The 72,089-nt window shown below is 35.7% G+C and overlaps 3 protein-coding genes, 1 long non-coding RNA gene and 1 pseudogene across 7 annotated transcripts; 1 reads left to right on the forward strand and 4 right to left on the reverse strand.

The window, feature by feature from the left end:
- Positions 1 to 4,434: 4,434 nt before the first annotated feature.
- On the reverse strand, positions 4,435 to 6,114 carry LOC113359633 (annotated as a pseudogene).
- A 200-nt stretch (positions 6,115 to 6,314) lies between these two features.
- Positions 6,315 to 8,888, reverse strand: LOC113356530. Its single transcript, XM_026599689.1, has 2 exons — positions 8,714 to 8,888; positions 6,315 to 6,770 (listed from the first exon to the last, which is right to left on the reverse strand). The coding sequence occupies exons 1-2, from the start codon at positions 8,790 to 8,792 to the stop codon at positions 6,529 to 6,531; spliced, it is 321 nt and encodes a 106-aa protein (XP_026455474.1). The 5' UTR covers positions 8,793 to 8,888; the 3' UTR covers positions 6,315 to 6,528.
- A 12,256-nt stretch (positions 8,889 to 21,144) lies between these two features.
- Positions 21,145 to 24,405, reverse strand: LOC113361372. 2 transcript variants are annotated; one of them, XR_003365099.1, is made up of 3 exons: positions 24,210 to 24,405; positions 21,544 to 21,819; positions 21,145 to 21,459 (listed from the first exon to the last, which is right to left on the reverse strand). XR_003365099.1 is itself a non-coding variant. In XM_026604633.1 (3 exons), the coding sequence occupies exons 1-3, from the start codon at positions 24,271 to 24,273 to the stop codon at positions 21,325 to 21,327; spliced, it is 402 nt and encodes a 133-aa protein (XP_026460418.1). In that variant the 5' UTR covers positions 24,274 to 24,405; the 3' UTR covers positions 21,145 to 21,324. The 2 variants fall into 2 exon arrangements, 1 of the variants encoding a protein (XP_026460418.1); XM_026604633.1 differs by having other exon boundaries at positions 21,544 to 21,746.
- A 439-nt stretch (positions 24,406 to 24,844) lies between these two features.
- On the reverse strand, positions 24,845 to 26,726 carry LOC113356531 (bidirectional sugar transporter SWEET3b-like). Of its 3 annotated transcripts, none has more exons than XM_026599690.1 (7): positions 26,532 to 26,726; positions 26,392 to 26,428; positions 26,073 to 26,295; positions 25,804 to 25,965; positions 25,584 to 25,703; positions 25,311 to 25,497; positions 24,845 to 25,152 (listed from the first exon to the last, which is right to left on the reverse strand). In XM_026599690.1, exons 1-7 carry the CDS (start codon positions 26,659 to 26,661, stop codon positions 25,076 to 25,078), a joined length of 936 nt encoding a protein of 311 aa, XP_026455475.1. In that variant the 5' UTR covers positions 26,662 to 26,726; the 3' UTR covers positions 24,845 to 25,075. The 3 variants fall into 3 exon arrangements, with proteins under 3 accessions (XP_026455475.1, XP_026455477.1, XP_026455476.1); XM_026599692.1 differs by having other exon boundaries at positions 25,257 to 25,497; positions 26,532 to 26,725; XM_026599691.1 differs by having other exon boundaries at positions 25,248 to 25,497; positions 26,532 to 26,725.
- A 39,705-nt stretch (positions 26,727 to 66,431) lies between these two features.
- On the forward strand, positions 66,432 to 69,217 carry LOC113361373. Its single transcript, XR_003365100.1, has 2 exons — positions 66,432 to 66,548; positions 68,816 to 69,217. It is a non-coding gene; the product is annotated as an uncharacterized LOC113361373 (long non-coding RNA).
- The last annotated feature ends 2,872 nt before the right edge of the window (positions 69,218 to 72,089 follow it).

Consider the following 72,089-nt stretch of genomic DNA (forward strand, 5'->3'; position numbering starts at 1 on the left):
AATTATCTCGGAACTGAACAGTGGAATCTATTTATTTAAGTGATTTGGAGGGATTAAAAGATTAATTGGGAGCTTGTTATACTAATTATTAACCTGCATGAGAGTATAACTTAATTGGAATATCTACTTGGAGGAGACGCAAGATTGTCCAATCTCTTGTCAACTTTTTAATTTATTAGATTTAGAACTCTCATTATTTCCCTGTATTGAGGGTTTTGGTCTAATGTCCTTTAGTATTTATTTAACTAAAAGAGTGATATTCATTCAACCAGCAACGCTCATCCATTCATTCGCACACAAAAGTATAATTAGCTCAATTATTGTGAATGTACGTAGATTGTAGATCATTAAACTTAAGCAATCAACTCTGTCTATGTAAATTTAGCTCAATAACTGGATTTATATGTGTGCGGGCCAAATTGCATGCACGTACAAAATCAAAAAAATATTTGTTCCATGTGTTGCCTTTTCAAAAAAGAATGTATAATTTGAAACTTAAAAGAAAAGAAGAAGTTGTGATAAATAATCCTTTCATCAGCAAATTTCATAATGAAAAGCAAAATGAAGCTTTATAAACGGATAAAATTACATACGTGTGCCCGACAGTTTTCCACACACAAACCTGCAAACTTTGTAATAAAGAATCTCTCAAAGCTTCTTTCATCATTACTGGATGGAGATGTGAAAAGCTAGTCTAGTGGTCTTACAAAAGTTATTAGCTTGTAATGACATGATTATTGCGTTTTGGCCCACAAAACTTCTCATTAATTTGAGTAGAAAAAAAGAAGATAACTAGCAGCAAAAAGGCATGCGCCACAGTCGAGAGCAGGCAGGCTTGTTTTCTCTTACTAGCAGCTTGCATGGGGCGCCATGCTTGAGTCACTTTGTGCTAAGCAAGTTCATACGGAGAGTTATAAAAACTTTATGTGCTCTCCTTTTGGTTGCAGTTAGAGTACAAATAAGCAATTACTAAAATAAAAATATGCACCTTTTAGTAGTTAGAAAGTATTAGAGGTTAGGTTTATCTAATCCTAAGCTAATCTTTTAAAGATATCATCATCATCATTATCATGATTCATGGATATTGTCGGTTGAATATAAAGGGGTTTAATAGGGTCTTTGTCTCATCGGTCATCAACTCATCATGGCACCTCACCTGTAACTGAAAGCTCCTTTAAGGACCATGACTCTTACGAAAATGAAAATGATAGATACACAACGTTGTGTATGTACCGTGTGAGGGAGGAATGGGTCCCATTTCTGCCCATCCCTATCCCAATACAGATAGGATGACCTTTCTGCCTGCCGTTGGATCCCCTTTCGGTGTACATAACGTTGTGTGTAGCAAAGTTGTAACTCGTAATTTGGGTTGCTTGTCGAATTTTAATACCAAATGTTTAATGAGCATGTGTCACTAACTACTTATTTAAGAAGGCTATTATTGGGGCGTCACACTCCAATAGAGGGGGTTCACTTGGATTCTTAATGTCCAAAACAGTGGTTATGGGATATCCTAACACATATACAAAATGTCTAGATTACCCTTTAGCTAGAAGTGATTTTACGTCCAGGTTTGGATTAATTCCAACCGTAGAATTTTATTTGCATGTAGTTTTACGTCTAGGTTTGAATTAGTTCCAACCGTAGAAGCTCATTTTACGTCCAGGTTCCTTTTAATTCCAATCATATAATCTGATTTTATGTCCAGTTTTCTTTTAATTCCAACCGTAGAAGTGATTTTACGTCCAGGTTTGGAATATTTCCAACCGTAGAAGTGATTTTACGTCTAAATTTGGATTATTTCCGACCGTAGAAGTTTATTTTACGACCAGTTTTTCTTCCCACAAAAACTTTGTCCCAGAATTCACCAAATATACAACAAAATTCATTAATTTAATTTTTATCTAATTAAATTAAATTAAAATTAACTAAATAAGGGTGGTTTAGTCATTACAAAATTATTTGAGATAAATAATTTTTGATATTATTTATGGGTGATCCGTTTTTGTCCTATTAGATGACGCCACTTTAATGGAATGTGACGCCCCACTAATAGCCTTCATATTTAATGTTAAAGTTAAGTTGAATACAAAGCAAAGACCGAGTGGTTTCCCATCCTAAAATTGGTCATAACTAAAATATATATAGTCCTAAAGAAGAAATCACTTGCCATGAGGCCAGATTATCCCAAGCAATCTCATCTAGAGAATGAAATTATAGAAGCTCCAAATACCAAAATCTTGTTCATAGGCTTGGCTTGAAAGCTCTTTAACTACAGAAGTGAATGCCTCTTTGGTCTTTCCGAGGAAGGTGATCCCTGCTGCACTTTTCCCGTTGACAGTTTCTCCAAGCAAAACTCACTGGCTTTCGAGTTTTGAAGGAGTGAATAGGGGTGCACATACCCTACCCATACCCGCCAATCCTACCCTACCCGCCAGTTTTTTAACCGTATCCTATCCTATCCACTATTCGGCGGGTAGGGTGGCGGGTAAAGATTTTTTTAACCGCCAGTAAACGGGTAGGGTGGCGGGTATAGTCCATATCCTACCCACCCTACCTAGAAATGCACATACCCTACCCATACCCACCAATCCTACCCTACCCGCCAGTTTTTTAACCGTATCCTACCCTATCCATTATTTGGCGGGTAGGGTGACGGGTAAAAATTTTCTTAACCGCCGGTAAACGGGTAGGGTGGCGGGTATAGGCCATATCCTACCCACCCTACCCGTTGTGCAGCCCTAGGAGTGAACAGTGAACTCCTGATGATCATCAACTGATTCAGCCCGAGTTTAACTATTAGCCTCTCTTGAAATTTTTTAGGGATCATGATTTTTTTGAGGGATCATGATTTTATTAGGCCACCTTCCCTATAGTGATAAGGGGTGTCCTAAAACGTTGAAATGACTAACATATCCTTAACCTAATTTAATTTAAAACCAACCTAATAACCACTTATATATATAACCACCACCTCCTCCCACCACCATCGCCCACCACCACGACCACGACCACCTCCGATTATCACCACCACCCACCACCACCACCGCCCACCACCGCCGATTGCCACCACCACCACCTCCGATTATCACCACCACCAACCAACGATTACCACCACCACCGCCGCCATCGCCTATTTAAGAAATGTAACAATATCAATGCAATCACAATTAAGTTCGGTTACATAATAATTTTATCGAGTATGAAAGACGCCAGCCGCAACCTGATTCTGCCATGGGACCACTCTGGAGGTATTTTCCAACAAACCCTTCACTTTAATTTGATTTTGATTGCTTCAATCAAATAGAAATCATCAAAATAGGGTTTTAATAGGAGTTACAGAGCCATGTTCGGTTAGGCCGATTTTCCAAAAAACCCTAGTTTGCTAACCGAACTTCTTGAAAATGAAGAACACGAAGAACAGTTCGGTTCTATTGGATTTAAAACTAAGTCAGCGAACTCTCTGTTCGGTTGTTTCGCAAAAAAAATTTAAAACTACAAAGTAACCGAACTCCACCCTTAGAACCGAAAAAAAACAAATCCAGTCTAACCGAACTGTGTTGTTGTGGCCACTATGTTGAGTTCCAAAATAACCGAACTTAGCCAATAGAGTTCGGTTTGTTCGCAAAAACTTTTAAAACTACAAAGTAACCGAACTTAGCCAATAGACGCTGGAACTTCACATCTTTTTTGTTTGTTAAGTTCGGTAACTTCACAATTTTATCGCAGAAACCGAACTCAGAGTTCGGTTGGTTAGCTGTTAGGTTCAAGTTTGCGAAAGAACCGAACTTTGTAAACTTATATACTCTTATATTACGTAAAGTTCGGTTAGATCAAAAGTGCATGCAGTTTGCGAACCAACCGAACTTTGTACACCAAAGTTCGGTTAGTTGAGGACCAACCGAACATAACGCTGTAACTTCTAGAAATTCTATTATTTGAGAGTTCGGTAACCTGCGTGTTTGGAACAAATAACTGAACTACACTTTCAGATGAGCTCGGTTACTTGTTCATCTCACGGGGCAACCGAACTACAGCTTCAGATGAGTTCGGTTACTTGTTCTTCATATAAAGTAACCGAACTGTTCAAAATCCAGTTCAAATACGGATCATTTTGAAGATTAACAAATATTCTAGGAGAGGATGGAGATGAAGAATCAGATGAGTTTTCATCATTTGAATACTTAAACTTAGTGAATTGGATTTTTTTTTATTTTCCATGTTTTTCTCCTTCATCTTCTCTAACTCTACTCTCTCAATAATTCTACTCAACCAATAATAAACCCATCTTTTAATTTAATCTCATTAATTGTTTTTAACTAAATCATTCACTAATTATAACCTAAAATTCATTAAGAGGGTAAATTAGGTATTAAATAAATAACTAGATATGGGGTGACCTAAAATTACTTCTAATGCCTTTACCCAAAATAAAACCATGGTCCCCAAAAAAACCATGATCCCCAAAAAATCGTTCTTCAGTTAGATGATTAAGTTAGTTTGAGCGACCCAAGCCTGCAACCAGCAACCTTCGGCCTAAACAGCTGCTTCAAAATCTTTGCTCACAGGAAACCAAGACTAAACCATTATCATTACCAACTGCAACCAGTAACTTTAGAAACACCTCTGCTTTTCATCAACTTCCTCACTCCACTTACCCCCTCCCATTTCCCAGCTGCAGCAAAAGTATTAGACAGAGCCATGTATGCCCCCGGCCGCTCTTTACTGCTTATTTTGAAAAGTTCCTTCGCTGCAAAATCTGCCAATTCCACATCACCGTGTATTGTGGAAGCTCCAAGAAGAGCAGCCCAAACATCAGAGTTTGGTTTTTCAGGCATTCCCACTATGAATTCTAATGCCTCTTGTAAACTACCCGCCCGACCTAACAAATCAACCATACACGAGTAATGCTCCATCCTTGGTTTGATCAAGAAATCTCTCTCCATGTTATCAAAAATCTCCCATCCTTCTTTGACACGTCCAGCATGTCCACAAGCTGAAAGAGCACTGAGAATTGTAACATAATTGGGTTTATTCTATTTTCTTCTCTCAATTTCTTAAACAGATCAAGCGCTTTGTCTGCCATACCATTCTTCCCGAATCCATCGATCATGGAAGTCCAAGAGAAAACATTCTTGTCTGGCATATAATCGAAAATTCTCAGTGCCTCCTCAGTTTTCCCACATTTCGAATACATATCTATAAGTGCACTTCCCAATTTCACGTCTGAAAATAATTCAGTCTTCATAAGTTGACCCTGAACTTGTTCGCCTACTTCATGTGAAGCTAATATGGAGCAAGCTCCAAGGACACTCACAAAGGTCGATATAGTTGGCCGGAAATTCACCCGTTGCATTTCTATATACACTTGAAGTGATTTTGCAGCAGTTTTAATCGATTTACTGTAACCCTCAATCATGGCATTAAATACCACTGTATCTTTATCAACTGTTGCCGCAAAGATCTCTTCAGCATTTACAAAAGATCCTTGTTTCATATACCCTGTAATCATAGCAGTTGAACAAACTACGTTTCTTTCGTACAGCTTGTCGAACACTTTCCTTGCGTAATCAACCTCCCCCTTCTTACAGTACGAATCAATAAGCGCTGTAGAAAGAATATCGTCAGTCTCAATACAATATTTCAGTATCTGGGTATGAACCTCCTTAGCTAAATCCGTCGATATAAATGTACCTGTTGTAGCTAACTTTAAAATCATCGAAAATGTATACCCATCAGGTTTTTCATCAGTGTAACCCATTCTTTTTATTAAACTCATTGATTCCTCAAGTTGGTTTTGCTTAACATAAGCTGCAATCATGGAATTAAAAGAAGAGACAGTTGGGCTAGGCATTTCATCGAACATCCGATGGAGATGTTGGTGTTGAATCGGTATCCTGTTTTAATAAAGTGGGCGTGGAATTTCTGACCTTGAGTTGGATAATCTGAATGGATGTAATGTTGAAGAGATGAAGATAGAAAGTTTGAGTTTTGGCGGGGATCTCGTTCGCCATCTTCTGAGAAAGATTGAATTGGTGAAGCTGCAATGGAACTGATGTTATTGCTACGAAGAGGAGAAGAAAGAAGGGGACTAATTCGTCTCCCAATTTTCATTTTAGAGAAACTGAGAACTTCACAGTTACAACATATGCTGCGTTAAGTTGTCGCAGCAGAATGCACATAATATCCTCCTTAATAGAGCCTCACCCGCAATAATATAGACAGAAACTTTCTTCTTTCTGTAACTGATTTACCCCTACTCATTGCACAACTTTTGTAGGGAAAAAGAAAGAAAAAGCTTATTAAAATTTCAATTGACAACTACAAAATTCAATTATGTGATTATATTTGAGATGAATCAGAAAAGATTACATGTGGTTTTTTTAATGATCGGAATTACATGTAACTTCTTGATGACCTCGAGACCTTAGATCTAATGTTGCACAAAGAAAAAAAATGCATAGCTACTGAAAGTTTACATACAGTTTGCACATACCTAAAATTACATTTAATGAATATGAATAAATCTCAATCCCGAAGCCCTAGTTCAAGCTCAAGCTCGTCGTCCTCTTCAAACAGCCTTAAAAGACGGGCATGTTGTTCTGCTCTCTTTTTCTTTTGCCACATCTTGAACAGGAACACCCCAAGTACTACAGCTGCCACCAACCCAACGAAGACGAAAAGAACTGTGACGCCTGTGTTTTTGCTAGAAGAAGCATGACCCTCTGCTTTCGCCCCATCTTTGGAACTTGACGGGTCACTCGCCAAACCTGAAAAACAAGAGGAAGTAGTTTGAATTCAGAAAATCCCAGCAAATACTTGCACACATAGAAGATTCCAGTAAAATAAGACGCACATGATATAAAAGATGTAAGACCAATACATACAGGAATCTTATATGAAAATGTTTAGGTTGTCCTTGATCTCATTAGAGCCGAAGCAGATTATGTCTCCTCTTCAATAGGCGAAAAGCGCCTTCTCTAAGGAAACTAAATGGTACAGAACACCCCCTCCCACTCAGTAGCCAATTTTTCCTAATGAAACAAATGAATAGACAGACTCTGCAGGATGCTGAAAACTATCAGGGTTCAGGGTCTGCACCGGAATCCATTGTATCGGGGTACCCATTGGGTATCTAAAAAACAGGGAAATTATTTATTCAGATTCTCGCGGGCAGAACGGTTTGGAACCCGAATTAGGTGAGTATATAATATAGGGTACCAAATATTATTATCCATCGTTTACTTTTAGTTACTTTCTTTATCTCGACAACTTCCTTTCAGATCAGTCGTATAGAGGCTATAGAGAATAGATTTGCAGGTGAACCATACGTATGAATATTCAAAGCTCTATAGCCTGTATACGACTGATAGCCAGAAAGCTGACAAAATTAAGTTAGTAACTAGAAGTAACGGTGGAGAGAGAGACTGTATAAGTAAGGACCATAAAACTTCACAGACTGCAGCGGGAAAACCTCTTCATTCTTTTTCATTTTTTCTTTTTCATTTCAGGGTGCCCTAATTAATTATCCTTTTGAAGGTATGAACACGATAACATCTTTCAACGTATTGTTGCATATTGTGAACCCTCCATACTTATTACGGATTACTTCATCTATTCACTGATATAACTTAGTTCCAAGTCTACATATATGTAGAGAATGTGATGATTCAAGAGACACCAGGAAGTTGTTGTCCTCAGAAAAAGAGAGTATCCAACAGCAGTAACTGGAGCCAAAAACAAGTAGTGACTAGTAAAGATTGTAAAGAATGGCTCGAATTTCTTCCATCTCTTTTTGTTATTCGGCATTTTAATTATAATTTACAATTTAAACCATAGTTGCTCTATCATTCCCATCAAGCAGTCATATTTTTTCAATTTAAACTTGTGAGTACACCTCTTGGTTATTACAGAATACAACATTCTCTTGGATATGCTCGATACTAATTACCATTGAGTTATGATCAGTACCCTCTAAATGCCTATATGTATTTCCAATATCCAAATGTAGCTCTAGTTTCATAACCAATATTCCCTAAGTTGGCAAATTCCCTGCAGTTCTACTAGCCATCTATCCAATAAAACCCAAAATACATGCAAAGTCTACCCTAATCAGAATTACATTAAAGAGCGCAATGGAGAAACCAAAACCAAAAAAAAAGCATGGCAACCAACATGAATTTGTAGTACAAAAAATTGATGCTAACTACCTCCATTGCGAAGCTGTTGTATACATAAAATTAAAGGTGCCAAGGCAGATATTCTACTTCTAACTGTGAGTTACTTGCCAGGTAGTGGAACAAAAATTAAGTTTCCAACAGTTCCATCATTAGAAAAAACAACCTACATTCATTACCTGCCCAATACCTAATCAAGCGCATCCCAACTATCAATTTGAACAACTACACCTCCTAAACCTAACAAATACAACAAGCCAGACTATAAAATCAAAAATTAAAACCCTAAAAAACAGCCAATTCATGCACACCAATTTGTTTATTTTTTTGCTCAATTCAATTTAAACATGAAAATCCTGAATCACAGATCGAAAGATCTCCAAACCCCCACTACATTCAAACCAATCAAACAAAAAATCACAATCACTAACTATGTTATAGAAATTCAGAAGATTAGGTTTTCAGAGGTGAAAGTAACAATAGAGATCTAAAAACAAAACAAAAATAGGGAAATTTGAAGAGAATGAAATACGTACCTGGAATTAGTTGAAGAGAAAGTGATAAGAAGAAGAAATTTAAGTAACACAACCAACTCCAACCTGTAAATTTAGTCATCTTTTCCTCTCTTCTCTTCTTCTCTGTCTGTTCGTTACATCAACCAAAAATGTTTTACTTTCTTATATTTCGTGTGCAAACAAGAATTTGTCCTTGAAAGAACCAATTGGGAATCTTCGGTGTAAACCATTAAACACTCTATTGCGTGTTTGTAACGCCTATTTCCACCTCGTGGCCCACTAGACATGGACACACTTCAACTACATGGCTCATGATATACGGGAAACTAAAATGGCATTCGGGAACCTTGTGGGTTGACTTAGGCTGGGTTCTATGGTCATTCAAGATTCAGCCTAAAAACCGTTACAAAAGCATTGTCTTTTTCCTGATTCAACATAAGGTTCAAGCATTTGCTTGGATGATATCTTGAACCAATACAGGAGTGATCAACAGTTTGGCCGTCAAAAATATGTTTTAGCGTCCAATGGTTCGGCGCTCAACAACATATTTTGGGAGAATATGCTTCCAAGCGTCTAATGGTAAGGCGCCCAACGACTAACCATTAGGCGTCGCACCTGAGCACCAAGCTATTGGACGTTGAGGTTAAATATTTGTTTGACTTTTTTTAAGCTACACCTCGTTTACACTCAGACGACATAACTCACATTGTTAATGATAACTCGTGTTCTGGTCGGAATATGAAGGTTCGGAGAGGAGACTCAACTTCTAGAGTTTATCCAAAAGTGATAACTTAATTTTAAAATATTATACATTGAACACAAGAGAGTACACTGTTTGAAATTTGGAAACACAACAGTAAATAAGTTATTCTTAGTTCAGTTTCGTCGAAAATACGGTTACACTTAGCCTTTGCAACAAACCACAAGCTTCCCTGATGGACGAGTTATGTCTCTTGAGGGTTTACAGATACATATACCCACTAAATCAATTTCATCATATTATTGGTCGTCATCTACGCGGTCAAGGTTCGTTAAATACTGGCCTACAATGTCTCTGAGATATGGTGGAGTAATTGGCCTCACAAAAGGATTGAATCTACCCATCACCTTAAGGATGTTGAAATGATCTTCATACCGAAAATTTGAACCTTTCCATCTACGCCATTCCTCCAGAGCTCTCGTTATAACTTCATCATCAGTTTCACCCCTGAGTCGATATCGGTTGACATTCCATAATAAATGATTGAATTTTCGTGAACTGCATTGTCTATGAAAACATGTCGATCGAACAAGTCAATCGAAGTATGGTTGTTTGGATTACTAGTTTCGGTGCTGAAATTCTCATATATAGTAATCCAATAACTTTGAACGGGACAACCATTCATCATGCGTTCGTGACCCATCTTCGGTGGTATAGTACTAAGCTTCGACAGAGAGATAAATTTATTCCAAGGAATACTTCGCAGAATTAATGTAAGGTGAAGGCATGTTTCAGAAGAGTTTGAGTAAAATGATTATTTTCGGGTTATGTATACTAGATGTGAAGATTTATGAATTTCCTAAAACTGGATTGGGGGGGGGGGGGGGGTATATGTAATAGGTTGAGCAACGACCATGTTTTTCGAACTCTACGTCTAACGAATATTTTTTGAATAATAATTATTCACTGACAATGTACATCGAATTTCTGAATGTATTTATTTTTTGAGTAGAAAGTATAAATACAGTTTAACTGAATTTATTGGTTTCAAAGTTGACGGTACATATTACAGAAACTTAAATCATATAATCAAAATCGAATTCTGACTCACTTTCGTATGCATCCTCATTGCACTTAGCATGTGCAACAGGCCTTTAAACCGCTAAGTAACTCTAACGGACGAGTGTTGTCTCGTGAGGGTTTACAGAAAAATATACCCACAAAATCATTTACGTTGGTTCAGCTTCGTTAATCTTCGTCTCCCTCTTGTGGAGGACACTGACTAACTATTTGTGTCAGATTGTATTTATGAAATTTTTCCTTCAAAAGTAATCAACATTCATAAAACCGGAATTCTTATCTTACTGACTCATAATAATGATGTTTCGCAATATTTTCCTATATGAAACGTGTGGATTATAAAACTTATTATTCCATAAAAGTAGTGTTTTAAAGACATGTATGTAACTGAAAATTACTTACTGATGAGTGCCAAATATTGTATATATTTATCCCTTTTTGTTGGCATTTTAACTCATCTTTTGTGCATTAATTCTACATTTTATCCCATATTCTGTATTTTCATTGTTTTCAAGAATAAATATTTTTATTAATTAATTCTGCATTTTTAGGTAATAAATAAAGTTCGGATGAGTCGCGGAGCGAAAAGAGCAGAAAAGTAGTGAAAAGCCGGGAGAAATTACGCAAGGAAACCGCGAAGAATGGTGCGCACAACCTCATTTTCTACACACAAAAGCGCCTCCGTTCTCAGCCATCAGATCATTTCTCAGAAGCATCCGACGGTCGCTCCTTCATAGATCATCAAAATCTGAAGTCTCTGCCAAGCACCACAGCGCTTAAATTCCAAGCCTTCAGATTAGATCACATTTAGATCCTACGGTCGTTTCTTTGCCTGCGCATCAAATCTCGATACTTCCGCTTAACACTACAGTACCTAACATCATCTAACACCGTTGACTTCGTGTGTTTCAAAATCCAACGGTTGCATTGATTCATCTCTCATCTCATCGTTAGATCTACCAACCATCTCCGCATCCCGCAGCTCAGAATCACAGAACATCAAGACTCGATGGATTCGCTCAACACTCTAGCAACCTATACCTATACCCTAAACTCGACCCATTCTTCACTTCTTTCTTCTTCTTTCTCTCGACCTCCTCTGCAACAGCCATCTTCTCCACCGTACACCACCACCTTCTCCACCTCTGTCACCACCATCTCTACCACCTAACCTCCACCTAATCACTACCAAACACCACATCATCACTCCCTACCTATCTAGACCCCTATTCCCTCCATCTCTCACGTTTCATCCATGAAACCCTAGGCGTGAGAGGTTGATGAAATAGGTGACCTAGAGAGAAATTGAAGCTATGGAGAGGTAGAGGAGTACAAATGGAAGCATGGGTCGAGAAGAATTGGAGAGTTATCACATCAAATTAGGTAAAAAAAAATCAAACCCTGATTTCAGTTAATTTGGGTATTTTCGAGTAAGCTCTAATTTCTGTTAGGGAGAGCATAGGGAAGCTAGAGTAGGGATATGGGTCTGATTTGTACTGTCAATTTAGGTAGAAATAATTTACCTAATTTCTGTTTGATTTTGGGATTTAGGTGAAGAACCCTAATTTTGTATTTTGGGGGAAATTGTGTCTGTGGGTATAAATAGCCCTGTGGGTGTGATGTAAAAACTTTATGTTGGGATTAGCCCACATCCAGGACTTTCATGTCCTGTTAGTTTCATTTCAATTTCAATTCATGCACTGTTAATTTTAGTTTAAGTGTTTTATACAATCTTTCAAGTGTTTAAGTGTTAAAATCTGTCAATTTCAGTTGTGATGTTTGTAGTGTTTAGAAGTTCAGTTTCATGTTCATGTTGTATTCCTGTTATGCTTGTCTCCTGTTATTTATAGTTTTGTTCATTGTTAGTCAGTTAGTCCTGTTAACTTGTGTTGTTGCTCACTGTTAGTATCAATGTTCCTGTCATGTTTAATTCACTGTCATTTGAAGGAATGCTAGGCTAGATTTCTTAGAAGCTTTGTGCTGATTGTGTAATGGAAGAAATCAGTGCTTAAAGCAAGCTGATTTTCTTGCCATTCCCTGTGTATGCTTAGGTTGCAGTGTTGATTGTGCATTGGGAGAAGCTAGTGCTTATAGCAAGCTAGTTTTCAACCCATTCTATAGGAATGCCTGTATTCTTGCCTTAGTATTGCTTCTTGTCAGTTTCTTTATACATCCCTGCCCTTGGCCTTAGGCCTTGGTTCATCTTGTTTTGTTCTTTGCTTTTGTGCATTGTTTTGTTCTTTGCTTTTGCTGTTGCCCTGTTGTATCTTTCATTTTGTTTTCTGTTGCTTTTGTTCATCTTTGCTTGCACTGTTTTCTGTGGCTTAGGCCTTTGCTGCTATTTGCTTTCCCCTGCTGTGCTCTCTTGTTACTGCACTGCTGCACTGCTCATCTTGTACATTCTATTGCATTGCTGCAACTCTCTTGCTCCTGCTGCTGTGTGCCTCTGCCAAGGTTGCTGCCAAGGTTGCTGCTGCTGTTGTTGCTGCCAAGGTTGCTGCCAGGCTGTTGCTGCTGCCACTTCTTCTCCTGCCAAGCCAAGTCCAGTTCTTGCTACTCCTGCAGCCAAGCAAAGGCCTAGTTCAATAACTGAGTCCAAAGCTCAATTCAAACTGAAGCCCAATTCAGTCAACTGTGGGCTTAACCAAAGCCCAGTTGTTTAAGACCAAAGCCCAAATTCATTAAGGCCCAATCCAATTCAGGCTTAATCAAAAGCCTAAGTTTAAGGCCTAAGCCCATTTGCACTTCAAAGACCAAACTGAGCCCATGCTCAGTTCCTTTTATTGTGAACAAACCCATTAGCACTCAAAGCCCAATTTAAGCCAAAAGGCTTCAAAACCCAACAACAATTTAGGAACCCAATTAGCTAAAACACTTCCAAAACACACCCGATCTCTGTGGATCGACCCGTACTTGCACGAGCTACAATCGACGACCGTGCACTTGCGGTATTACTGTAGGCCCGTTTTTATTTGCGCTCAATTTCTATACCCTTTCGAGGCCTGCCAAGTTTTTGGCGCCGTTGCCGGGGACCATTTTGCATTTAAATATAATATCTCCGGGGCCTACCATTTTGCATTTAAATGTAGGCCCCCGTTCTTATCACGTTCATTTTTATACACCCTTCCGGGCCTGCCAAGTTTTTGGCGCCGTTGCCAGGGATTGGTGCTGTGTTTTATCTGTGTTTTGTTAGCTATTTTTGCATTTCATTGCATAGCATTTGCATCTGCATCTGCTTCATTTCATTTGCTGTTGGACCTGCTGATTCTGAACCTGTTTTTCCTCTGCTGGGACGCCACCAAGGAAAAGAACCAAAACCCAACTGGGTTTTTGCAACAATATCAGAGCAGCTGGGCTGTGCTACAAAGGTAAGCCTAAACCCATTCATTGAGAGAACCCAACCTGTGGGCTTCCAATTCTTTAATTGTGGGCTTGTAATAATTAACCCAATTTTTTGGGCTTTTTATTTTTCTATTTTGGGTTTGTAATAATTTATTTTTGGGCTTGTTTGTTTAATTTGTGGGCTTGTATTTATTTTGTGTGGGCTTGTTTAAATTCTTTCATTGGACTTGTATTTTGGACTCTGGGTTTAAACCCAGCTGAGCTTATAACTGATTGTGGGCTTGTATTCCACTCAACAGTGGACCTCGAAACCAAAGTTTTAAAACAAACGTCGGGCCTTAACCAACTGGGCCAAATTAAACTTTCAAAATTAAAACTTGGATTTTCGTAGGCCGCAGCCTTCATTCCATTAGAGGACAAACAGTGGGCTTGCTCCCATTTCAAAAACCAAATTTTATTTTTTTTTTAAAAAAAAAAAAAAAAAAAAAAAAAAAATTCTTTTGCTCCCAATTTTAAAAAATTTCTTTTATATCCCACCAAAACCAAATTTTTCCCAAAATCCAAACCCATCAAAACCAAATTTTTTAAAACCATTAAAACCAAATAGTGGGTTTGTGTCATTCAAAATGGGCCAACCTCGTGCTCCATGAATACATGTATCCATCAATACAAATTCCATTATCATGTATTGTCCTACCTCAAACCAATAACCCTTTTAAAATAAATGCAAGCATGATACAAATACTTCCTATATTTCGAGGGTTCGATTCTGAGAACCCCTATACTCATGTAAGAGAGTTTGAACAAATTTGTCGGACTATGCAACCTGATCATTTGTCCGAAGACTCTCTGAAATTGCGTTTGTTTACATTTTCTTTAAAGGAAAGGGCCAAAACATGGTTTTACGGTTTGAGACCACAATCAATCACCACTTGGGAACAACTCACTAATCTTTTTCCAAAAATTTTTCCACACCATAGGACCATCGCTATTCGTCAAATATCAATTGTTTTGTCCAATTGGATGAGGAAACTTTTTCACTATTTTGAACGTTTTAATGATTTGTTGAGTGAATGTCCGCACCATGGAATTGAGAAGTGGAGACTTGTCGTCATCCTCTATGAGGGACTAGACTTTAAATCTCGAACCATGGTTGAATCTATGTGTAATGGTGAGTTTATTGATAAATCTGTGGATGATGCATGGAATTTTTTAGCCGAGATTGCAGAAAAAAACCCATCAATGGGAATCCGTTAGGGAAACAGGAACAACACCACATTATGAATCACCCCATGAATTAGAGTTTTATTCTTGTAATAGCTCCGACCTTAGGATTGAAAATTATCCTAGATTGCAAAATGCCTATCATGATGATGATGATGATTATGATGTTATTTAGAAGAACATGTCTATACTGAAAATGTTATGGAACCTTTGGGTTCAAATACATTAGGCTTCTCTGCCCCGACCTTAATGCATGATATTTCTTCTAGTATTCCATGTGATGTTTCCCCTGATGTGCCGATACGAGAATAAATCTGTTGATGATGTTGATAATTCTGATTGTAATCTTGCCAATGTGATTGATGATAATGAGCATGATGTGACATGTGTAGATGAGTTAGAAGATTTTGATTTGATTGATAATATGCCTATTCTTCTACCTAAGTCACAATTGTTGGCCTTCCACCCAACCTAGATTTGGTTTGTACCATATTGTAAACCAATTTTTCTGAAAATGCCTAACCTAGGTTTGGAACTGTGTGCTTCCCAAGTCCTCTTGGACTATTTTGCTTCAAAATATAATACTTTGAGGAAACCACAGTTGGAATTAGCATGTTTGCCCGTCCCTAGCACAGTTCATTTCGAGCTAGACCTTTTGCATAATGAACCCCCGAAACTGCGCGATTTTGTTTTCAAAATATATCTTCTGTAAAATCCAGGTTTGGGGGTAGCTCATTGTTTCACAGTTTCACTTGGTTTCTATCATTTTATTGTGTGAAGCTGTTGAAATGTCTACACTTCGTCTTTTGGGTTGATCCTCAACTCTTTAGATTGTTAGTGTATGGTGAATTTTTTGTATATAATCCAGTAGATAAAATTTCTTAAAAACCCTTTTGTTCCTTTTGTATATATTTTGCTAATCCAATATGATCTCGGCTGAAATATGTTGGATTTTTGCCTTGAATAACGGAGTTTTAATTCTGCTTTCGCCGAAATCGGGTATTCTCTCTCCTTTTACTCTACTCAGCATGTCCCTTTCCATATGTTGCATTTTCATTCTTTCCATATTTTGAAACATTGAGGACAATGTTTAGTTTAGGTTTGGGGGTATAGAGTAGATGCCACGATAATATGCTATAATTGAAAACAAACTCCTTCTTCTTTTTGAAAAAAATTGAAAAATTCCAAAAAAATTAAAAAAATCAAAATTCTAAAAAAATTAAAAAATTGAAAAAACTCATAAAAATGGAGCTCATTTACCTTGAAATGTTGACTCTTGTGCAAATATGTATTTTTATTAGGAGTCTTAGTCTAGATATTTAGGCACCCTGATTCTAGCACAATTCACATAGTGATAAGAAATTTGCACGCGCACGATCTACCAATACATGTATGGCCTCGATCTTCAAGGTGTTGGATAGGAAGTTACGATTGCCAATCACTTTAGAATACTGAACGAAACTTGACTAGCTTGTTCTTTGGTTGGTTGGGATAGAAGGTGGAGGTTACATTAAGAAAGACAACCATCGAATTTAACTGGGTGCATCAAAAAGGGCTACCTCTTGCAAAGTGTCATGTAATCTTTTGTTCCTTTTGTATATGTATCAAAGTGTTCCTCAAAAAAAAAAAAAAAAAAAAAAAAAAAAAAAAAAAAAAAAAACGATGTATATATTCAGAAAAAAAGAGAAAAAAAAAAAAAAAAAAAAAAAAATCAAGTATTTATCAATTCCATCATCTCTTGTTCCAAAAATAAAAGAGAATAGTAAATGTAAATAAGAGTCATGTAATTTGTCATCTTTTGTTGTTTCTTTGTAATAAGCAAGGAGGGTGTATGCCATTGATGTACAACGCGAGCAATTGTGAAATACCTCCAACTCATTCACAATTCTCGTAAAGTCCGGACAGCTAGCTAGATTTCGACCTCAGTTCTTAGCCTGAGAAACTATCTCTTGGTGATTAGTAGTCATGACTTCAGATCTTTCTTTACACATGTGTAGATACACTTTACACTCTTATCACATGTCCTTATTTGTTATCAGTGCTAGGATTGTGCCTTGATAGCTAGATTGACATCTCCATTTTGCTGTGAGCTTCTACTGTTTTGCACATGTCACGTTTGACGGAATATGAGCTTATATTTTGTCCTTAGGTTTGTAGGCACACCTCTGGTAAACCTTCACGAGACTTCAACTCGTCCACTAGGGACACTTAGTGGTTTAAAAGGCTTAGTGCATACGCTAAATGCATTCGAGAGACCAGCGACAGTGGTATAGTTAGGATTTCCTTAGTTTTGTTTTACTTGAGGACAAGTAAAATTCAGGTGTTGGGGGTATTTGATGAGTGCCAAATATTGTATATTTATCCCTTTTTGTTGGCATTTTAACTCATCTTTTGTGCATTAATTCTACATTTTATCCCATATTCTGTATTTTCATTGTTTTCAAGAATAAATATTTTTATTAATTAATTCTGCATTTTTAGGTAATAAATAAAGTTCGGATGAGTCGCGGAGCGAAAAGAGCAGAAAAGTAGTGAAAAGCCGGGAGAAATTACGCAAGGAAACCGCGAAGAATGGTGCGCACAACCTCATTTTCTACACACAAAAGCGCCTCCGTTCTCAGCCATCAGATCATTTCTCAGAAGCATCCGACGGTCGCTCCTTCATAGAGCATCAAAATCTGAAGTCTCTGCCAAGCACCACAGCGCTGAAATTCCAAGCCTTCAGATTAGATGGTAGTTGAATCCAACGGTCGCTCCCTTGCTGTGCATCAAAGTTTGATACTTCCGCTTAACACTACAGTACCTAACATCATCTAACACCGTTGACTTCGTTGTGTTTCAAAATCCAACGGTTGCATCGATTCATCTCTCATCTCATCGTTAGATCTACCAACCATCTCCGCATCCCGCAGCTCAGAATCACAGAACATCAAGACTCGATGGATTCGCTCAACACTCTAGCAACCTATACCTATACCCTAAACTCGACCCATTCTTCTCTTCTTTCTTCTTCTTTCTCTCGACCTCCTCTGCAACAGCCATCTTCTCCACCGTACACCACCACCTTCTCCACCTCTGTCACCACCATCTCTACCACCTAACCTCCACCTAATCACTACCAAACACCACATCATCACTCCCTACCTATCTAGACCCCTATTCCCTCCATCTCTCACGTTTCATCCATGAAACCCTAGGCGTGAGAGGTTGATGAAATAGGTGACCTAGAGAGAAATTGAAGCTATGGAGAGGTAGAGGAGTACAAATGGAAGCATGGGTCGAGAAGAATTGGGAGTTATCACATCAAATTAGGTAAAAAAAAATCAAACCCTGATTTCAGTTAATTTGGGTATTTTCGAGTAAGCTCTAATTTCTGTTAGGGAGAGCATAGGGAAGCTAGAGTAGGGATATGGGTCTGATTTGTACTGTCAATTTAGGTAGAAATAATTTACCTAATTTCTGTTTGATTTTGGGATTTAGGTGAAGAACCCTAATTTTGTATTTTGGGGGAAATTGTGTCTGTGGGTATAAATAGCCCTGTGGGTGTGATGTAAAAACTTTATGTTGGGATTAACCCACATCCAGGACTTTCATGTCCTGTTAGTTTCATTTCAATTTCAATTCATGCACTGTTAATTTTAGTTCAACTTTAGTCCACAGTTCAATTTTAAGTGTTATAAAATCTTGTCAATTTCAGTTGTGATGTTTGTAGTGTTTAGAAGTTCAGTTTCATGTTCATGTTGTATTCCTGTTATGCTTGTCTCCTGTTATTTATAGTTTTGTTCATTGTTAGTCAGTTAGTCCTGTTAACTTGTGTTGTTGCTCACTGTTAGTATCAATGTTCCTGTCATGTTTAATTCACTGTCATTTGAAGGAATGCTAGGCTAGATTTCTTAGAAGCTTTGTGCTGATTGTGTAATGGAAGAAATCAGTGCTTAAAGCAAGCTGATTTTCTTGCCATTCCCTGTGTATGCTTAGGTTGCAGTGTTGATTGTGCATTGGGAGAAGCTAGTGCTTATAGCAAGCTAGTTTTCAACCCATTCTATAGGAATGCCTGTATTCTTGCCTTAGTATTGCTTCTTGTCAGTTTCTTTATACATCCCTGCCCTTGGCCTTAGGCCTTGGTTCATCTTGTTTTGTTCTTTGCTTTTGTGCATTGTTTTGTTCTTTGCTTTTGCTGTTGCCCTGTTGTATCTTTCATTTTGTTTTCTGTTGCTTTTGTTCATCTTTGCTTGCACTGTTTTCTGTGGCTTAGGCCTTTGCTGCTATTTGCTTTCCCCTGCTGTGTGCTCTCTTGTTACTGCACTGCTGCACTGCTCATCTTGTACATTCTATTGCATTGCTGCAACTCTCTTGCTCCTGCTGCTGTGTGCCTCTGCCAAGGTTGCTGCCAAGGTTGCTGCTGCTGTTGTTGCTGCCAAGGTTGCTGCCAGGCTGTTGCTGCTGCCACTTCTTCTCCTGCCAAGCCAAGTCCAGTTCTTGCTACTCCTGCAGCCAAGCAAAGGCCTAGTTCAATAACTGAGTCCAAAGCTCAATTCAAACTGAAGCCCAATTCAGTCAACTGTGGGCTTAACCAAAGCCCAGTTGTTTAAGACCAAAGCCCAAATTCATTAAGGCCCAATCCAATTCAGGCTTAATCAAAAGCCTAAGTTTAAGGCCTAAGCCCATTTGCACTTCAAAGACCAAACTGAGCCCATGCTCAGTTCCTTTTATTGTGAACAAACCCATTAGCACTCAAAGCCCAATTTAAGCCAAAAGGCTTCAAAACCCAACAACAATTTAGGAACCCAATTAGCTAAAACACTTCCAAAACACACCCGATCTCTGTGGATCGACCCGTACTTGCACGAGCTACAATCGACGACCGTGCACTTGCGGTATTACTGTAGGCCCGTTTTCATCGCATCATTTTTATACCCTAGTCCGGACCTGCCACTTACATCATTGTATGTCTGGCCGGATCGATGGTTTCGCCATAGTGGAACAACCATACTAACATATAGTCCCACTCATTGTCTTATTGATGAAACCTTTTGTCGTACATGATTCCTAGTTCTTTGGTTGAGATTTCCATAGGTAACTAATAATTGTTGAAAAACCATTTAGCCAATTTATATGTATAGAAGAAATAATGCCTTCTCTAGCGTTTGCTGCATGAAAAACATTTAGCCAATTTCTAATTATGAAAGTATCTTCCTCCAGTGTGAATCTGGACACCATCTCCCCACTAATAATTAAAAAAAATATAGGAAAATAAAGGAGATGCTGAGAAATTGATTGTGTAATTGTGGTTGAGAGGACTCGAATTTGTAGAAAATTTAGATAAAGATGGAGAAGATTTGCGTGTATGAACTAAATTTGCGTGTATGTCCCTTCGTTTTCAAAAATCAGAAAGAAAAGAAGTATCATTGCATTGTTGTGTGTGTTTTGAAAAATCGACTTTAAAGAACACTTATCACTGCTTTCAGATGTCTTATTCATCGATTTATGTCAGTGATAAATATTACTCAATATAGATTCTGGTGGATAAAGACAAATATCAAATTGCAAATAACTTAAATTACATAATTGTATAGTAATTCCAAAACTAAATCTAATTATAGGGTAAAATGCAAACAACTAAAATTACATAAGGGGTACAATAATTTTAAAACTAAACACAACTATAGATTGTAATATGCAAACAACTGAAATTAAACAAGGGGTACAATAATTTAAAAACTAAACATAACTCTAGATTCTAAGATGCAAATAACATAAATTACACACGTTAATTTAACACTACTAAAACGCAAATAATGCTTAAGAAATTCAATAATAGCGGTGAGCATGCCCCAGAAGAATCATAATATCATTCTCCATTCCTAAAATAGCGGCCTTCTCGGACTCAGGCAATGTATCCACATTAATAGCAAGTATCTTCAAGTCTGTTTCATGTTGTTTGGTACTTGTTAATACGCTAGTACCCTATTTCCAATATTTTGAGATGCTCTGCATCTTCCTTCTGGGTGGCTTGCCTTGGTTGAGCTTCTTCTTTTTGCCACTGGAACCTTTGTTCGCTTTCTTTTTGCAGAAATACCAACACATTATCCAATCATTCATTTTGCGTTATGGCCTCAAGTATATTTCGTTTAGACTTGTCTCTGCTTGGACCCCTCCTATAGTTATCGTCATAAAACTTTTTTTCTTCGTGACCCGTCCGAAGATTCACCAGGGGTAGATTGTGGATATCTAGACATAATAACATTCTCATCATCATCATCATTAATTAATTGGCTTGGTTGTGTTATTGTTTCACGATCATAAATCTCTGGATTGAATTCCTCAAAGTGTAGTTTTTCAAAATTTGGAATACATCGTCATGTCTCCATGTATTTCCATATTTCGGGTACTCCTCGTAATCCAATTGACATATGGAGTACTGTTGCAACAAAATGTAAAAGTCATTAATATCGTCAAAGATTATAAAAAATAAATAAAATTCTACGAAGCTAAATAAACTCACTGCGGTTTCAAGTGTGAATCCACTAGGCATGTTCCTAAAACAACCTCTAATGTGAGAAACATATCTCTTAATTTCCCTTTTCAAAGTGCTAACTCTTGTCTGCAATGACTTTGTGGTTCTGACAGGGTCACTCCTCGATGTTGCTTTGTACTCGGTTTTAATCTGCGACCAAAACTCTTTACATTGTTGATATTTCCCTATAACTGGATCACATGTAATCGATACATAAGCATTGATTAGTGCTACATCTTCAGACCTTGAGAATTTTGCTATTTTCTGTAACACAAAGGAAACACTTAAAACAGATGAAACAAAGAAATAAATGAAGAAAATCAGATGATTTTGGTGTGTTTGATATAGGATATCTTAAACTCTCTTTTTTCCTATACTTTTGTTTCTTCTTTATTTCATTGAGTAATATTTTACAGTAAGACGATGATTGAATTCTCAATGTTCTACTTAACAACGTGAACCTATTGAATTGAAAAAACACACAAAACCTGATGTAAGACGCACACTTATCCTAGACCACAATTATAAGTTAAAAACAAATTTTGGCATTCAAGATAGATTTTTTCTTGGCTACCCTGGGATGGAGCCCAGGTTGCCAGGCTTCAGATCCAGACCTGGTAGTCTGCATCACGAATTGCCATGTTTTCTACGCATGACCAAAGAAACATAATATAGTTGAGTAATGAGCATTCACCGAAATTGAGGAATCAAAAAGTGACATGAGTGTGTGTGTGTGTGTGTGTGTGAGAGAGAGAGAGAGATCCTTTTCTCCAGCAAAAAAATTACATCATTGGAAGGATTTATTCCCTGTTCACTAAACGTATAACATTCAACATACATGTGTTGAAGAAAGGAGAGGGATTTCATGAAGGTAAAAGGACTCCTTTGTGACTTGGGGACAACAGGCAACAAATGAACTGTGTGGTCTCTCGTATGGCCTCCCACGTAAATTCAACATATGAAGAGAGGAATTTTGGGGTGCAGAGTCAAAGAGAGTATGCTCGTATACATTCATTTTTAACTCCAAAGCCTTGAAGTTCATAGCATTGTATAAAAGTTTTCTTTAGGGTAAGGAAAACTATTGTTTTGAAGTATGGCTACTTGCTCCACTATATTCTGCAAGAAAAAAACTTAACTGGCAGGTGTGTGCCTTCTCCAGGTTAATGTCACTAAGTTGTGGTCAACCTTCATTAGTAACAACCTTTCCAGAGAAATGAAAGAGGGATGTTGATGAAACTAGTGCAGCCACTGATCCACAGTTACCGAAGGCAAGGATAAGAGTAACTCGGTTCTTCTATAAGGAACATATGATCATCCAGATAAGTTTCAGTTGAATACAACTACTTGAAGGCCTAAACAAAATTATCCTATTGTCAGACATATAGGTGCCGACAGAATGGGTTAAAGAAGTTGATCAAGCACAATGAGCAAGTGACTCGATGTATTGGTGAACATAAATGGATGGATAAAAAGACCAATAGGTTCCTTCTACACACCATGTTGGTAAATCATGAGTTTTTTTAAAGATCATTTTCTTTTAATCATAAGATATAACCTTTTCCCCATCTACCACTAAAAGGAAGGATGATTCTTCATCCTCCTCTTTAACACATAATACTTATAAAAATTGAAAATGTTCAACGTCAATGCGGGAGTACCTACTAATCTCTGGATATGTCATCAGCAAACTACCCAAATTAACCCGGTATTTGAAATTCCAACATGCATAATCATTCTGCATCTCCAAGATATCAAAACCAGTAGGGCATGGTCCAACAATTACGATGAGGTACAGATGACCCATGCACTCTCAAAAGTATTCAATATCCCACAAATCATCAACTATAATTGGCATTGGCAATGGCTTAGCAGTTTCACGTTCAACATCGAAACAAAATGAATATACATCATAATCTTCAAAGAGTCTGTGGAACCAGTGCAACAAACCATTCCAGAAGATACCATGCCACATGAAATACCCCCAAGGTGCTTGAAAAGGCTTCCCAGATAACCTCCATGAGCTCGTTTCTGAAGAATAGATTTCAATATGAAGATTGGGGCCAGGAGGTAGGGTATCATCTTTCGCAAAAATCATCTTCTCTTTGACGTATATGCATATAACTTGATGAGGTGATTTTAGTGGATTAAAATCTAAGCTAATACTGTGAACGATATCGACGAGATGACCTTGATCGCCTCTAAACGGTGAGGTAGGAAGCATTTTGTACTGATTAATGATGGATGGATTTGAAACATATATTGTAGTATCCGAGGGGCTTTGGATGCGCAGGATTAAATTACAACCAAACGAGAATCTTCTTTATCATAGAAATTTAAGGTTTTGAAGGGGCCACCACCTTCAGCACCAGCAACAAAGGAGAGAAACTGATATGTCGTGTCATAAGCAGGTGAGTTCTTACGATTGAGAAACAATCCAACCGAAGGAGGTATTTAATTGTTTCGACGAATATGATTATTAGCAAAGTAACGATCTGAGATTAGTGATAAACATTGTTTTGATACCAATTTAAATCTTAGTAAATATTTCAAAGGTAAACACAATAAAATCTCCATTAATATATCATGATTCACGCCTATTTTTTCTACTAAAGAAGAAGAAGAAGCCGCTAACGAGGAGGAGGAGCAGAGATTACCTGATGACGATGATGGCGACAATTTCGGATCCTTAACTTCAATTATCAAAGATGAGGAAGACATCTTCCAATCTGATTCACAAAGGGGACGAGATGAAACCCTAATCAGTGAAATTTGATTTTCTCAACACTCTGGTGTGTTCCCTCTTTTGCGAAAACTGGGGTGTACGTTTACGACGTCAGTTTTAGAAAACCGACGGACTTCGGTTTCGGTTTTGGCTAACCGAACTTATCGAAACAATATAAAATGTCCAATATAACATTTGGTGCAGATTTTGAAGTTGTATTATATGGAGGTTTATCCCTTTTTCAAAGGAAAAAATCTTACTAATATAAAGAAAGGGTATTTTGGTGAAGCCTTCTTTTTGGTTGGTCACAAAAAGACAAAATAGCTTGGTGTCACCCTGACATTACTAATATGGCATTAAATGTCAACTACTACTATACATATGTATTCAAGGATGAAAATGTACATTGAATCAATGTGTGTATATTCACAAGAATGCCATTGTTTTAAAAATAGATCAAAGATTTCAAAACTAGATATCTCTGAAAAATGCACAATGAATTTTTGCAAAATTAATATATTTGGAAAGCTCTTTGAATTATCTACATAATGAGTACAAATAAAAATATTAAAAAATAAATCAAGATTTTTTCATTATTATTATCAAATTTGGTGTTGTTAAAAGAATCAAATTCAAACATGTACATCGCTCGTATAGTCTTACTAGTAAAAATAAAAAAATGCCAAACGGACAAGAATGTGAACTCAGTAGTAGGGCGGGCTACTAGTTTGGGTTTAAGAAAATCTCCAACCAGTACCTCCTCCCTTTATAGGTGAACCTTTACAACCAATAACCACTCTATAGCAAAGAATATGATGGTCGACATGAATCGGAGGAATACAAAACTAGTTTCGGAGTTCCATTACATCGACATTCTGTAAACCAAACAAAAAGTAATTCAGACAACACTGTGAAAAAAAAATGTACAGAAAAAGGAGAAGTATTTCCAACTTTTAATGGCAAATGCTACCATTACTACCAGTACTAGTGTTTCAATAACTTGTAACTTCTCTTATTCATATATCGTTGATACCATCGTCATTGTTGTTGTCATCCTTGTCGAGTATTTCTGCAATTAGAGGTGTAGTAAGGAAAAATGAGCTTCCGTTCTCTATATCATATATCTTGATCGGCTGTTCAACTATTTCTGTTTCTCCTCTGTATATAAAATATACTACAAGCTGGAGGATTCCCAATGGAACTCCTAAGAAATTTGGAGACTGCACAAACAAGCAAATGAACTTAGTTAATGCCTACTTTCGTTGTGAAGATAAAAGTAATTGGTTTAATGTTTAATGGTACAAACCGCAAGTAAAATATCGTTCCCTAGTAACCCGTATACCAACCAAGACAAACTAGTGAGGAATGAGAAAAGGGATAAATTGAACGGCATGTACTCGACACTCTTTGTTCGAAGAACTCGTTCCTGCAAGTTACGCGTAACTGATTAAGGTAAGTCATTAATAAAGGATTGTGTAGAATTTGTTAACAAACATGTAATGAATGACAAGTAAAGGTGTGCTCACCACAGCTACCAGAGGAGATCCGTACATTGCAATGGAAACTACTAAACCTATGCTCCCAACTATGGCTTTACGGACTAGTCGATCTTCCACCTCGAATGTTAAACAACATATCACCACAAGCATTACAGACATCAATGGTGCCATTATCAATGTTACCAATTTCTGCCAAAATCGTTAACCTTGTTTATTTGTATTTTACTATAAATATCATCATCCATCAATTGCCAGAAAAGAACTTCACATAAAAAGAAAAGGAATGATTTTCTTACCCGTCCTTTTGGTGAAGCATACCAAAAATATATAGAAATGAAGGATATTTCCAGCGCAATTCCGACCCCATTAATTGTAACCAACGGAAGATTTTCCCAGCCTCGACTAATCAGCGGAGAACCATACCATGTATAAATTATACAATTCAACAACGCACATCCATATGGTATGCAAGAAAATTCACCGGTGGATTTCTTCTCGATCACCCTTCTAAATGTGATTCTGGTTCATTAAAATAATTGCGAAAATCATTAGAACGGGAAGGGTAATCATGAACCGAAAAAGAATGAATATACGTAATTTAAAAAAGGTTTTTACATGGGTGCCGCATAGAGCAGTATAGAAACGACGTTCCCTGCAGGAAAAAAGATGTTAAGATTTGCGTACCTTTCAAAAATATTATGGAAGGTTATGATTAAGTAAAAAAACATAAAACTCAATTGGACGAGGGGAATTACCAATTATTCCAACGGCGTAGCGTAGAAGTTCCAAATCTCGACTCGGAGCGAGAAAGTGACGACCAAATTCATCGTCGTTGTACCCAAATTGGGAGAAAATGAGATTTGAGAAGGAGGTTGATAGGTCCATTTCTGGGCCTCCTTCCCAAATCCCAAATTTCCCTTTTTTTCTGAATGTTTGTTGTTTACATTGATTTTCTGAAACTTTGTATTTATAGTCTTAGATGTAGAGCAGAGAATTTAAAAAGTTAAAATTGGAAACATGGTGAGATATTTGCGTAATTAAGGTAAGAATTATAACAAAATTAAGTTTGGTTTAGTAGGATCCAAATTTAGCTTTCAAATAAGATTCCAACGTCAGCTTTGGTTGGCTACAAACTCACTTACTTAATCTGTTCATTTTAACTATTTCAGGAATCTTTGTTAATCTGAGTTTGTTAATATTTGGTATATCCATTGTAAACAATGTAAGTTTTCTTTTTTTAAATCTTTATCTTATCATGACTAAAATCTTTATGTATCGATACTCCGTATATTAATAATCTCTATATACAATAAAAACTCCATATATTAATATCTTTAGGAACTCACGAAATTATTAATATACGGAGTTTTTTTTGTTTTTCTTTTTTGATATATGATACTCGATAATGTACATACATATGCAGAATTTCTAATACATAAATACATGTATCTTTCTAATAATTTTCAAGGCCGTTAAAAAAAATTTGATGTTTTTTTACAACTATATATGGTAGTTGTATCTATCTACGGATTTGTATGGACAAAAACTTTGAACATGCTTGACAAGTTGGAAATATTCAGGCTTCAACAGTTGGAAATATTCTTGTACGTTTTATCAGTAATAAATATGTGCATTTCAAGGATGTTTCTAAGCTTGCTCGGTTAAGCTTCTCCTTTTCCTTTTTCATACTCTTTACTCTCTTTTACCATGCAGTTGAGTTTGCTTGACACCACCAGTTGAGATTGCATTCATGCTCTCTTTTTTCTCTTTGTTTTTAGAATGTTTTGGGCAACACTGTTGAATCATATATGGCGTTCTTCCAGCGAATGTTCTCACATCTCATTATTCAATCGTATCGCCTCTTTCAAGCGTACTATCATCATCTTTTAGGCATGCATAAGAATTCTCCCCAATTGAGAGCAGCAAGAGAATATGTTATACATACATGATGTGGTAACGAACTGACCTGAGAGATGATTAGGTAATTTTATTCTTGAGAAATCGGCTGAGTTGGGCTCTGCAAATCGGCGACTGACTCAGTTCAAAAAATTTCGATCGATCTTCATCTTTCTTCATTAAATTCAAGCTAGTTTTAGGTGAATCAGATAGACCAGGTGAAAAATAGTCTCTACTTTCAAGATCGACTGGTAATAATGGATCTTCAAGAATTATAATGGAAAGAGATATGGCAAAAGAAGTTTCTGCAAGTGGTTCTAGAGTTGTTAACATCTCAGAACCATCTGAAAAATGTCCTTCGATTACTTTGACTGAGGATAACAATAATGATAGGTATGAATCATGGAAGTTTTCTATGATTGGTAGATTAGATTTTCTTAGAATTAAATTTGTTGATGCAATGGCGATTTTGAGGAATCAGTGGAAGTTAACAGGGGATTGTCATTTAATTCCTTTGGGAAAAGGTTTCTTCACTATTAAATTATCCAATGAAGTTGATCAAAATTATATCAGAAATTATAGTTGGGATGTTCAAGATCAAGTGTTGAAAACTCTAATTGGATTCCTAATTTTAGACCTGAAAATCAAAGAACTTCTCATGATTTGGTATGGGTTTCTCTACCTGGTTTAAGTTTAGAATACTGGGATGAAAAACTTTGTTCACTATTTGTGATGCAATTGGTAATCCTGTTAAAGTTGATGATGCTACCCTCAAGTACTCAAGTGGGTATGCTGCAAAGGTGTTGGTTGAAGTTAATCTAGCAAATCCAGTTCCACACAAGTTATGGATTATTACAAAATATGGAAGTTTTTCTCAGAGTGTTGTTCTTAATAATCTTCCAAAATTTTGTTCTAAGTGCAAAATAGTTGGTAATTTTTTATCAGAATGCAGGTTTCAAAAGAATTCATCAAAGGAACATCTCATTGAATCTCCAAAGCATGTGGAAAAACCAATTAATAAGTCTTAGGTGATTCAAGAACCTTTTGATATTGCGCCACCTCCAGTAGTGCCTAACATGATTAACCCAGTATCATATAAAGAAATTCATATAACAAATGGAAGATTTAGTTCTCTACAAGATGAAGAAATGATTATGGAAGATGTCAGTGGTGAAAAAGAGCAGGAAATACTAACTCCTACAAATATTCTAAAAGTGGTAGAAGATAATACTATAGAAAAGAGTGAAGTCAAGTTCATTAATGGAAAAAATGACATAGTTTCTTCTGAAAGAATTCCAGTAACTTCCTGGTCCAGAGTAGTGCAAAAACCTCCTTCTACATCTACTATTCCTGGAGAAAAAGAGATCACAACTGGTCAGGTAACTTTTAATCAAGCAGCTTCTAGCTCTCAATTACCCAGTAAGTATAATTTTAGAAAAAATCAAGGAAAAGGAGGCACAAAAGGCCTCCAATCCAAACCATGAAAGTTTTTTATTGAAACTTAAGAGGCCTTAGGAGAGCCAGGTCTCAAAATAAATTAAGGGCTCTAATAAATAAATTTAATCCTTCAGTAGTGTGGGTTGCAGATCCTAAAGTTTTTTGTTCTTCTTCATTTTGCAATAAATTGAATCTACCTGGTATGCAAAGCATGGTGATTCATAATTCTGTCTCAAATAAAAAAGGAAATATTTGGCTTTTTTGGAATAAGAATTTTTCTAATCCCACAGTGATTCTATGTCAAGTCAAATGATAACTGTTGATTTTGGAGGTGTACTTATTTCTGGTATTCATGCTCATGTGAGTCTTGCTCAAAGAAGGTATTTGTGGTCTGAAATGAAAATGATAAGTGGTTTACATCTACCATGGCTAGCTATTGGGTACTTTAATGCTATTACTTCAGCAGAAGAGAAGATAGGAGGTAAGAGTCCAAATAGAATGTCAATGATGGATTTCAATAATTGCTTGGATACATGTGAATTAATTCAGGCTCCTAGTACTGGTCTTCAACATTCTTGGTCAAACTGCCAACATGGAAACAAAAGAATTTTATGCAAGCTTGACAGAGTTGTTTTCAATCTATTGTGGTTACAAAAATTTGAAGGTTGGAGTTATAAAGTGGGATTAAGAATTGCATCCGATCATGCTCCCTTGCTAGCTGGTGGTGCTCAAATTTCTAAACCAAAAAAATGCTCCTATGAGGTTTCAGAAGATGTGGATTTCACATCCAAAATTTATGCAAGTGGTACAAAATTGTTGGTCTGAAGAAATAGTTGGTGATCCAGCTTTTATCCTGCAACAAAAACTGAAAAAATTGAAGAAAATTCTTAGAGATTGGAACTGGAATGTGTTTGGGAATATAAATGTACAGGTGAAGGAGGCTGAAGTAAAAGTGCAGGAAGCTATGGTCAACTCTGATAACAATCCTTTTGATGAAGTAGCTCTAAACACTTTAGTGGAAGACCAAAATTTATGTTATTCTAAAGAGGTACAACTCAATACTTTTCTGAAACAAAAATCTAGAACTAAATGGATAAAAGAAGGAGCAGCTAACACTGATTTCTTGCATGCTCAACTTAAAGTCAGAAAAGCAAGAAACATGATAACAGAACTGGAAGATGGTAATGGGAATATAATTGCTGATCAGGAGCATATTCAAAGTGAATTGGTGAAACATTTTGAAAATAAGTTTAGATATAAGGAAGTGGAGAATGTTGATCATATTTTAGATGGCATACCAGAGATAATTACTCAAGCAGACCAAGATATGTTAGAGGCAATTCCATAAGCTGAAGAAATAAAGAAAACATTATTTGATATAGATCAAGATAGTTCCCCTGGTCCTGATGGTTTTTCAGGTTGTTTTTACAGAGCTTGCTGGGAAATCATTAGTCAAGATGTAGTTGAAGCCATTCAATTTTGCTGGAGAAGAAAGTTCATTCCCAAAGGCTTAAATTCCAATTTTCTGGTACTTATTCCTAAAACTGAAGGAGCTAGAAATCCAAATCAATTTAAACCAATTGGTCTAAGTAATGTCAGTTTCAAGATCTTCACCAAAATTTTAGCTACTAGAATGGGTACTTTGATGCACAAATTGGTGTCTCCACAACAAGTTGCTTATGTTAAGGGCAGATGCATTCAAGACCAAATCTTATTAGCTTCATAATTGGTGAATGAGATGATTAAGAAAAGAAGATGTGGAAATGTAGCTTTAAAATTGGACATTTCCCAAGCTTATGACTCTATCAGCTGGGAGTTTTTGCTTAAAGTGTTGCAGAAATTTAGTTTTTCAAAAAATTGGTGTGATGGCTTCATATTCTATTTCAATCTGCAAAAATCTCAGTAATGGTAAATGGAGGTCCTTGTGGTTTCTTCTAAGTGGGAAGAGGATTGAGACAGGGTGATCCTTTGTCTCCTATTTTATTTGTGCTAATGGAAGAAGCTTTGAGTAGAAGATTATCTCAAATGGTGCAGGATGGCTTGATATGTCCAATGGTTGAAAGAAAAGGTATTCATCCAACTCACTTATTCTTTGCAGATGATGTGTTTATCTTCATTAATGGTGCTAAGAAGAGTATCTTAAACCTTATGAAACTTCTTGAGGATTACCAAAAAAGCTCAGGCCAAATTATAAATAAAAGTAAAAGCAAGTTGTTCATAGATGGCACTTCAGATTTAAAGAAAAATCAGATAAAGGAAATCATTCAGATGGAAAGGAGTGCTTTCCCTGACAAGTATCTTGGAGTGATTCTTACATCTGGAAGGATAAAAGTTTCCATTGTTTGACCAATGGTAGAAATGATGCAAAGAAAGTTAGCCTCATGGAAAGGTAAGTTACCGTCTTTTCAAGAAAGACTAACTTTGATTAAGTCAGTTCTTAGCAGTATCCCAGTGTATAATATGGAAGTTTATAAATGGCCTGCATCAGTCATTAAAAACTGTGAAAGAATCATGAGGAACTTTCTTTGGTCAGGGGATGGAGAGACAAGAAAGTACAATAAATTTTCTTGGAAAAAAGTTTGTACACCATTTAGTGAAGGTGAATTGGGTATTAGAAGATTTGCAGTGATTAATAGGGCTTTCCTTATGAAGATGATGTGGAAAATTAGCACCTCAAAGGATGATTGGGCTTTATTTTTTCATGCAAAGTACAAAGACAAAAATGGTCAATGGAGCGCTAAGTGGCAGAAATCTTCAGTTTGGCCAGGTTTGAAATGGGCATGGGAAGGTCTTAAAGAAGATACTAGATGGATTATTGGTAATGGAAACAATATTTCTGTCTGGTTTGATCATTGGTTAGAAGATGGTATTCTCTTTGATAGATTCAAACATCATAGGTGCTTGGACTGAGAACTTAAACTTGAAAGTTTCAGATATTTTGTATAATGGAGAATGGTCTTATAATTATGAGCTTCATCAAATTTTTCATAATCTTAAGTTGCCTGAAATTCTTGGTGGTGATGATATCCTGGTATGGACAAGAAACTTAAAAGGTGAATTCTCAATCTCAGATGCAGTATAAAAGTTAAGACACAAGGAATAGTCAGTTAACTGGTCAAAGTTCTTATGGACTCATTTTCTTCATCCTTTAGTGGCTAGCAATGGTTGGAAGCTTATACAAGGTATATACACTGATGACAAAACTATGGTCAAGAATGTATATGAAATGGTCTCAAGATGTTGCATTTTTGAAACTGAAGAAGATAGTATGAATCACTTACTCTGGGAATGTAATTTCAGTACTAAAGTTTGGGATTGAATATGCTCTATATTTCAATTCAAAGTACCAAAAACTCTTGAAGACATATGGAAATGTACCTCTAGTTGCAGTCCACTTATTAAACAGGTTTGGATTTCAGCAGCCTGTATTATCCTAAAAGAGCTTTGGTTTCAGAAGAACAAGAGATTTTTTGAAAACATTAAGCCTAATATGCAAGGATTCAAGTGCAGAGTGATGAAATTAGTGAATGAAGGTGGTCTGAGAATGAATGGTACCAAGTGGAATCAAAACTATGATAATGAGATTATTGAAAATTTTCAGTTGGGTCTTAGGCATTCCAGTTTCAGAAAATCACAAAATGCCATTGGTTACCACCTGCACAGGACTTTGTTATGTTTTGTTGTGATGGCTCATCATTTGGGAATCCTGGGTCTGCAGGTTTTGGTATTGTAGTCAGAGATTCAGCTTTTCAGGTATTAGGTACCCTCTGTAGAGGTATTGGCATTGCTTCAAACTATTTAGATGAATCTTATGGTATTATGTGTGCATTGGAACTGGCAGTTCAATGGAATCTGCAGAAGATAATTATAGTATCAGATTCAAAGTCTGTTCTGGCTGAATTTGCTCAGGGGAGAGTGCCATGGTTTCTAAAGGGCAGATGGCTTTTGGCTACAAGAAAAATTAAAAAGATTCAGTATAAACATTGTTACAGGGAGATTAACTTTTCTGCAGATTGTATGACAAAGAAGGGAGCATTATTAGCTGCAGGGGAAAGACAAATTCATTTGGGGAGACCCCGGTGTTTGCCGAGAGTAGAAATGCCAGATGTTGATTAATTTAGGTTTGATTAAAGCTTACTGCTTTTTTAGTAATGGGCATGTTCAGTTATGGGTCTTGTTTGTTCTAATTTGAAAATTTAAGTTTCCTTGTAATTGGGTTGTATCAATTTTGCAATTTTAATAAAAGTTATGTGATTCAGAAGAAAAAATGATAACAAACTGACCTTGTTGCTTCCTGTTTTGTTTGGCTTTTGCTTTCTCCGGATTATAACATCGACGAAAAAAGCATTTTATATATTAGTGAATATAAAGTTTTGACACATTTAACTTACTCGTGTTGTGTGTCTCAGATTGACTAGTCGAGGTATAAGAACTCTTATCTTAAGGAATATAGTTGCCAATGTCGTCTAGGCTTCCTTTTGTCGTGTACGTTTTACCAGGAATAAATATGCGCATTTCAAGGATGTTTCTAAGCTTGCTCGGGTAAGCTTTTCTTTTTCCTTTTTCATACTCTTTACTTTCTTTTACCATGCAGTTGAGTTTGCTTGACACCACTAGTTGAGATTGCCATAGTGACAAGGTCTTGTGCATCCAAAAATTAAAAGATGTGGCAGCAACCCAGACAATTACATATTTTTCTCAAACAACTATAAATAAATATTATATTTCATCTTAATTTTTCATATGACAAGATCTATAATTTTCCTGTATAATATCGGTTATTGATATATGGAGGTAAACTCCTTATATTTTTCCAGTATAATATGGATTATTATTATATATATAATTTATCATGTCTTTTAATTTGTGAATGCATAATACCTCTCGCACCATGGACACCTTTTTGTTAAAGTAAAAAAATTTCCAACTTGTTGAGCATGTTTAAAAATTTTTGGCGTGAAACTTATGGTATCTCCGCACAAATTCATATATTAATACATATTTGATGTAAAAATATGTATGCATATTAGCCAATAGCAATTATATACATTGAACTGGTAAAAAAGTTCATTTTTTTTGTATACCTCTTTATATTAATAAACTCCATATATTAATAATTTTTGAGTTCCCAAAACTATTAATATACGGAGTTTTACTGTATATCCATATATTAATAATTTTAATATTTCACACGTTTAATAAAACTCTTTTGAGGTGTTCTTATATGGTATCATATTACCGACTCTTTCTTGTCCTTATTTTTTTTATCACTTTTCTTGGTTTTATTTCTGAATCTCAAGAACACCACTAAATCTGATTGAATCTTCAGTTGAAATTACCATCTCTTCTGCAAAATCTTCTTTATCAATGGCTACCAATTCTTCTACCTTTTCGATTATCGCTGGATTGATGAATACTTTCCAACAATAGCAGAATCTGAATTCTACATCTCAATTTAATTTTACTTTACCTTTCCAAAATATTTGCAACTTTGTTTCTATAAAACTTGACACCAATTATCTCTTATGGAAACATCAGTTCGAATCCATTTTGATCAGCACAAATCTTCTTCATTTTGTTGATGGATCTTATGTTCAACCTGCTTCTCAGATCGTTGATAACGAAGATCTTGTTAACAATCCAGACTATGTCTTTGGGTATCAGATAGATCATTTTGTTATGTCATGCATGCTTTAATACTATCTTTTCAAAAATCTTTTTCATCTGCAACTCTCGAATTGAAAACTTCAAAGCAGTATTGGGATTAACCCTAGAATGAGTTTAATGATCAGCTCTTGGCTCGAAAATCATTACTGGGGAGTCAGTTGTATTCGATTAAGCAAGGTAATCTCTCAGTTTTGGAGTTCTTAGGGAATGTTAAAGAATTAGTTGATAATTTTTCTGCGATTTGATCCATTCTCAGATTTTGATATTGTCATGCATGATTAAATGGTCTTAATTGATAATTCAATCTGAAATGACGAGGGTACCAAGGATACCACAATCTTTTTGATATCAACTAACTTCATCTTTGTTGTTTCTGGTATAACCGACTAATAGTATTCTTGTAAAACTATCTTAGAGAGAAGAGTAACCCAATTAGACGAAATCTCTTACGTCCGCTAGTTTATAGACTTCTTTGGGATCAAGAAGTGAAAAGGCGAGGGTACCCAAATATACCTCAAGCTAAAACTTTTCCTACCTATAAGTCCTTACTCCGAAAGTGATTGTCTATGGACTGTGTCACAATGCAACTAATCGGTTCACACTTCGTGTGATCATCTATGGATACGAGATCGAGACAATACAACAACGAAGTATGTTTACTTGATAAAAAGATTTGGACTTAACCAAACACAATATGATTGCTTATCAAGAAAATAGGAATTAACATTTGTGTGATTTACTTTAATAATAATAAAAAAATTATAATGCGGAAATATAAAGTAAATGATACAGCAAGATTTTGTTAACGAGGAAACCGCAAATGCAGAAAAACCCCGGGACCTTGTCCAGAATTGAATACTCTCAGGATTAAGCTGCTACACAAAATTACACCAACTTCGTATAGTTGAGACCAAGCAACTAAACCTATAGTTCACCTAGTTCTGTCTGTATTCCCATGCCTCCAACTTATGAATAAGTCACGTACTTGGAACAATTCCTTTGGTTCGTATTCCAAACAGTAAAGGAACAATAAACATGTTTGGTATCAACTCTCTTTAACCAAGTGATGTGAGTTCGACAAAGGCTCTTCTGTTTATCTCAATAAACTCCTTCATCAGGTTCTTAGATCTATCTTATTCTCAACTACCGAAGTAATTGTTAAGATTTTGCAATCAATACTTTTAATCACAAAGAATTGTATTGATGCCGATCTACACAAATAATCAATCCAATCTACCACAAGGATAAACCGATTATAATTGGATCTTCTTATACCAAAACAAGTATTGTGCACACCAAAGATTATGAACCCTGGAAAAGCGGGGGTCTAACAACCACACCCAATATTTAGCTTAGCAATCTGTATGGACAAACTCCAATATACTTTCTAGAGAATCAGCTAGACAATCAGACTCAATCTAGATAAAAAAAAGTATACCAAAGAGTTTATATCTCAATCTCTCGATTTGATATATACTCAAGAAAATAGAAATATGCGAGTCTTTATCAAATACTAGAGAGATAACTTGGATGGTACCAAAGACCAATATCCAAGCGTCAATCAATTTAAATCAACAACCAAAAGGTCGGATATTCTAATTGATTGAACAACGCACAACCTGTATTATTTCAATTATATAAACAAATATAATACGGAATAGAAATAACACAGACACCAGAATTTTGTTAATAAGGAAACCGCAAATGCATAAAAACCCCGGGACCTAGTCCATATTGACCACACACTGTATTAAGACGCTACAGACACTAGCCTACTCCAAACTAACTTCGGTCTGGACTGTAGCTGAACCCCAATCAATCTCACACTGATACAAGGTACAATTATGCTCCTACGCCTCTGATCCCAGCAGGATACTGCGCACTTGATTCCCTTATCTGATCTCACCCACAACTAAGAGTTTCCACGACCCAAAGTCGAAGACTTTAATGAACAAATATGTATCACACAGAAAAGTCTACGATAATAGATAAATCCGTCTCCCACGAATATACCTACGAGTTTTGTTTCGTCTTTTGATAAATCAAGGTGAACAGGAACCAATCAATAATACCAGACTTATATTCCCGAAGAACAACTTAGTATTATTAATCACCTCACAATAATCTTAATCGACGCAGCGAAAAAAGATATTGCGGAATCATAAACGATGAGACAAAGTTTGTTTGTGATTACTTTTTATCTTGCCTATCAAAGATAGAAATCTCAAGCCAATTATTACAATTGTACTCATACGATAGAAACAACAAGATCAGATCACACAACTACGATAAAAGTAGTATCAGTCTGGCTTCACAATCCCAATGAAGTCTTTAAGTCGTTAACCTGGTTTAGAAGAAGAAACCAAAGGTTAAAGGAGAATCGACTCTATCTTAGCACAACTAGTATCACACAGAATGTGTGGGGATTAGGTTTCCCAGTTGCTAGAGTTCTCCCTTATATACACTTTCAAATCAGGGTTTGCAATCAATGTTAGCTTAGTAACAAAGCATTCAATATTCACCGTTATATGAAAACCTGATTAGATTCAAGTTAATATTTCTCAACCGTTAGATCGAAAAATTAGCTTGTCACACATAAATGAAATTTCCAATTTTGGGTTTATGAACCGTACCCAAACATTAACATTTGTTGGTTCAACAAGTCAACCAAATGGTTATCCATATGATTACTCTCATATCAACCTTATTCTTCTTCACCATAACTAGTTCAAATGACTCAAATAAACTAATTAGAGATTTGTTCAATTGCAAGGAAATCTTATGTAACTACACAAGACACAATTGAAGAAAAATCGGTTCATGAACTTTATAGCCACGGTTTGTAAAAGCATTCCTTAGGTTATTTAAATATTAGTTCAAGAACAACCGACTTTAGATATAACCTGCTCAAGTTCGCGGACTGGGTTCGCGGACTTAAGCTCATGGAAGGAGTACACAAACTCCAGCAGAAAATCTCGGGCCGAGAAGTTCCGCAAGTTCGCGGACTTGGCTCACGCCACTTCAATTTCTCTTGATCAACAAAGTTCGCAAACTTTGGTTCAAAGAATAAGGACTTATACATATATGTGTTTCCACAACAATGCTTATATCCTACCAATGGTTATGTAATCTAAACTCTCATTTCAATCATTGAAACATTCTCAAAGAACGTTATATAGTCGTTATTCACAAACCATTTTTCATCAGAGAAATTTTCAAAGTGATTGAAACATAACATGACTTTCGTCACTTGGTAAAGATGAATTTGGCTAAAGCGAAAGCTTACCAACACAAATTTCGAGAAATAGATAGGCGAGATAAACTCGGCTCGAAATAGCAAACGTGTATAATGAAAGTCTATATATCAAAACGACTTTTGTCTCAAGAGTAAGAGATAGACTTTTGAGTGACAGATAAGTTCAAGTCTCCACATACCTTTTAGTCGATGAAGATCCACCAGTTCCTTGAGTAGTCCTTCGTCTTGTACGATGATTGCCATGGAGTCTTGAGCTCAACTACACTTTTTATCCTAATCCAAGACCTTATCTCTAATAGGCTAGTAATCAAGACTTATAGTTTTGATCACTAATATTGACAAACATGCTTGAGATAGCAACGCATGCGAGTTCGACCGAGCAATGCTCTAACAATCTCCCCCTTTGTCAATTTTAGTGGCAAAACTATTAATACATATGGAATACAAAAAATAAATAAATTAACTTTTGTAGCTCCTATTCCACATGTCTAATCTTCAACATTACTCGAAATCTTCGTCACTTCCAAATACTCCAATGATCCCAAAAGTTGTAAGTTTAGCATCATCGTTGTTGAAAATCCGTAGCTATAACAACAAGAAAAAAATAGTTCTCAATCATTGTTATACAGTGTCATAATATCATTACACAACGTCAAAGTTCAATTGTATCACAACTTCAACAACAATACTATGGTGATATGTATCAGTCCCCCTTAGTCAATACTCCATCTCACATGGAAACCACTCCCCCTTACATAATGATCCGAAAACCATATGTATTTGTAGTATGAAATACATATTAATTCTCCCCCTTTTTGTCAATAAAATTGGAAAAGGTACAAGAACGGGATCCTAATGAAATTTCCGAAAGAGACATTTCGTGACCAAAAGAGAGAACACACATCATCTTATTTAGATGCAATCATAAAGCCAAAGCTAAATTCATTCATCAAGGAGTTTAAAGATACAAGATAACCCCTATAATATTCCACATCCGCACTCCCCGCAAAGATTTGGCAATTAAGCGCAAGTTCAAAATGAAATCTCCCCCATAAAATGTCATTCCCAAGGGAACAACAAGAGCGACCTTAATTTCGAAAAAAAAGAAGGATTTCTTTGGACATAACAAATCACATACAAGTATGAATTTGAATCCAAAATATTAAATTAACCACAAGAAGTTCATGATTAATTTAACCAAAAATGCTCAACACAAGTAAACTTATGGAGACTTAAGAGCGCTCAATTAGATTAATCACAAGTAAACCCATAATTAATCTAACTGAAATACACAACCAAATTAATCACACAAATAATCAATTTAATTGGTCATACTCACAGAGAGTCTATGGAGCAATGACTAAGTTAATCATGAAAACAATCAAGCCAGTCATGAACGCTCAAACATAAGAAGACTTATGGAGTCATAACTAAATAACCAAACAAGATGATTAATTTAGTTCAAAATTCTAGACATAAAGTACCTCACGGAACAACAACATAGATAATAAAAAATAATCAACTTGGTTGTTTAATGCTCAACATAAGACACTTTAAGGAGCCTCACAATAATACATAAAATATGGATCAGGGAAGATCAATTACTGCGGAATACACAAGGATTCATTCTATTTTCCATCACTATATGCATAACGACATTTAATAGACATAATCCTTGCAAACAAAAGATTTAAAAACCTATCTTCCATCAATAATTGACAATATAGGCTTAACTTTTGTATTTGTCAAAAGTCCATTCATTCTTTCATCAGTACATGCATATCAATTCATGAACGACTTTACTTTTGATAAGATATGGGACACTCAAGTTCACGGACGCAAACACACATATCCCATAACAGTATTGCAATATATAAAACCATAAAGATTAATATTGCAAAAATCATCTTCCAAACAATTTTAGAATTTAAACCAATAAATCTAAAAACATGAAGATGAAAACGTTGGACATAGCTATGTGTAATCACAATAATGGATATTCCAACCTCTAGTTATTCTTCTATACAAAAACATAAATATAGAAGATTTACTAGATTATAAGACCTTTGAAGAATTATTTATCGTCCCCGAACTCCTTGTCATCAACATCCATTGGAACATAAGGTTCATTAAGGTAGGAGTTTATATCAATAAACCTTCTTGGCTGATGTTGTCGAACCAGGGCCTTCTGAATCTCATGAGTCTTATACACAAAAGCCTTTATTTGTTGAATCTCCTTTCGCATCTCCTTCAACACTTCAAGAACATCAGAAAACTTCTGAGAATTTGAAGGAACGGCTCTTGGCTTCCCCACATTCCTCCTTTTTCTTTTCAATGTCGGAGCTAACGGAGATTTTACTTTTTCCTTCATGATTGATGGCTTAACAATCATATTAACATCTTTTCCATCAAAAGACATCATGCTTGGAGTATCCATACGTATGGGTGTGTGAGAGGAAATCACAAAATTCTCAACAAGTAGTCTTGAGATAAAAAGAAGTCACAGTGAAGGAAAACATGAATGTAGGGTTTCGAAACCTTTAACTAGGTTCGTACACGATCAACTCTTGACCCTATGAAGAGTATAATTGTCGATAATACCCTTTCTTTTGTTTTTGATAGGCAAAACGAAGAAAAACTAAGAAAAAAAAACTTTTCCTAAAGCCTGAGTAATACAAAATCATTGTCTCTTTTGATCAGGCACATGAGACAAGATTTCCAAATCAACACAATCAAGTTGCGTTGTGATGAACAACAATTTGTCCACCATTTTCCTCTTGAGAGGAATTCTCAGACTTCTGTCTATCAAACCGACTCGAGCATACTTTCTTCTCTAATGGTCTTGGTTTATCCTTGGAAACTAACTTCTTAGACGAAGATAAGATCCTACATACCTCATCGGTCTTCTGAGTAATTTTAAGCTTCCTTGATAAATGATTTGCTCTTAGTTAAAGTTTGTTGGCATGTCTCAGTCGGTGTTTGTACTTGTAACACCTTGAAAGTTCATGACCCTTTAGAGAACAATACGAACGCGTCAAACTAGGATAAAAATCAGGTTTCTGAGATGTGCACGCAGCTAAACACATGGTGGAACCTGAAACATTGCAAACAGAGTTTCCAAAAAATGGGTCAATTTTTTCTTCCAGATTAGTTGGATTATCTTCTGAAAGAATATTGAAATTGATGTATGTATTGCTACAGTTATCAAAATCAATATTTTTGATTATATTTTTTTGAATGATGTTGTAGTAATGAGGTTCAAACTCTCGGACTTGTGAAGATTAAATTTAAAGATTTAATAAAATTATATACAAAAATATTAACAAAGTGGGCGAGAGGTATGAGAAAACAACCAAGACATTGATTCCACTATTACACATGAATTAATGATGGTAAATAATCCAAAAATCTAATTATCTTTTAAGTCCTTTATATCTTAACTCACTAATGATCAAGCAAATTCTCAAACATCAATTGTATCCCTTAAGCATAGATTATCTAAGCAAAGCATAACCTATCTAATTGAATCACAACTGATTAGGAAAATTACGCAAACAATTTAAAATTCTGCAAAAGCAGTGATTGAGTGAATTATAATTAAATATTAGAGAAAATAAAATAGTTACCAATTATTCATGCGTAAATAGCTTCCTCATTGCCTTGGTTGTGGGAGAATTAGCCGCTCATCATGTTGGAAACACGCTCAAAAATCATTATTATTGCTCAAAGGGTGTTTACAAATGATGAAAAGGGAGAAATAATTCAAAACCGGTTTTGTAACAATTATATTTGTTACAAACCAGAGAACTACGACCCTCGGCAAATAAGACTGTCCTGCGACAATAACAAATAAGACTGTTACTGTAACAAATAAGACTGTCGGGCGACAGTCGCTGAAACTGTAGCAAAATAAGACTGCTATGTGTCGGTCTTATGTTCTTCGTGTTCTTGGTGCAGCAGCAGCAACAACATAAACCGAGTTTGGGAAAACTCGAATTTCTTCTTCTCTGGCTCTCCTCAGCCCCCCCAAACTCTCGACAGGTCTCAAATATTTCGTGTTAACTGCTGATAATCCTCACAGTAAAGAGAGAATATTTCCCGATATTTTTTTTTTCCTACCATGTTACGGGATTTGCTTCCCATTTTATCCCTTTCACACGTCTTATGGTCGTGTACACATCCCATAGTGTTCTAAACATGCTCAAAACACAAGCCAATCCTCCCCGAGCATACTTCAAACTCTGTTTTGCTGAGAACTTCCATGTTTTGATTCAATCCACGTAACATTCCTCATCACTCGAATCCAAGTCACTTACCAACCCCGATTCACCGAAACATGCTGGTACTAATCCAAATCCACGCTTGAATCTCACCCAAATTCTTCAAAGGTCCGAATAGAATATCCCGCAGAAGAGTAAACCCGAGAATACCCTTTTCTTCAAATTCACGATTCTAGCCAATTATGGTAGAATCAAAGGCTATCTCCAACCCTGATTATACATTAAGAACAAACCCAATTAATCTGAGCGATCGAGTCTCCCTCTAACAACTCCAAAACATGAACCCTCACTTTTCCGGTCACTGCAACAATTTGATTTGAATTATCCAGCCCAATTCTTTCGAATGCGATGACTATACCAATCCTGTTTAGTCTTACCAGGTCCAACAAAACCGAATCCAGCGATTGAATCTTTCCCGAAACACCCAAAAATCCGAACCCTAAAATATGTTCTTGCTGTAACTATTTTCCCGCCAATTTTCAAGTTCAAATCGTGGAAGATGAAGGTGCCCCTTAACCGTCTGTGGAGTGTAACTAGCAGGTGTCCAACTGAGGTGCCCCTTATCAGTTGAGGTGCCCCTTATCAATTGAGGTGCCGCTTAACCAACAGTGGGAGTCCGAATAACACGTGTCCTCCGGGGTCCAAAAACCACTTTTCGAGCAACTTTCTCCATAAGAGCTTATTTCACAAAAACACCTACAAACAAGTTTATTAGTGATAAAATGAGTCCCAACTAATGTATTTATGGGTGAAAATGTGTCGCACTTTCATGCTCATCAAATTCCCCCACACTTACATTTTGCTAGTCCTCGAGCAAAACAGAAAACTGACCCGCTACACAGCTAGTCATATAATAAGAGACATAGAGAGACCCGCTACACAGCTGGTCATAATTTTTTATTTTTTTAAGACCCGCTACACAGCTGGTCATATAATGCAAGAACAAAGAAAAGACCCGCTACACAGCTGGTCATAACATGCAAGGAACAAAGAAAAGACCCGCTACACAGCTGGTCATATAATGCAAGAACAAAGAAAAGACCCGCTACACAACTGGTCATAACATGCAAGGAAATTCCTGAAAAAGAAAAGTAAAACGTTAACCACTCCCCCACACTTAAATATTACATTGTCCTCAATGTAATTGAGTCATCCAACGCAAAATTTAAGATGGGAAATCCATAAGAAAAAAAAAAGTAAACGAAAATATAAAAATAAAAATAAAATAAAATACACCTACTGGAATGTACAAAAAAGGATCCCCAAAAATTAACAACCTATAAATTTGGGGATCGACCCAAAATACAACATTTGTAAATGACAGCTTCACACTTATGTTATAACGATGCGGAGACACTGAAACTATCAAAAACAAAGATTTACCCCTAAACCATGTTTTTACTGCACAAGGAAGTGCGTAAAGAACAAAATATGGGGATTCTATTGAGACTGGGGAATTATCAATTGGCTCATGCGCGGTATTAGAAACAGGGACGTCCTCTGGGTATTTGGATGCAAAGTATTCCAACAAAATTTTTGAAGCACATAATTCTAACCCTAAATTAGGTAACTTTTGGAAGTCTAGGGGACTAGAAACAACCTCTAAGTTGGGTGAAAGATCTTGCGAGATAGGTTCTTATAATAAATTAGACGAATCATCTACACAATCATTCACAGGGTCATCTATATATTCAGTATGGGACAGAGAGTCACTACATGATTCATCATCATCATCAGCAAATAATCTTTGACATTCAAGAACTCTCAATCTTTGTTCCAAACTAGGTGGTGTGTGTTTATAATAATTCTCGTATATCTCTAAAGGAGATTCTTCACTTACCACATGTGGATCAAAAACTCCATACTGTTGCCTCTGCATGTATTCACCAAGCGTCATCTTAGATGAGGATGCATGCTGATTTGAATTTCTACGCTTATATTCTGTCAATGTCATCTTAGGTGACGTCTACTCGGAAGAAGTCATCATCCTCAAAAATTCCCTGAAAAGAAATACAAACAAAAACACATAAAAAGGAAAAAAAATAATATAAAATAAAATGAAAATACTGTACAAATAATAATAAAAAAAATTAAAAAAATAAACCTAAAAATTAATCTGAAAACAAATCCGCGTCGCGGCGCCAAAATGATTAATATTTTTGATTGTCGTTGTTGTAGTAGTAAAGATGCGAACTCTAAGACTTGTTAAGATTAAATTTAAACATTTAATAAAATTATATACAAAAATATTAACAAAGTGGGCGAGAGGTATGAGAAAACAACCAAGACACTGATTCCACTATTACACATGAATTAATGATGGTAAATAATCCAAAACTTTAATTATCTTTTAAGTCCTTTATATCTTAACTCACTAATAATCAAGCAAATTCTCAAACATCAATTGTATCCCTTAAGCATAGATTATCTAAACAAAGCATAACCTATCTAATTGAATCACAACTGATTAGGAAAATTACGCAAACAATTTAAAATTCTGCAAAACCAGTGATTGAGTGAATTATAATTAAATATTAGAGAAAATAAAATAGTTACCAATTATTCATGCGTAAATAGCTTCCTCATTGCCTTGGTTGTGGGAGAATTAGCCGCTCATCATGTTGGAAACACGCTCAAAAATCATTATTATTGCTCAAAGGGTGTTTACAAATGATGAAAAGGGAGAAACAATTCAAAACCGGGTTTGTAACAATTATATTTGTTACAAACTAGAGAACTACGACCCTCGGCAAATAAGACTGTCCTGCGACAATAAAAAATAAGACTGTCATTGTAACAAATAAGACTGTCGGGCGACAGTCGCTGAAACTGTAGCAAAATAAGACTGCTATGTGTGGGTCTTATGTTCTTCGTGTTCTTGGTGCAGCAGCAGCAACAGCAGAAACCGAGTTTGGGAAAACTCGAATTTCTTCTTCTCTGGCTCTCCTCAGCCCCCTAAACTCTCGACAGGTCTCAAATATTTCGTGTTAACTGCTGATAATCCTCACAGTAAAGAGAGAATATTTCCCGAGATATTTTTTTCTTTTCCTACCATGTTACGGGATTTGCTTCCCATTTTATCCCTTTCACACGTCTTATGGTCGTGTACACATCCCATAGTGTTCTAAACATGCTCAAAACACAAGCCAATCCTCCCCGAGCATACTTCAAACTCTGTTTTGCTGAGAACTTCCATGTTTTGATTCAATCCACGTAACATTCCTCATCACTCGAATCCAAGTCACTTACCAACCCCGATTCACCGAAACATGCTGGTACTAATCCAAATCCACGCTTGAATCTCACCCAAATTCTTCAAAGGTCCGAATAGAATATCCCGCAGAAGAGTAAACCCGAGAATACCCTTTTCTTCAAATTCACGATTCTAGCCAATTATGGTAGAATCAAAGGCTATCTCCAACCCTGATTATACATTAAGAACAAACCCAATTAATCTGAGCGATCGAGTCTCCCTCTAACAACTCCAAAACATGAACCCTCACTTTTCCGGTCACTGCAACAATTTGATTTGAATTATCCAGCCCAATTCTTTCGAATGCGATGACTATACCAATCCTGTTTAGTCTTACCAGGTCCAACAAAACCGAATCCAGCGATTGAATCTTTCCCGAAACACCCAAAAATCCGAACCCTAAAATATGTTCTTGCTGTAACTATTTTCCCGCCAATTTTCAAGTTCAAATCGTGGAAGATGAAGGTGCCCCTTAACCGTCTGTGGAGTGTAACTAGCAGGTGTCCAACTGAGGTGCCCCTTATCAGTTGAGGTGCCCCTTATCAATTGAGGTGCCGCTTAACCAACAGTGGGAGTCCGAATAACACGTGTCCTCCGGGGTCCAAAAACCACTTTTCGAGCAACTTTCTCCATAAGAGCTTATTTCACAAAAACACCTACAAACAAGTTTATTAGTGATAAAATGAGTCCCAACTAATGTATTTATGGGTGAAAATGTGTCGCACTTTCATGCTCATCAAATTCCCCCACACTTACATTTTGCTAGTCCTCGAGCAAAACAGAAAACTGACCCGCTACACAGCTAGTCATATAATAAGAGACATAGAGAGACCCGCTACACAGCTGGTCATAATTTTTTATTTTTTTAAGACCCGCTACACAGCTGGTCATATAATGCAAGAACAAAGAAAAGACCCGCTACACAGCTGGTCATAACATGCAAGGAACAAAGAAAAGACCCGCTACACAGCTGGTCATATAATGCAAGAACAAAGAAAAGACCCGCTACACAACTGGTCATAACATGCAAGGAAATTCCTGAAAAAGAAAAGTAAAACGTTAACCACTCCCCCACACTTAAATATTACATTGTCCTCAATGTAATTGAGTCATCCAACGCAAAATTTAAGATGGGAAATCCATAAGAAAAAAAAAAGTAAACGAAAATATAAAAATAAAAATAAAATAAAATACACCTACTGGAATGTACAAAAAAGGATCCCCAAAAATTAACAACCTATAAATTTGGGGATCGACCCAAAATACAACATTTGTAAATGACAGCTTCACACTTATGTTATAACGATGCGGAGACACTGAAACTATCAAAAACAAAGATTTACCCCTAAACCATGTTTTTACTGCACAAGGAAGTGCGTAAAGAACAAAATATGGGGATTCTATTGAGACTGGGGAATTATCAATTGGCTCATGCGCGGTATTAGAAACAGGGACGTCCTCTGGGTATTTGGATGCAAAGTATTCCAACAAAATTTTTGAAGCACATAATTCTAACCCTAAATTAGGTAACTTTTGGAAGTCTAGGGGACTAGAAACAACCTCTAAGTTGGGTGAAAGATCTTGCGAGATAGGTTCTTATAATAAATTAGACGAATCATCTACACAATCATTCACAGGGTCATCTATATATTCAGTATGGGACAGAGAGTCACTACATGATTCATCATCATCATCAGCAAATAATCTTTGACATTCAAGAACTCTCAATCTTTGTTCCAAACTAGGTGGTGTGTGTTTATAATAATTCTCGTATATCTCTAAAGGAGATTCTTCACTTACCACATGTGGATCAAAAACTCCATACTGTTGCCTCTGCATGTATTCACCAAGCGTCATCTTAGATGAGGATGCATGCTGATTTGAATTTCTACGCTTATATTCTGTCAATGTCATCTTAGGTGACGTCTACTCGGAAGAAGTCATCATCCTCAAAAATTCCCTGAAAAGAAATACAAACAAAAACACATAAAAAGGAAAAAAAATAATATAAAATAAAATGAAAATACTGTACAAATAATAATAAAAAAAATTAAAAAAATAAACCTAAAAATTAATCTGAAAACAAATCCGCGTCGCGGCGCCAAAATGATTAATATTTTTGATTGTCGTTGTTGTAGTAGTAAAGATGCGAACTCTAAGACTTGTTAAGATTAAATTTAAACATTTAATAAAATTATATACAAAAATATTAACAAAGTGGGCGAGAGGTATGAGAAAACAACCAAGACACTGATTCCACTATTACACATGAATTAATGATGGTAAATAATCCAAAACTTTAATTATCTTTTAAGTCCTTTATATCTTAACTCACTAATAATCAAGCAAATTCTCAAACATCAATTGTATCCCTTAAGCATAGATTATCTAAACAAAGCATAACCTATCTAATTGAATCACAACTGATTAGGAAAATTACGCAAACAATTTAAAATTCTGCAAAACCAGTGATTGAGTGAATTATAATTAAATATTAGAGAAAATAAAATAGTTACCAATTATTCATGCGTAAATAGCTTCCTCATTGCCTTGGTTGTGGGAGAATTAGCCGCTCATCATGTTGGAAACACGCTCAAAAATCATTATTATTGCTCAAAGGGTGTTTACAAATGATGAAAAGGGAGAAACAATTCAAAACCGGGTTTGTAACAATTATATTTGTTACAAACTAGAGAACTACGACCCTCGGCAAATAAGACTGTCCTGCGACAATAAAAAATAAGACTGTCATTGTAACAAATAAGACTGTCGGGCGACAGTCGCTGAAACTGTAGCAAAATAAGACTGCTATGTGTGGGTCTTATGTTCTTCGTGTTCTTGGTGCAGCAGCAGCAACAGCAGAAACCGAGTTTGGGAAAACTCGAATTTCTTCTTCTCTGGCTCTCCTCAGCCCCCTAAACTCTCGACAGGTCTCAAATATTTCGTGTTAACTGCTGATAATCCTCACAGTAAAGAGAGAATATTTCCCGAGATATTTTTTTCTTTTCCTACCATGTTACGGGATTTGCTTCCCATTTTATCCCTTTCACACGTCTTATGGTCGTGTACACATCCCATAGTGTTCTAAACATGCTCAAAACACAAGCCAATCCTCCCCGAGCATACTTCAAACTCTGTTTTGCTGAGAACTTCCATGTTTTGATTCAATCCACGTAACATTCCTCATCACTCGAATCCAAGTCACTTACCAACCCCGATTCACCGAAACATGCTGGTACTAATCCAAATCCACGCTTGAATCTCACCCAAATTCTTCAAAGGTCCGAATAGAATATCCCGCAGAAGAGTAAACCCGAGAATACCCTTTTCTTCAAATTCACGATTCTAGCCAATTATGGTAGAATCAAAGGCTATCTCCAACCCTGATTATACATTAAGAACAAACCCAATTAATCTGAGCGATCGAGTCTCCCTCTAACAACTCCAAAACATGAACCCTCACTTTTCCGGTCACTGCAACAATTTGATTTGAATTATCCAGCCCAATTCTTTCGAATGCGATGACTATACCAATCCTGTTTAGTCTTACCAGGTCCAACAAAACCGAATCCAGCGATTGAATCTTTCCCGAAACACCCAAAAATCCGAACCCTAAAATATGTTCTTGCTGTAACTATTTTCCCGCCAATTTTCAAGTTCAAATCGTGGAAGATGAAGGTGCCCCTTAACCGTCTGTGGAGTGTAACTAGCAGGTGTCCAACTGAGGTGCCCCTTATCAGTTGAGGTGCCCCTTATCAATTGAGGTGCCGCTTAACCAACAGTGGGAGTCCGAATAACACGTGTCCTCCGGGGTCCAAAAACCACTTTTCGAGCAACTTTCTCCATAAGAGCTTATTTCACAAAAACACCTACAAACAAGTTTATTAGTGATAAAATGAGTCCCAACTAATGTATTTATGGGTGAAAATGTGTCGCACTTTCATGCTCATCAAATTCCCCCACACTTACATTTTGCTAGTCCTCGAGCAAAACAGAAAACTGACCCGCTACACAGCTAGTCATATAATAAGAGACATAGAGAGACCCGCTACACAGCTGGTCATAATTTTTTATTTTTTTAAGACCCGCTACACAGCTGGTCATATAATGCAAGAACAAAGAAAAGACCCGCTACACAGCTGGTCATAACATGCAAGGAACAAAGAAAAGACCCGCTACACAGCTGGTCATATAATGCAAGAACAAAGAAAAGACCCGCTACACAACTGGTCATAACATGCAAGGAAATTCCTGAAAAAGAAAAGTAAAACGTTAACCACTCCCCCACACTTAAATATTACATTGTCCTCAATGTAATTGAGTCATCCAACGCAAAATTTAAGATGGGAAATCCATAAGAAAAAAAAAAGTAAACGAAAATATAAAAATAAAAATAAAATAAAATACACCTACTGGAATGTACAAAAAAGGATCCCCAAAAATTAACAACCTATAAATTTGGGGATCGACCCAAAATACAACATTTGTAAATGACAGCTTCACACTTATGTTATAACGATGCGGAGACACTGAAACTATCAAAAACAAAGATTTACCCCTAAACCATGTTTTTACTGCACAAGGAAGTGCGTAAAGAACAAAATATGGGGATTCTATTGAGACTGGGGAATTATCAATTGGCTCATGCGCGGTATTAGAAACAGGGACGTCCTCTGGGTATTTGGATGCAAAGTATTCCAACAAAATTTTTGAAGCACATAATTCTAACCCTAAATTAGGTAACTTTTGGAAGTCTAGGGGACTAGAAACAACCTCTAAGTTGGGTGAAAGATCTTGCGAGATAGGTTCTTATAATAAATTAGACGAATCATCTACACAATCATTCACAGGGTCATCTATATATTCAGTATGGGACAGAGAGTCACTACATGATTCATCATCATCATCAGCAAATAATCTTTGACATTCAAGAACTCTCAATCTTTGTTCCAAACTAGGTGGTGTGTGTTTATAATAATTCTCGTATATCTCTAAAGGAGATTCTTCACTTACCACATGTGGATCAAAAACTCCATACTGTTGCCTCTGCATGTATTCACCAAGCGTCATCTTAGATGAGGATGCATGCTGATTTGAATTTCTACGCTTATATTCTGTCAATGTCATCTTAGGTGACGTCTACTCGGAAGAAGTCATCATCCTCAAAAATTCCCTGAAAAGAAATACAAACAAAAACACATAAAAAGGAAAAAAAATAATATAAAATAAAATGAAAATACTGTACAAATAATAATAAAAAAAATTAAAAAAATAAACCTAAAAATTAATCTGAAAACAAATCCGCGTCGCGGCGCCAAAATGATTAATATTTTTGATTGTCGTTGTTGTAGTAGTAAAGATGCGAACTCTAAGACTTGTTAAGATTAAATTTAAACATTTAATAAAATTATATACAAAAATATTAACAAAGTGGGCGAGAGGTATGAGAAAACAACCAAGACACTGATTCCACTATTACACATGAATTAATGATGGTAAATAATCCAAAACTTTAATTATCTTTTAAGTCCTTTATATCTTAACTCACTAATAATCAAGAAAATTCTCAAACATCAATTGTATCCCTTAAGCATAGATTATCTAAACAAAGCATAACCTATCTAATTGAATCACAACTGATTAGGAAAATTACGCAAACAATTTAAAATTATGCAAAAGCAGTGATTGAGTGAATTATAATTAAATATTAGAGAAAATAAAATAGTTACCAATTATTCATGCGTAAATAGCTTCCTCATTGCCTTGGTTGTGGGAGAATTAGCCGCTCATCATGTTGGAAACACGCTCAAAAATCATTATTATTGCTCAAAGGGTGTTTACAAATGATGAAAAGGGAGAAATAATTCAAAACCGGTTTTGTAACAATTATATTTGTTACAAACCAGAGAATTACGACCCTCGGCAAATAAGACTGTCCTGCGACAGTAACAAATAAGACTTTCACTGTAACAAATAAGACTGTCGGGCGACAGTCGCTAAAACTGTAGCAAAATAAGACTGCTATGTGTGGGTCTTATGTTCTTCGTGTTCTTGGTGCAGCAGCAGCAACAGCAGAAACCGAGTTTGGGAAAACTCGAATTTCTTCTTCTCTGGCTCTCCTCAGCCCCCTAAACTCTCGACAGGTCTCAAATATTTCGTGTTAACTGCTGATAATCCTCACAGTAAAGAGAGAATATTTCCCGAGATATTTTTTTCTTTTCCTACCATGTTACGGGATTTGCTTCCCATTTTATCCCTTTCACACGTCTTATGGTCGTGTACACATCCCATAGTGTTCTAAACATGCTCAAAACACAAGCCAATCCTCCCCGAGCATACTTCAAACTCTGTTTTGCTGAGAACTTCCATGTTTTGATTCAATCCACGTAACATTCCTCATCACTCGAATCCAAGTCACTTACCAACCCCGATTCACCGAAACATGCTGGTACTAATCCAAATCCACGCTTGAATCTCACCCAAATTCTTCAAAGGTCCGAATAGAATATCCCGCAGAAGAGTAAACCCGAGAATACCCTTTTCTTCAAATTCACGATTCTAGCCAATTATGGTAGAATCAAAGGCTATCTCCAACCCTGATTATACATTAAGAACAAACCCAATTAATCTGAGCGATCGAGTCTCCCTCTAACAACTCCAAAACATGAACCCTCACTTTTCCGGTCACTGCAACAATTTGATTTGAATTATCCAGCCCAATTCTTTCGAATGCGATGACTATACCAATCCTGTTTAGTCTTACCAGGTCCAACAAAACCGAATCCAGCGATTGAATCTTTCCCGAAACACCCAAAAATCCGAACCCTAAAATATGTTCTTGCTGTAACTATTTTCCCGCCAATTTTCAAGTTCAAATCGTGGAAGATGAAGGTGCCCCTTAACCGCCTGTGGAGTGTAACTAGCAGGTGTCCAACTGAGGTGCCCCTTATCAGTTGAGGTGCCCCTTATCAATTGAGGTGCCCCTTAACCAACAGTGAGAGTCCGAATAACACGTGTCCTCCGGGGTCCAAAAACCACTTTTCGAGCAACTTTCTCCATAAGAGCTTATTTCACAAAAACACCTAGAAACAAGTTTATTAGTGATAAAATGAGTCCCAACTAATGTATTTATGGGTGAAAATATGTCGCACTTTCATGCTCATCAATTATCACCAAGAAGTGCAACACTTGATTTCTCGTCTTCATTAGAATCATAGCTGTCATACATTTCATCAAGAGTTGCAGCAAAACCTTTGTTCCCAGTGTATTTTCTACGATTTGGGCACTCGTTTGCAAAATGACCAAATCCTTTACACTTAAAGCACTGAGGAATATCCTCATCATTAGTTTCATCTGTTTCCCTACTTTTAGGAGGAATACGATTATGAGGTTTAACTGATGCTTTAGGATTATCTCTGGAGAACCGTTTACTTCTATTCAACAGAAGATCTCTAAACTGTCTTGTGATCATCGAGACTGACTTGTCAAGATCTTCATCTGATAAATCTGTCTCAGAATGATCATCTTCAGAAATATACATTTTTTTACTCTTATCAAGTAATTTAGTGTCCTTTTGTGCTTTGAACGCAACATCCTTAGTTTTGGATGAATGTTCATGATCAAAGATCTTAAGCTTCCCAACCAGCGTATTTCTGGAAAGATTATCAAGGTTGTTTCCCTCAACGATGGCATGCTTCTTAGAGTCGTATCTAGATGGCAGCGATCTGAGAATTTTCATCACAATGTCCTTTTCAGGAATAGTCTTACCCAATGCAAAAGATGCATTAACAATTTCAGACACTTTGTGATTAAACTCATCAAATGTTTCTTCATCTTCCATACAAAGGTTTTCCCAATCGGAATTAAGGTTTTGAAGCCTAGCTTCCTTTTCACTGAAGTTACCTTCGAATACGGTTTCCAAGATATCCCAAGCTTCTTGCGACTTAGTGCAATTAGTCACATGGTGCTGAAGATTTGGGGTAATGGCATGTATGATCGCATTTAAACCGTCGTAGTTTTGCTTTGCAGCAAGTATCTCAGCAGGGATGTATTCACCAATAGGTTTTCGAACGTTCACATCTCTAACTGCCACAACGGGAGGATCATAGCCATTAACAACATATACCCATGATTGAAATCACGCGCTTGAAGAAAAGGTCGCATAACAATTTTCCACCATAAGTAATTAGAGCCATCGAAGACTGGTGGTACGTTAATAGAGATATCACCTCTGTCCATAGAGTCAGATCGCTACAAACAAAGACTTGTGAGGTCTTGAACGTTCTTGCCTGCTATGATGCCAATTGAAAAACGGGGGTCTAACAACCATACTCAATATTTCGCTTAGCAATCTGTATGGACAAACTCCAATATACTTTCTAGAGAACCAACTAGACAGTCAGACTCATTCTAGATAAAAAAAAAGTATATCAAAGAGTTTATATCTCAATCTCCCGATTTGATATATACTCAAGCAAATAGAAATCTGCGAGTCTTTATCAAATACTAGAGAGATAACTTGGATGGTACCAAAGACCAATATCCGAGTGTCAATCAATTAAAATCAACAACCAAAAGGTCGGATATTATAATTGATTGAACAACGCACAACCTGTATTATTTCAATTATATAAACAAATATAATGCGGAATAGAAATAACACAGACACCAAAATTTTGTTAACGAGGAAACCGCAAATGCAGAAAACCCCCGGGACTTAGTCTAGATTGAACACACACTGTATTAAGCCGCTACAGACACTATCCTACTCCAAACTAACTTTGGTATGGACTGTAGTTGAACCCCAATCAATCTCACACTGATCCAAGGTACAGTTATGCTCCTACGCCTCTGATCCCAGCAGGATACTGCGCACTTGATTCCCTTAGCTGATCCCACCCACAACTAAGAGTTGCTACGACCCAAAGTCGAAGACTTTAATAAACAAATCTGTATCACACAGAAAAGTCTACGATAATAGATAAATCCGTCTCCCACGAATATACCTACGAGTTTTGTTCCGTCTTTTGATAAATCAAGGTGAACAGGAACCAATCAATAATACCAGACTTATGTTCTCGAAGAACAACTTAGTATTATTAATCACCTCACAATAATCTTAATCGACGCAGCGAAAAAAGATATTGCGGAATCACAAACGATGAGAAGAAGTTTGTTTGTGATTACTTTTTATCTTGCCTATCGGAGATAGAAATCTCAAGCCAATTATTACAATTGTACTTGTACGATAGAAACAGCAAGATCAGATCACACAACTACGATAAAAGTAGTATCGTTCTGGCTTCACAATCCCAATGAAGTCTTTAAGTCGTTAACCTGGTTTAGAAGAAGAAACCAAAGTTTAAAGAAGAATCGACTCTTGCTTAGCACAACTAGTATCACACAAAATGTATGGGGATTAGGTTTCCCAGTTGCTAGAGTCCTCTCTTATATACACTTTCAAATCAGGATTTGTAATCAATATTAGCTTAGTAACAAAGCATTCAATATTCACCATTAGATGAAAACCTGATTAGATTCAAGCTAATATTTATCAACCGTTAGATCGAAAACTTAGCTTGTCACACACAAATGAAATGTCCAATTTTGGTTTTATGAACCGTACCCAAACATTAACATTTGTTGGTTCAACAAGTCAACCAAATGGTTAGCCATATGATTACTCTCATATCAACCTTATTCTTCTTCACCATAACTAGTTCAAATGACTCAAATGAACTAGTTAGAGAGTTTTTCAATTGCAAGGAACTCTTATGTAACTACACAAGACATAATTGAAGCAAAACGGTTTGTTCACTCGAATCAGTTCATGAACATTATAGCCACGGTTTCAACCACCATTAGTCAATCAAATCAATCGAAAACACAAGATAAACCGCAATTATCTAGTTTCCCACCAACGGTACTAATAGAGATTCTCAATCCCAAAGAAGACTTTAAACTGAGCGGCCGTAAGAGATTTCGCCTAATTAGGTTACTCTCCTCTCCGAATAGGCGGCTTCACCAGTAACAACACAACCGAGGAAGTTTGCCGTCACGAAGGATTAGTTTGCTAGAAATGCAAACTTCAAGTATTTATAGACAAGGAAGTTTGAACACCAAGGAATTTCCAAAACCGAAAATATTCTCAAGATATGCAATATAATTCCAAATTCAGTTTCCACAATTCCTGGAAATGCTCTGTCCAAAAATAATGACCGAAAATCTCTTTGGAAATCTTTAACTAGTAAATGCACATTACTAATTATTATTTTCCTAAAATAAAATTAAGACTTTAATTAAAAGATTCTTAACTTATTTATGTTTCGATCCTGGGATTTTCTTCCATTAGCTATTAAGGAATAACTTTGAACAATTAAAGATAAATGTTACTTCCTATGTTCGAAGTGTGCCGACATCCTTACTTTGTAAGTCCTCTTTCATACTTAAAACCTTGAAACCGATTTGCCACACTTCCAAACAAGTTTAGAATTGGTTCATATGACTTTCAAGAACTATGTGATTGATCAAGAACACTCAATCACAAATCACGGGTTTAACGGTTCTACCAAAACAAGTTTCGGTTCTACCTCCATGTGAGTATTGTGCATAGTCACACTAGATTTCCAAAATTCGGTTGACTAGTTACTAGGATCGGTTCCCCACATATATATGGTATCTAACTTATATGTGTTGCACATGTTCATAGGATCGGTTCCTTTTCTGCTACAAACTTGTTGCACCTCGTACAAGGTTCGATTCCCCTTTGTGATGTGTTGCACCTCTTACTAGGATCGGTTTCACTAATAAAAGTCATACCAATACATAAGTCAGGCCACTATGAATATTTTTACCAAGAACACAAACAAGTCATGAGCGGTTATACTAAATCACACATATTGGTTGTTCACAAGATATGCAATGAATAACAATACCAATAACGCCTGGCGATTTTCTTTTCGATTCATAAACAAGTTTATGAACTTACTTCCTTAAAACACATGTAAAACATTGTTTCCTAGGATGAAATCCTCACCTCATACCCATACATAATCACAATAGCATTTAAACGATTATGTCGATGTCTTATCTACAAAGTTTAAAAGTTAAGCAATAAACCTCGTATTGTATTCCTTAATACTATGTCTATCTAGAGTGTTCATGTTTCGCAGTTTTGCTTTTAATATGCACGACTTGAAAGATATGTTAGGGAATGCAATAGTTCAAGTCAAATATCACTAACCTCAAGTGGAAGTATGATGTTGTCGTTGTAGCTTCTTACTTCTTTACTTTTTCAAGTCTTCGCAATACTTGTAATGTCTCATATCCTAATACTTTCAAGCTAACCTGTACGAAGTTGACTCTAGTACATAATCAAGCGACTCTTAAATGAGTTTTGATTCACTAAAATATGACAATCAAACTTGACATACCAACACTTGGTGGGTTCAACTAAGCTATGCTCTAACAAGAAGCGTCTACTAGTACCATTGGTGGGAAACTAAAATTACATTGTTATTTTAGTTTTCGATTATTGATTTTATTGACTAACGGTTGTTAACTCCTGATTGCACCTAGTTCGATTATTCTTGAGAGCCTTGTCTTCTGACATAAGGTCACTCAAACTAGATCAAGGGATTAATTTTGACTTGTGATCATCCATTGTCAACAGACTCCGTTCTGTGCGTGATCGATCATAAGTCAGGAATCAAGCTTCTTAATGTGCAGGTACAAAAGACTACTGAAGATTGAAGAAAAGAAGATTTTTATTATTGGTTTTGCATCTTCGTGATTTGCTTCGTGCAGAACTTGATCGGTTGGGATTCAACTAAATCTAGTTTATCTTTTGATAGACTTATTATTGACTAGTCGTATTTAGATCAACAAGATATCATTTGTTGGTACTCTTCATTATCAGAATCTGGTAATTCTATTCGACCCGATCCGGTTAACTTGTTTAATCCAGGTCTTGTAAGATTTATACCCGACAAATGAGTTTAATTGATTTTAAGCAAAAAATCCTTTTGTCACACTCAACACACATATCTCTGACTGATTTCCTGAGATATGAGAGTGGTTACCAAACATATTAATTATTTACTGTTTGGAAGACGACCGAAAAGGTTGAGTGCTTAAATTCTTCAAATAGGCTGAAGAAACTTAAGATAGTGGACTCTGTCTTAGGATTCACGGGCGTTGGCCAGATTGATTGTAGGTGCAGGAATACTGAGGAAACTAGGTAACTAGGGGTAGTTTACTTGGTCTCAACTATACGAATTTGGTAGTGTCTTTATATAACGACTTAATTCTAAGAGTATTCAGAGTTGAACTAGTCCCGGGGTTTTTCTGCATTTGCGGTTTCCTTGTTCACAAAATATTTTTTTTGTGTCATTTAATTTACTTCCGTATTATAATTATTGCTTAGTTATAATAGAGTAAATTACACTTGTATGCTAACCAGACACTTAATATTGATACTATAGTTAAATCGGTCTTGTACCGTAACTATTATCAAGTGATTATCTTGTTGTTGTATTGTATCGACTTCTTTGTCCATAGACAATCACACAAGGTATCAAACTTATAGGTTGATATCAAAAAGATTGTGGTGTACTTGGTGACCTCGTCATTTCAATTGGTATCAGAGCAGGGAAACACGAAAAGATCTAACAATTTGTGTTTGGTGCTATCCAACCTATAAGACATGAGTCAAAGCAAAAAAGGTAAAGTAAAACCTAAAAATGGCTCACTCAACGTAAATCAAGATTTCGAGAATAATCTCTCAGTAAAAGCTACTAGTAGTCGGTCACATGCTCCATCTATGTCAAAATCAAGTTAAAGGTTATTTTCTGATAAACTCTTGATTGAGTATCTTACTTATGACAAAATAAGGATGAGTCCAAAACTAAAGGTGAAAGTGCCTCCTCATAATCTGTTTTGGGTCCGATTCCAATTGATGGTGGAAAATATTCTACTCCTACTTCTTCAGCGCATGTGGGAGATTTAAATCCATCATCATGTTCAAATCCTGAAAATATGACTGAACTGCAGAGCTTCCTCAATAAATTTAAACTATTTCAAAATCATAAAAAAAACATTAATTGTTTGGAAGATGTCTTAGAACTTATTGTTCAACTGAATGTAAGAATCTGTGAAATAAAGCGAGAAACACTTAGCCTTCAAAGTAATCTTACGGATTATTCAGAAAGAAAATTAGCTCTGTGTAAGGAAGTGAATCAAAAAACTCCAGAGTGTGAAAATCTTACATTGTCGCTGAATTTTTCACAAATTAAGATTTTGAAGACGTATTGACATCAGGGAAGACATCATCCTTTTACTTTAGGTTAGTAATACAAGACTTGGCTTGTTGTAATTTCTATAGCATTGCTTTCAAGTCGTTTAGATTGAAAACATAACATGCCAAGTTATATACATGCAACTCTAGTATTAGATACGTGATCATCTTATTATGATCAAAGTGTTGTTTTACAACTAAGGTAAATTGAATTACGAAGTATAATGCTTATCTTTTGAGTTCGTAATTGCGAAATAAACATAATCTTTGTAACTCGTTACTAGATTATGTAATGAAATTAAGATTGATATAATGCCTAGAAAACTATGTCTGATTACATGAGTTTAAGGATGTAGACTTACGAACTTGTTTCGTAGTTGAAAAAATCAATAGGATTGGTGGTCTGGTTTTCATTGAAGATCTAAAGAAAGACCTATTCCTGCTTATGTTCGGGAATCATGGTAGAAAGATCCTTACCTATATAAGGTAGAACCGATCACTACCTACAATTAGAGTCATGGTAGAACCGATCCCAATATGCAAAACCGATTTCTCTAGTCACACACACTTTAGGGTTTGTGTGATTTTGGAAATTGGGTTTTCTAAATAGGAAAGTTCAAGATGTAGACATAATGATTAATTTGAACATGTGCATAAATCTAATATTTTATTATTTAAAGATATTTATTGATACTCAAGGTGAGATCCCAAACCGAAATGTTTGAGAATCTATTTTGTCAAGATTTTCGAATGTATATGTTTTTTTTTCCATCAAGAAAAACGTATCTCTAGAATATATTAGTTAAGTATCTCGTATGCTAGCTAATATTGAGTTGTATCCATGAGGTATTTCGGTAATACAATTGGATATTGGTTGGAATTATACAAAACCAAATTTAGGTGCTTTATTGCATACCTTGAGAATATTTTCGGTTATGGAAATTCCTTATTGGTGTCCAAACTGCCATGTCTATATATAAATAGTGAATTTTTTTCTTCTTACAAACGTATTATGAGGCAGACACTTCATCTTTGTAGTCACTGTTGTAGCCGACTAATAGTTTATTCGTAATAATATCTTGGAGAGGAGAGTAACCTAACTAGGAGAAATCTCTTACATCCGCTAGTTTAAAGACTTTTCTGGGATCAAGAAGCGTCTACTAGAATTGCAATGTTATTTTATTGACTAATGGTTGTTAACTATTGATTGCACCTAGTTTGATTATTCTTGAGAGCCTTCTCTTCTGATATTAGGCCACTCAAACTAGATCAAGAGACTAGCGGTAGTTCAGATTTGTCTTCAGATATGACATTGATTTGTGATCATCCATTGTTAACAGACTCCGTTCTGTGTGTGGTCGATCATAAGTTGGAATCCAGCTTGGTTGTGCTTGTACAGAAGAACATTGAAGATTAGAAGACAATAAGATTTGTTATTGGTTTCGTATATTTGTGATTAGCTTGGTGAACAAACTTGATTGGATGGGATCCGAGTAGATCTGATTTATCTTTGATAGACTTGCTAATGCTAGTCGTATTAGATCCGCAACCTATCATTTGGTGGTATTTTTCAGTATCTGAATCCGATAGTTTGTATACCTATATATCATTAACTTGTTGATTTAGATCTTGGTAGATCTTACCTAACAAAGGAGTTTACTAGTTTAAATGGAAAAGCCTTTGTGAACTCAACTATAATATCTATAGTCAAAATCTTGAGATAAGAAGAGTGGTTACCAAACAGATTAGTCCTTTACTGTCTGGAAGACGATCAAAGGAGTTGAGTGCTTGAAGTCTTCACAGCGGCTGAAGAAACTTAAGATAGAGGACTCTGTCTTAGGATTCGCGTGCATTGGCCAGATTGGTTGTAGGCGCAGGGATACTGAGGGAACTAGGCAAATAAGGGTAGTTTACTTGGTCTCAACTATATGAAGTTGGTAATGTTCTTTGTATACGGATTAATTATGAGAGTACAAAACTGGACTAGGTCCCGTTTTTTTTTTTTTTTTTTGCATTTGTGGTTTCCTCATTAATAAAATCTTGTTATGTCTTTACTTTTACTTTCCGCAATTATAATTATTGTTTTAAATACGCCACATGAACTAAAACATAAAAACAAGTAAGAGTTTACACGGGGTTGGTTGGGAGCCTAGCAACAAGTTGCGTCCCAACTCCTTTTTGGATAGCAACACCTACTCTATGAAAAAGAAAACTGCCTATCTTAGAATTAGCATCATAATTAGCTAAGAAGTTTCTCAACCGATTCAGAAAAATAATAAAATCATCTCCTAATTCGCCAAATGTAAAAAAGGCTAAAACCCCAAAACTGTAACCATGAGATGTGCATGTGTCCAAGTATTTGGAATGCTTGTGATTGATAGCCACGGAAATGGCACGTCCCAGAAAAAAGCTATGAAGTCCTCCACCCGTGAAGGGCGAAATCCCTGTAACGTCAAAACAAGTGTCTTGACCGTTCTCCCAGTTATATACAAGAATGTCAGCTGGTTTTAAGGTTAAAATCATCATAATTATTGTTTTAGTTATAATTAAAAGTACATACATTGTACGTTAATCCTACACTTGAGTTGGTCCCTATTGTTTAAGGTTCGGTTTCGTACTTGTACTATATACCAAGTGTATACCTTATGGTTTGTTATTTCTTGACAGTATCTGTCTATATTAGATCATGCAAGGTATAAGACTTCTAGATTGGTATCGAAAAGATTGTGGTGTACTTGGTACCCTCGTCATTTCAGAGACGAAATTGTCCGAAATTTCAAAAATGACACCTGAATTAAAATAAATATTCAACGATGAATTTACAACGAAAAGTTTTCAAATTTTAACCAGTGATACATAATCATGTTATCCACCAAAACCAGAAGTCTGATCATTAATCAGAGATGTATATTTATGCGAATAGATTATTAAACGTTAACAATACAAAATCATATAAATTAAACACCTAAAATAATAACAGCAATATAGAAAAGGTTTCGCATTCTACCTTAATTATGTTGATCCTATACTGATTTGACTAATCATTCTTTCCCCTCAAGAAACATGGCTCCACTTCCTTCTCCTCTCTCTCTATATATTGGTTTATAACTTTTCTAATCCATTCCTCCCTATTTATAACAAAGTTCATACTAATTATTCCATTATTATCAGTAGTACTAAGTCTCATACTTATTATTTAACTAATTATTTTAATTATTTTTTCATTTTCCTTTAATTTATTTAATTATTAAAATTAATTAGGTGCATCTATTTTCACCTAGTTCTCCTAATTCAAGCAACCCACCTAGGATAAGGCAACGAAACAATAACCTAAACAAAAGATCAGCTAAGTTGGGTAAACCCGAACCGAAACAATAAATATAAATACATGGTATTACATTCTACCACCCTTAAAAGAAATTTCGTCCCGAAATCAAGAACATGCTTATAACCTCTGAATTTCACATAATATAAAACAACATGACAACTTAATTCAATACACAACTAGCTATTCACATGAATCAAAAGCCAAATTATAACTAATAAGATGGAATATGCAATAGAACAATCAAATCAAGCAATCATTCATATCAACATACCAAAATAATTTAGTTACGCTCCCATTCAAGATCTAAAGCCTAGAGCTCTGATAACAACTTGTAACATCCGAGTTCCGGATCAGGATCAAACCCGAATGAAAATCCGAACTCAGGAAATTACAGGTCGGAACGAGACTGATGCATTTATTTTTTTAGCTAAATTTATTTCACTAAACACAACTTAACTTTTACATGCATAAATTTAAGCATATTAATTCACTATTTAAGCATCTATAACATCATCGATAAAATATTTAGACCAAGTTACAATGCAAGCAATTACAAGAAAAATATCACAATCATCAAGCTAACTAACTTCTTAGATCCACTTCCAACTTCCATAAATCTACAAGGAATGTCAATTAGGGTGAGATGACAACTCAATAAAATGCATCATCATCATCTAAATATGTGAAAAAAAAACCAATTTAATTATCAAGGAAAAACATATAACATGAAGTACAATACAACTTTGGCGAATCAATGTTGTATTCAAAAATCGCAATACTAATAATGTTTCCAATAAATTATCCGATCCATAATTCAATCCATAAGTTCACCACACTAATAAGGTTTCCAACAAATCATGAAATTTAGATTCAACGCATAAGTTCATAACACCAATAATATTTTCAATTCACACATGAGTTCATAATACAAATTTCCTTGGTTCGTACATCCACCTATCGTTTATCCGACCGATGATCAGGAACATAAGTTCCTACATGGGGATCATTATCCATTTAGCTCTTGGTGATCATTACCCGTTTCATTCTCAGGGATCATTACCCGCCTTTAGTATGGAACCATGTTCCATGTAACGGTAAAACATGATCTCATTACCAATTTGTAAATCATTTTTACAAACAATACAATCAACCATGGCTTAACAACATATGACAAACAACATAGTTTCTTTCAAGCCTTTATGCAAACAAGCTAGCTGGAGACGTTTCACAACATGTATTTCAGGATGATTACTTTACCTGATCTTCCTAAAATTTTAGGAGAACATATATAACTCAATAAACAAACACATATCACATCAAACCAACGATACAAACTAAAGATATTGAATTTACAAACTCATCATAAAATTTGGGCAGATTCATCATGTTAGCGAAATATTCATGTTGAATTCATAACAACCTGAAATTAAGAAAATCGAAAGCCATGTGAAACATAACTATATGTATATACAACTTTCATGAAAACATCAACATCTTCAAGATTACTCATATCGCTAGATTCGTGAAGAGACGAAATTATTAGAAATTTTAAAAATAGCACACAAATTATATAAATATTCAACGGGTGGGAAACTTTCAAATTTTAACCAGTGATACCCGTGTTATCTATCAAAAGCAGAAGCCTGATCAATAATCAGAGATGCATATTTATGTGAATAAATTACTGAAACTTAATAATACAAAATCTTATAAAATAAACAACCAAAGGAAAGATACAAAAAGAGAAAGGGTTTCACATTCTACCTTAATTATATTGATCCTCTACTGATTTTACTAATTAAGTTTTCCCCTCAAGAACCATGGTTCCATCTCCATCTCCTCTCTCTCTCTCTCTATCTATTGGTTTATAACTTTTCAAATCCCTTCCTCCCTATTTAATAAAGTTTATATTAACTATTCCGTTATTATTAGTAGTATTAAATCTCATACTTATTACTTAACTTAATTATTTTAATTATCTTTTCATTTTATTTTAATTTATTTAAATATTAAAATTAATTAGGTGACTCTATTTCCACCTATCTTTCCTAGTTCAAGCAACCCCCTAGGCTAAGGCAATGGAAACAACAACCCAAACAAAAGGTTAGCTAAGTTGGGTAAACCCGAACAGGAATAGTAAATATAAATACAGGGTATTACAAACAATGTCTCACTTGAATTGTTTGATTGGGGATATAAGATTAAGGATCTCAATACTAAGGAAGTAGTAGCAGAAGGGCTAGTCTGCAACAACTTGTATCCAATTCAAATGGGTCCAGTTTTTTCGTTTTCTTCTGTTCTTGATGCTTCTTCATTATGGCATTCTAGACTTGGAAATCCTTCAAATCAAACTCTTAGTAAGTTTTCCACATTATCCTAAACTAAAATTTCTTCACAGTTTTTAAATTCCTTTTGTCATCATTGTCAACTAGAAAAACGCACTAAATTGTCTTTTTCATCATCTAATAGAGTCACACATACTCCCTTATCACTTGTTCATTGTGATAATTGGGATCTAGCTCCAACCGTGTCTTTGGATGGTTTTAGATATTATACTCCTTTTATCGATGATTTTAGTCTATATAACTAGATTTATCCAATGTCATAGAACTGAATCTCTTAAGTGTTTTCAACATTTCAAAAGAATAAATGAAAATCTTTTAAACACTTCTATTTTTTTCTTTTCAATGTAAAAGAGTAAGTTTCATTACCTTCTCATTTTTATTATTTTTTTAACTGTTACAATATAATATCATCTAAAGTTATCATTTCAAGTCTCCTTTTCAAAATTTTTTTTCAAGAAAATCCATATTATATTTTGTTACAAGTGTTTGAATGTGGCTGATGTCCAAACCTTACTGCTTATCGGTCTATTAAACTACGTGCCAAATATGTTAAATGTGTGTTTTTGGGATACAATCCTCTTTATAGATGTTATAAATATTTTGATCAAAATACTATAAAGATTTTTGTCTCTCGCAATGTCAATTTTAATGAATCTGAATTTCCTTTTGCTTCAAATTCTGACTCAGTTCCTTGTACTGATTCATGTTCTGAGTTGGTTTATTTTCCAATTGGCTTATGTCCTGCACCATCAACTTCTATTACCACTCAACCTTCATCTTCTAAACCTATAGAGTCTACTGTGAAGTTTGATCCTATTTTACTTACTTCGGCTACTAATGTTATTTCCTTACACGCAAGAACTATTCCTACTATATCTTCTAATGGTATTTAAAAGAAGAAAACTTTTTAATCTGATTTTATTGCCCATGCTACTATCTTACATCCTTTCTCGGTGGATTTTACTTCTCTTCTCGCTACTGATATTGAACCTAAAACTTATAAGTCTGCTGCTAAAACTCTAGTGTGGGTTCATGCTATGAAAAATAAAAATACGACTTTAATGAATAATGATACTTGGGATTTGGTTAAACCAACTGAAGGAATAAACATTTTGGGAAGTAGATATGTATATAAGATTAAATATTAGTCAAATGATAGTATTCACAGATACAAGTATCGATTGATAGCTCAGGGATTTAATCAACAAGATGGAGTTGATTTTCCTGAAACTTTAGTCTAGTGGTTTTGATCACAACTATCAGATGCATACTGATTATTGCAGTTTCTAGAAAATAGGATGTAAGACAATTAGACGTATCAAATGTTTTTCTTCATGGTTATCTTAATGAACTTGTTTTTATAAAGCTACCAAAAGGTTTTGAAGATCCGACTCGACCACATTTTGTCTATCATCTTAAAAAATCTCTTTATGGGATAAAACAGGCTCTTCGTGTGTGGTTTGAACGATTTAATGGATTACTTATCTCAGCTAGTTTCATCATGTTAGAGTGTGATCATTCCATGTTCACTTATAATTCTGGTGAGAAAATTCAAATTCTTCTCCTTTATGGTGACAACATTATCTTGCCATGATCTTCTTCCTCTCTTATTACTTTTGTTTTATCATTGTATTGAGTAGGGAGTTTTTAATGAAAGATCTAGGGTTATTGTATTATTTTTTTGGCATTGACTGGTTGAGATCTTCAAGAGGTATTGTCTTATAGCCTGTTTGGATGCACCACCAGAAGCAACTTTTCGATTTCTGAAAGTCGAAAAGTCAAAAGTAAATATTGGGTATGATATTTGAAAACAACTTCCGGGAGTCAAAAAGCTTATTTTTTTCCGGAGCTAATATATTTTGCTTCTGCCTTGTGCTAGAAGCAACTTCTCAACTTCTCCTCGTTTTTTTTTCTTTTCTTTTTCCATCTTCTTTCTCATCTGTGTTGAATTTTTGGACAACAAAACACATAAGCTTGAAGAAGAGAGGCTACGAGTTTATCCTGCGCAACTCAAAGGTCAGGTGATACTGATTTTTTTTAATGAAATTTCAGTAATTTGGGTTTTTTTCCTTCTTATTTGGATTTGGATTTGGATATAGATTTGAAATTTGTTTTCTCTAATCTTCCTCATCTAATTGACATTGAGGTGCGATTCGTCAAACCCTTAATTTACTTGTTGATGGATTTTATGAAATGGGTTCGGTATCAATTTTAAAGTTTGTTATTTTTCCTAATTATACAATGGATTTTTGTTAACTTGCTTCTGGATTTTTATGCTGAAATTCATTATATAGGATGTTGCATAATTGTTTTTTAAGATTCATAGCACAATACTATCTTTCAAAATGGTGGTACTGGTAAACTTGAACTGTAAAAAATACTAGGAACTAAGAACAATTAATGGTGAATCATGATATCGGTGAATCGGTGATTGAGATATCAGATTGATAACATTTGGACCGAAATAGTACTGGTGAATTGATGATTGAATCGCCATGTCGAAAGTACAAGTAGTTAACTAGATTTACAGATTGATAAGCTACGCTGCAAATTTGTATATACACCTGAATTTTTGTTTGCATATACATGTCTAGATATTACGCTCATCTCTTTATGCAATGGCCTTAGCTTTTTTGTATGGTAGTACACATTCGCAACTCAGTAGTTTACATTCACAACTCTGTAGTTTGTTATTTCTTCTTAAGTATGTTGTTTCTCTAAGAAATCAACCTACGACCACTTTGAAATGCAATCCACAACGTCCAAATGATCAACTGGAGTTGTCATCCTGTTCAAAGGTAGATGGAATTTCGTTCGCTGATCACATCATCTAATACAAGGCCTGCAAAAGAGGTCATTTTACCACAAGATCTTCACAAAGGGCTACCTAGATATACACATAACAACATCTCTTTCCTTTGTTATCGTGAAAATTGGATGTTTGATATATTTTATTTTGGATTCCATGAGCTTGTAATATAATAGATATACAATAATGAACATATTTTGACTTCTATCCTTGTTATGTTGCCAAACTTGCTTCTTGACTTTTTAACTTATAAGTCAAATAGTTTCCAAACTAAATTATCCACTTTTTAGCTTCCGAGAAGTCCAGAAGCACTTCTTGCTTCTACTTATGTATATTAATTAACTCAAAATAAGTATGCTTTGCAAATATTGGAAAAGGCAGATATGCTGACATGTTGTCTTGCCACAACACATGTCATTTAAGGTCCTAGACTCTCCCTAGATGATGGTGATCCACTTGATGACCTTGGTTTGTGCAGAAGAACTGTAGAGCGTCTTCAATGCTTAACTCTTACTAGACCAGATTTGAGTTTTTAATTTCTGTCAATTATGCAAGTCAGTTTCTTCATGCTCCTACAACATATCATCTACAACTTCTCAAAAGGATCTTGAGATATCTGAAAGGGAATATTGGATTTGGTATTACATTAAAATAACCAACCATTTCCAAATCAAGTGCCGAGTCTAAGTACAAGTCTTTGGCAGTCGCAAGTTTAGAACTTTTATGGATTTCTTATCTGTTGATGGGGTTTCATATTAATCTCTCTAATCTTGTTATTCTTTTCTGCGACAATGTCAGTGCAAATAGTTTGGATACAAATCCTATTTTTCATGCTCGTACCAAGCACGTGGATATCGACCATCACTGCATTGGAGAACTTGTTTTATGGGTTCATACAGGTAGCTTAGGTTCCCTTTGCACATCAATTAGAAGATGTTTTCACTAAGGATTTAGGCTTAGCTTTGTTTTAAAATTGTATTGTCAGACCCATCAGTTTCAAGGTGAGAGTTAGGTATATTGAGTGTAAAGTGGGTGTATGTTTTACGTTATCTTTAGTCTATCACTGTATTCATAAATATTGTATCTCTAGGCTATGTTATGTAAAATTTCACACGCTTAGTAAAATTCTTTCGCTTGCTCTTACATTCAAGTTTTTCTGTATTATTACTATTAGGATCTGGTTCTTTTTACAGATACCTTAAATTCTGAAATTTGAATGGTTCCAAGATAATCAGGGGTTTTCAAGTTTGTTTTCCTCTTCTAATATTTCTTCGTCTAAATTTCTTTGTATGTTTATGTTTAATTTAAATCCCCTTAGAGAAACCAACAAATTATTTTAGATCCTTGTGCCATGCCCTTCTTTAATAGGAAGACATCTAGGGAACACCCATTAAACATGTTTTGTTCGAGTATATGCAGATGAACATACATTAGAAAATTCTGATTATTATATCCTACCGTGTGTTTTGTGCAGAAAAGTATTTTGAACATAATTTGGCGCTACGAGAACAAGTATTATAGTGGTGAAGGAGAAGAGGCATTGAGAGTGAAAGGAAATGGTTGTCGAAGAAGTGGAGGATCCAGGAAAGTGTAAGGTGAAGTTTTTGTGTAGTCGTGGTGGTAAACTATTACCAAGGCCTGCTGATCGTAAGCTCAGATAATTGCGGGAGAAACTCGACTAGTTGTGGTTCCTCGTAATATCAACTTCATCGGTATGAAGATTAGGTTTTGGATTGTTTTCCTGTGCACCCTTTTTTATCAACAAGTTTCTTATTCTCGAACCTCATATACAAATGTCTCAACTGTTTATTTATTTTCTCAACCAATTTTTTAACATTTTCGAACTAAAATTGGATTTTTAATGGAAATGTTTGCTTAGTTTTTGACTCCATTCTGCGGAATTGATTGTCGAACTTGCTGGCCAATTTGGGGTGATACAATTCTGAAGTATCACTTGATCCCAGAAGATTTAGATTCCCTAGTTTTAGTAACAAATGATGATGACCTGCGCTATATGCAAAAATGAAAATGACCGACACCCTAGAACAATTGGATATAAGCACAGTATGCGTACTTGCATATGTGTAATCCAAGTTCGGGAACCATGGTATGCATACCCGTACGCGTACTGATTGGTTTAGTTGAGGTCCGGGAACTAAGTACGCATACCGGTACGCGTACTGGCTTGAGGTTCAAGTTCCGGGACTTTACTGAGTTTGGTGGTATGCGTACCCATTCGCATACTGGCGAACCCAAACTTAGTCTGGTCACTAAGTATGCGTACCCGTTTGCATACTTGAGTGGGTTATGTTCTAAAATCGGTTTGTTCATGAACTAATACATTTATATAATAAGGAATGCAATCTTTTGCAAACCGTGGCTATAATGTCCATGAGTTGATTCGAGTGAATCAAAATCGATTTTGCTTCAATTTTTCTTGTATACTTGTATGAGAATACAAACAATTGAACAACTCTAGAACTAGTTTCATTTGAGTCATTTGAACTAGTTATGGTGAAGATGAATAAGGTTGATATGAAAGTGTCCATATGGCTAACTTCGGTTAACTATTGTTGAGCCAACAAATGTGTACACGTTTAGGTACGGTTACTCGTATCTAAATGAAGTCACTTTTCATTTGTGTGTAACAAGCTAAGTTCGATCTAACGGTTGAAAGATATTAGCTTGAGTCTAATCAGGTTTTCATCTAACGGTGAATATTGAATGCTTTGTTGCCAAGGTAACATTGATTGCAAACCCTGTTTGAATACTATATAAAGGAGAACTTTAGCAACTGGGAAACCTAATCCTCAGACCTCCTGTGTGATACTAGTTGCGATTAAAGTCAGTTTTCTTTTAACCTTAGGTTTTTCCAAAACCCTGTAGGTTAACGACTTGAAGACTTCATTGGGATTGTGAAGCCAGACCCAACTATTTTATCTGTAGTTGCGTATCTGATCTTGCTGTTTTCTATCGTGATTGAGTATTATCTTCTCTAAGATTTGCTTGAGATTTAATCTCCGATAGGAAAGATAAAAAGTAGTCACAAACATCTTCGTCTCATCGTTTGTGATTCCATAATATCTTGTTTCTCTACCATACAATTAAGATTATTGTGAGGTGATTAATATATTTCTATGATGTTCTTCGGGAATATAAGTCCGGTATATCAATTGATTCCTGTTCACCTTGATTTATCAAAAGACGGAATAAAACTCATAGGTATATCTGTGGGAAACTGATTTATCTATTAAATAAACTTTTCTGTGTGAGACAGATTGGTTTATCAAGTCTCGACTTTGGGTCGTAGCAACTCTTAGTTGTGGGTGAGATCAGCTAAGGGAATCAAGTGCATAGAGTCCTGCTGAGATTCAGAGACGTAATGGGCACAATTGTACCTTGATCAGTGTGAGATTGGTTAGGGCTCAACTACATTCCAGTCCGAAGTTAACTTGGAGTAGTCTAGTGTCTGTAGCGGCTTAATACAGTGTGGTGTTCAAATCTGGACTAGGTCCCGAGGTTTTTTTGCATTTGCGGTTTCCTCGTTAACAAAACTTCTGGTGTCTGTGTTATTTCTTTTACGCATTATATTTGTTTGTATAATTGAAATATCACAGGTTGTGCGTAAGTTCAATCAATTGTGAATACAACCTTTGGTTGTTGATTAATTTGGTTGACACTTGGATATTGGTTTTTGATACCGTCCAAGTTATTTCTTATATTCAATCGGGCTCGCAAGTTCCTATTTGTTTGATTGCAAATCGAATTGAGAAATTGGGATTTAACTTTTTGATATACTTTTCTTAAGATTAAGTCTGACTGTCTAGTTGATTCTCTTGAAGTATTTTGGAGTTAGTCCATACAGATTGCTAATAGAAATATTGGGTGTGGTTGTTAGACCCCCGCTTTTTCAATTGATATCAGAGCAGGGAAAACCGTTTAATACCTTATAAGTCTGTGTTTATAGCGATCTAACTTTATGGACGATAGTGTTATCTCTGACAACGCAACACCAGTCCAGAAGCACTCTGATTTGGTTCAAAGTCTTGAGTCTCTTGAGAAACCTCTCATATCTTCTCCATTGACTGAAACTGTGGTCAACTGGGAAAAATGCCTAGATGAACAGTTGGATGATCTTTCAGATGAAAGTGATTCAGAAGAGGGATAAGATATTGATGAGGAAGTCTCACAATATATCAAGCTTTTTGAACATATCACAAAGAAAAAGAAGTCAACAGCTTGCTTGGCTGAATATCTGACTCCTCTCTGTCAAGAAAACAGGAAATTGAGAAAACTCTTTAAGGGATATTATTGTGGTTACAAACTCTTACAATATATTCTTAAAGATCATGAAGAAGATGTGCGTTCAAAGAATTCTGAATGTGATAATTTTCGTCGAAATCTCTTTGTGTTGAAAGAAAGACTTGCAGAAACTGAAGCAAGATATGACTCTCAACAAAAATGTTTTAACGACAGAGAAATCAGCCTTCTCGCCAGAGAAAAACAATTGGAGGATAATCTTGCTCCTGCTCTTGATAAGGTCAAATCATTGGAAGAGAATCTGAAAAGATTCAGTGCTAGCTCTACAAAATTATCCACTATGCTGGGAGCATGTAAAGAACATCGTGATACACGAGGTCTGGGCTATAAAGGAATATAAGCTCCAAGTACTAGTAAGATCAATTTTGTCTGTGCAAATGACAAGTTCCTAAGTGAAAATTTCAAAAACATCAAAAGTGAAAAACCTC

The sequence above is a fragment of the Papaver somniferum genome, chromosome 3 (assembly GCF_003573695.1).
Source record: "Papaver somniferum cultivar HN1 chromosome 3, ASM357369v1, whole genome shotgun sequence".
NCBI classification, from domain to species: domain Eukaryota; kingdom Viridiplantae; phylum Streptophyta; class Magnoliopsida; order Ranunculales; family Papaveraceae; genus Papaver; species Papaver somniferum.

Excerpts from the sequence above, each read along its gene's own strand:
- LOC113361372 (XM_026604633.1), bottom strand. The coding sequence starts at position 24,273 with ATGTCTTCCTCATCTTTGATAATTGAAGTTAAGGATCCGAAATTGTCG. Across the intron at positions 21,747-24,209 it reads GTCGCCATCATCGTCATCAG|TTATAGGGAAATATCAACAA; the intron begins GTAATCTCTGCT and ends CATGTGATCCAG. Across the intron at positions 21,460-21,543 it reads GATTCACACTTGAAACCGCA|TACTCCATATGTCAATTGGA; the intron begins GTGAGTTTATTT and ends TTGTTGCAACAG.
- LOC113356530 (XM_026599689.1), bottom strand. The coding sequence starts at position 8,792 with ATGACTAAATTTACAGGTTGGAGTTGGTTGTGTTACTTAAATTTCTTC. Across the intron at positions 6,771-8,713 it reads TTCTCTTCAACTAATTCCAG|GTTTGGCGAGTGACCCGTCA; the intron begins GTACGTATTTCA and ends CTTGTTTTTCAG.
- LOC113356531 (XM_026599690.1), bottom strand. The coding sequence starts at position 26,661 with ATGGACCTATCAACCTCCTTCTCAAATCTCATTTTCTCCCAATTTGGG. Across the intron at positions 26,296-26,391 it reads CTGCTCTATGCGGCACCCAT|AATCACATTTAGAAGGGTGA; the intron begins GTAAAAACCTTT and ends TTAATGAACCAG. Across the intron at positions 25,153-25,310 it reads TGACAACAACAATGACGATG|AATGTCGATGTAATGGAACT; the intron begins GTATCAACGATA and ends TTTGGTTTACAG.